Source organism: Pelophylax lessonae, assembly GCF_965119305.1.
Source record: "Pelophylax lessonae genome assembly, chromosome: 4".
Lineage (NCBI taxonomy): Eukaryota > Metazoa > Chordata > Amphibia > Anura > Ranidae > Pelophylax > Pelophylax lessonae.
Window position 1 is genome coordinate 668,621,929 of NC_138771.1, and position 68,492 is coordinate 668,690,420.

The following is a 68,492-nucleotide window of genomic DNA, read 5'->3' on the forward strand; positions in this document are numbered from 1 at the left end:
ATCTCACAGTGGGGGGTCTTCTGCCCTGTCTTAAGGCTCCAGACGCCTCCATTGTTCTGTGTCTGGCTATTGTGTACATTGATTGCCCCCTGGGGCTTCTGTATCATTACACATAACAGTCCTTCTAATCAAGCTATCGGACCAATCCCTGCTGACTCATTTTCAAGTCCCCATTTGCATGGCTAAGGAGGACCTCAAGGAGGACTACATGTACTTTACAATTGACCAATAGGAAAGCGGTTGTTGGGGGCGGGATGTTCCAAATTCTGTATAAAGGTGTGTTGTGTACTTCCAATAAATGTCTTCCTGTTTGAACTTGCATATAGCCTGCCTGGTGTTTGTTCTATTGGATTCCGAACGGCACATAGCTGTAGTTCGGATCCAGGAGCCTTGGGTGAGCGAACCATCAGACGTTGCGATCTGCAAGCTGACTCACTAGTAGCAGAGGAGTGTCGGAAGAGCGGAAGCGAGCGAGCAAGGGTCTCGTTACACTTTCCTATACAAAAGGCACAGCAATATAGGTGTGCAGGAGTATGATCAGATAAAATATGGTATACTAGAGAATTAGGGTGTAGGGCCAGGTATATAAAGAGCAGTGTGTTATGGCAATGTGTATATTATATTGTATGTAGAATGTATGGTAGTATTCCAAGACATCTGTATGTGTGGAGGGGAAAAGGGGGGAAAGGAAAATAAGGGGGGGAGGGGGAAGGGGGAAAGAAGGGGGGGAAGAAAAAAACGGGGGGGAGGGAGGGGAAATATACTTACTATATGGCACTTGATGGTAATAACAAATGTAATAAACAATATAAGAGAACCTGAAATGGTAACAAAACAAGGTTAGGTGAGGTGGGGATGATGGGAGAATAAGCAATGGACTATAAGATGGTATTGATATCAAGTTCCTCGTTTTAACCCATTAGGGCTAAGACAATCTAAGGTATAGATCCAGAACGTCTCTCGCTCACATAGTAGCGAGAAATGCTCTGCTGCTGGTAAGTGCTTAGGAATGGATTCTAGGATCTAAACACGTAGTCCAGCAGTGGATTGTTTGTGGGACTCTAGAAAGTGGCGGGGGGCGCTGTGTTTGTCACAGCCAGTCTCAAAGAAGCGTCGGTGTCTACCGAAATGCTGTCTAAGGGGACAAATGGTTCGTCCCACATATAAGAGTGGGCATGGGCAAGAAAGACAGTAAACTACTTTGTCAGTTGAGCAGTTCTGAAAATTGTCAAAAATGTATGTTTTGTCTTTGTGTGAAAATTATTTTTGACCATGTTGTAGGAATTTGCAGGTCTTACAAAGAGCTTTTTTACACTGAAACATCCATTTGAGGGGGTACAAGGCAGAGAGGGTTGGGTGTGGGGTTTTTTAATTTACTAGGTGCGATTTTGTTCTTAAGGGAGGGGGCCCTACGGTAGGTGATCCAAAGTTTATCATAAATATTGGAGGAGAGGAGAGGATCATGTTTAAGGATACCCCAATGTTTAGAGATGATGCTTTCCATTTTTTTGTGTCGTCCATGAAATCTGGTGATGAACCGGATTGTGTAGTTGGACGTAGGATTATCTTTTTGGGGGGTTTTACCAGGGAGGTAGGTGTTGTAGGCTTTATCGATCAATGTGTTGGGGTAACCTTTGTCCAGAAATTTCATTTTCAGATGGTTGCTTTGGTTGACATAATCAGACTCTCTTGTACAGTTTTGTCGTAGCCGACAAAACTGACCCTTAGGAATATTTTTAACCCATAATGGGTGGTGGCAGCTATGGTAATGTAGGTATGAGTTGCCGGCAGTGGGTTTGGAATAGTTCTGGGAAAAAATAGTGCCGCTATCATGGCCTAGTTCAAGGTCTAAAAAGGCTAGATGCTCACAATGCCAAGCGAAGGTAAACGATAAACCAAAAGGGTTATTGTTGCAGTGGTTGACAAAGTCATGGATGGTAGTGGGTGGGCCATCCCAAATGATGATGAGGTCATCAATGTAGCGCCCGTAAAAGATGAGGTGCTGGATGTAAGGGTTGTTGTGCCAGATGAATGAGTTATCCCAGAACCCCATGGTGAGGTTGGCGTAAGACGGGGCAAAGTTGGCACCCATGGCTGTGCCAGTAATCTGAAGGTAGTAGTCATCTTGGAAAAGAAAATAATTGTGTGTGAGGCAGAATTTTATGGCATCTGATATGAAAATGGCTTGGTCTGGGTTAGTCATATTATCCTGAGATAGAAAGTATTGTGTTGCTGTCAATCCAATGTCATGAGGGATGGACGTATATAAGGAGTTAACGTCAAGCGACAGCCATAGATATTGTTCTTCCCAGGTATATGGTCCCAGGAGTTCCATGAGATGGGTGGAGTCGCGTATACATGAAGGGAGGGATTGAGCGAGAGGTTGTCGGCTACGACAAAACTGTACAAGAGAGTCTGATTATGTCAACCAAAGCAACCATCTGAAAATGAAATTTCTGGACAAAGGTTACCCCAACACATTGATCGATAAAGCCTACAACACCTACCTCCCTAGTAAACCCCCCAAAAAAGATAATCCTACGTCTGACTCCACAATCCGATTCATCACCAGATTTCATGGACGGCACTAAAAAAATGGAAAGCATCATCTCTAAACATTGGGGTATCCTTAAACAGGATCCTCTCCTCCAATATTCATGATAAACCTTGGATCACCTACCGTAGGGCTCCCTCCCTTAAGAACAAAATCCCACCAATTAAATGCTAGAACCAGATGGAACCAAATGGAACAACGGAGCAAGCCCCGTTAAGACTGTCAATTGCGCCTAATATTGTTGATCCCCCCCGGAAGCCAATTCCGTTTTTTCAAATGAAAGGCTTTTACCCATGCAGACGTTGTTCCATCTGCAGGCTGAATCATTTGAAGTGTAGGAAGTATACAAATTTTTCTTCAAATGTCACTAGAAAGTCTTTCGAGATAGAACATTTTGCCACATGTACAACTAAGAACGTTGTTTATCTTATCACTTGCCCTTGCGGCCTGCATTATGTAGGCCGCACCATCCGTTCTTTTCATATACGGATGAATGAACATGTGGCCAATATTAGGAAGGGCTTTCCTAAACATTCCTTATCGAAACATTTTGATTTGAAACATGCTAGGGATCCTAGTGGCACTTCCTTTATGATCATAGATGTACTACAGCCGCACTGGAGGGGTTGCCATATTAGGAGGGAGGTATCAAAACAGGAGACGAGATGGATTTATTTACTCAAGGTGTACAGGCCGTTTGGCTTGAACATCGAATGGGACGTTAATGCCTTCATTAACAACAGCTGAGTTTTGTCCATCCATTATGATCCCTTGATCCATCCATCCATCCATCCCTCCCTTTTTTAGCCCTATCATAAATACCTTTTGTAACTATCCTTTTTACCACGTTACCATGAATTTTAAGCCCTTATAGGTATTTATTTATTTATTATAGGATTGTACCTTTTGCTGTCCTTAATATGTTGGGGTCCTTTTTGTCCTTTTGGTTCAAATTTTTTAGGTTTTATGTGATTTTAATATTTGTGATCCTCTTTTTTAATTCAGATTGTCATGTTATTTTTGTAATTCAGATTGTTATGTCATTTTAATGTTTCGATTGTATTTATTGTATCTGATTTTATTTCCGAGCTGTGATGCACTGGTTTGCTTCTGGTGTTCCGGGATTCTGAGTGTGATGTTATGTATTCATTTTTGTTTTGTATTAAGTGGTCGCTATTTTGACCTGGATTCCATATTACTGTTGGGTAATGGGAATATGGATCAGTTCCTTTGGAACAAATAGGCGTATGCCGTTTGGGTCATCCATGGCCGCTAAATTTATAATTTCCGGGCTATGCACGTCTTGCGCTCCGGGATGGAGCGCATAGGTCACTTCCTGTTGCGAGTGGTCACGCCGGAAGTCCCAGCTGTGCAGTATTGCCGGTTATTGCATTTACTATTTATAAGGTTGTGACGCGGACGCTGGTTACACCCCCTTGACAACATCGTAATGACGAAACGCGTTAGGAGGAGCTAATCCAGCGTCACCTCGTCACACCCGGAAGCCCGAGGTCGGCCATCTTTTTGGTGGATCCAGGAAGATTGAATGCCAGAAGCCTCTGGTGCAACATAGCAATCATATGCTTGTTTTGTGGGTGAGTACAATTCTTACTTTGTTGGAAAATAAACTTGATTTTGGTGGTATCACACTATGGGCTTGTCCCGCTTTTTTATTATCCCCCACTCCATATTGCTTCTGTGAGAGAGTTACCATCAAGTTTTGGAAGGGAGCCAGTGCTGGTTCATACTCTGTGGTTGAATTTTACCGGAGCAGTCACGCTGGGAGTAGGCTGTAGTAGTCCTTAACTACTCGATGTGCACTTCCTATCTCTCTCTGGTAAGAGACTGTGTGTGGTGGATGGGATCACAAGCTGTTTGTCATCATATCATTCACCTGGGTGGAAGTTCTTTACTATAATACCATTTAAACTGAACTTTATTTGAGTATTTGTTGGATCATCTACCTTTTGAGTGGACTGTACAATGTTTTGACACAAGATACATCTGTGTATTCTACATGCCTTAACCTTTTGATCCTGACAGATCAGTGTTATTTATTTATATTGTTTTGACACAAGATACATTTGTGTATTCCACATGTTTTAACCTTATGATCCTGATAGATCAGTGTTATATGTTTTATGCATTTGCCAATCACCACAATTTTTTCTATACATTTTAGCGTGACTCCCACTCACATTACTGTCCACAGCCCCACTCACATTACTGTCCTCAGCCCCCCTCACATTAATGTCCTCAGCCCCACTCACATTACTTTCTTCAGCCCCAATCACATTACTGTCCTCAGCCCCAATCACATTACTGTCCTCAGCCCCCCTAACATTACTGTCCTCAGCCCCCCTCACATTACTGTCCTCAGCCCCCCTCACATTACTTTCTTCAGCCCCAATCACATTACTGTCCTCAGCCCCAATCACATTACTGTCCTCAGCCCCCCTCACATTACTGTCCTCAGCCCCCCTCACATTACTGTCTTCAGCCCCAATCACATTACTGTCCTCAGCCCCACTTACATTACTGTCCTCAGCCCCACTCACATTACTGTCCTCAGCCCAATTCACATTACTGTCCTCAGCCCCCCTCACATTTCTGTCCTCAGCCCCCCTCACATTTCTGTCCTCAGCCCCAATCACAATACTGTCCTCAGCCCCCCTCACATTACTGTCCTCAGCCCCCCTCACATTACTGTCCTCAGCCCCACTCACATTACTGTCCTCAGCCCCACTCACATTACTGTCCTCAGCCGCAATCACATTACTGTCCTCAGCCCCACTCACATTACTGTCCTCAGCCCCAATCACATTACTGTCCTCAGCTCCCCTCACATTACTGTCCTCAGCCCCAATCACATTACTGTCCTCAGCCCCCCCTCACATTACTGTTCTCAGCCCCAATCACATTACTGTCCTCAGCCCCAATCACATTACTGTCCTCAGCCCCCCTCACAATACTGTCCTCAGCCCCAATCACATTACTGTCCTCAGCCCCCCTTTCATTACTGTCCTCAGCCCCCCTCACATTACTGCCCTCAGCCCCAATCATATTACTGTCCTCAGCCCCAATCACATTACTGTCCTTAGCCCCAATCACATTACTGTCCTCAGCCCCCCTCACATTACTGTCCTCAGCCCCAATCACATTACTGTCCTCAGCCCCAATCATATTACTGTCCTCAGCCCCAATCACATTACTGTCCTCAGCCCCAATCATATTACTGTCCTCAGCCCCCCTCACATTACTGTCCTCAGCCCCACTCACATTACTGTCCTCAGCCCCAATCACATTACTGTCCTCACCCCCCCTTACATTACTGTCCTCAGTCCCACTCACATTACTGTCCTCAGTCCCACTCACATTACTGTCCTCAGCCCTACTCACATTACTGTCTTCAAGCCATTAAAGTTTATGTGTGTGTAAAGGCAGGCGTCCCAATACTTTTGGTTATACAGTATAGTGCTTTTCCACTGCATGGAACCGTACCGGTTCGGCACGCTTTTGTGCTTTTCCACTGCTGGTACCGCATGGTATAGGGTCGGAACGGTTCGGTACGGTACGGTATAGGTTTGCTTTTCCACTGCATGGAACCGTACGGTACGGTACGGCTCTGAAAAAACAGTACCTACTCGATTGTGGTTCCAACAGGTACCAAACTGGTACCATATCCCACAATCCTTTGCATGCAGTCACTACTAGCCACTGATTGGTCAGAGAATCCCACCCACTTAACTTTAGTACTACTTTAGTGGAAAAGCAAACCTATACCGTACCGTACCGAACCGTTCCGACACTATACCATGCGGTACCAGCAGTGGAAAAGCAAACCGGGCCAAGCAGGGCCGAGTAGAGCCGAGCCGGTACTTGCAGTGGAAAATTGCCATTAGTTCCTCATCTCTGCGGTTCTATATTTTATGTGATGTATGTATATCTGTTGGTTAAACAAGAAGTCTGCCTCCCCCTGGTGGTGTTTATTTATCATGATGTCTCTTTGTTGGATATCACAGATCTCGGTCAGTACAATCAGATACAGATGATCAGATCTTTCCTGTAGAACAATCCAGAGATTCAGGCCGGGATCACACATATAAAAAATTGGATGTGGGTTTCCCCGCATCCAATTTGCATGACAGGAGAGTGTTCCCTGCTCTCAATGGAGTCGGTTCACACAGCTCCGAGGCGGCTGCGGGTCCGCATTGAAAAAGGGTCCTTTGTGTCTTCTGGTCCGATTCCGGTGCAAATTCAGGCAAAAAAATTTGACCTGATTCAAAACTGAATCAGTGAACAGGGACGCACCGAACCCTAGGCTGTGAGCCATGGCCACAGCCGCAGCGTATGTGAACGGAGCCGTATTCTATGGATTCTCTCTTCTCACCTCATCATTTAATCGCTGAATAGACGCTGACTGCTGATTGTGGCAGAAATAATGATGGGTATCTCTCTGATATATACTGCAGAGGGCAGAACAGGAAAAAATATTGCTTTACTTCATATTACCATTGAAGAGCGAATAAATATCAGGATTGTATCAGTCATTCAGAGGAGTGTGTGTGTGCGGGACCGATCATCGCCAGGTGAGTGACGTGTGATGGGTGATGAATGGCTGAGGTCATTGCTTTGTATAGGCTTACTCAGAGGCGTAACTAGAACCTTCAGGGCCCTGATGCAAGAAACCATGAAGGACCCCCCAGACCCCTGGCCGGGGCCCTTAACTTCAAGCCCAGGGCTCTTCCCACTAATCCTGGGGCTCTTTACACTCGTTGCATGGCCTTTTATTACGGTCCCGCAGTAGGATTCTTTCACAAGTTCTGCAGTGGGCCCCCTTCCTGCAATCTTGTGGGCCCCCTTCCTGCAATCTTGGGGCCTCCCCACAGTGGCAATGCCAGGGTCCGGTCGCAAGTGTGACCTTTGCGATCCTGGAAGTAAACCCACTGGTTTGCTACCGGGCCCCCTGGAGCATTGGGCCCGGTAGCGATTGCAACCCCTGCAACCCCTGTAGTTACGCCCCTGGGCTTACTAGAACCACCAGTGATTCCAACTGCAGAAATCCACTGCCAGAGCAAATGGAAGTTGGCCATACACTCTGCAATCTGATTGTACAAAATCCTTAAACCTGGCCATAGACTATGCAATTTGATTGTATCTTCTTTTTTTAGGAGGACCATACTCACAATCTCTTTGTGTTATCTGTCACGGTCTAGCCTGCAGTTTCCTGCTTGTGTAATTTGTATCTCCTTTTTGCAGTGGTTCTGCTAGGCCTGGGGGTCTACTGGCTTCTGTGTTCACCAATGAGTGTCGCCTGCTCTACTGTGGATTTACATCCCTTTTCAAGGCAGCACACCATACAGTGGGGGGGGGGATGCAAGGCTGACAAATTTTGCTCGTTAGCACTTATTCGTAACCTGGTTAGGCCTTCTCGTCCATCCCAAACTCGCTCATGCATGTCTTTATGGACCTTGCTTTGTGCACTGATGCACAGTCATGTTGGAACAGGAAGGGGCCATCCCCAAACTCCTCCCACAAAGTTGGGACCATGAAATTGTCCAAAATGTCTTGATATGCTGATGTCTTAAGAACTCTCTTCACTGGAGCTAAGGGGCCACGTCCAACCCCTGAAAAACAACCCCACACCACAATGCCCCCTCCACCAAATGATTGTACCCATTCACAAAGCAAGGTCAGTAAGGTCCAAGTAAATACAGTTTACTACGCTTCAGTTATAAACGAACAGTCAGTGATTTGTACCGATCACTCATTGTGTTCATTCAGGAAAGAAGTGGCTGGTAAATATGACATATTTACTGGACCCTTCCCCCACTCTCTATCGTGAAGGATCCTATTGTGTGCTAATAGCTGCCAGTGGTAAGTAGAGGAGGGAAGCTGGCAGCACTGGGGGGCCTGGACAGCGGGGGGAAACATATAGGGCACAGGGAGGGTGATCAGTGTGGTGGTGGGGGGTGGACAATTACTGGAACCTATCCACTGTATGTCTCTCTCTGAAGCAGTTGAAACCTGATAGGAAGTAGAGGAGGGAAGCCGGCAGCACTGCGGATGGGGGGGGGGGGAGGGTAGAGAGGGCACACAGGGGGGCCTTGGCAGCAGGTGCAAACATTTGGTGCACAGGGAGGGTAATCGATGCGGTGGGGGCAATTACTTGTTAGCACTTTGAATTTTATTTGTTGGGTGAGTGGAAGCCAGTGAAGGGATTGGCAGAGATGGGTGGAGGTCACTGGATGGAAGCCAGTTGAGGGATTGGCAGAGAGGGGTGGAGGTCACTGGATGGAAGCCAGTTGAGGGATTGGCAGAGAGGGGTGGAGGACACTGAACGGTTGGTAAGGTGGATAAGTCTTGCAGCAGCATTCATTATGGATTGAAGGGGGGATAATCTATGTAAGGGTAATCCAATGAGAAGGGAGTTGCAATAGTCGAGGCGAGAGATAACCAGGGCGTGAATTAAAAGCTTGGTGGTGTCATTGGTTAAAAAGGGGCGTATTCTAGAGATGTTGCGGAGGTTAAGAGGTTAGATCCGTGTCTAAGTTCAGAATTGCCGTCGCTGGCGATGGCTGTATCTGTGTGCCCAGTACATCGGTGAGTACGTTGAAAATACCTCGCCTGTATTGTGTGAGCACAGGGCAGTCCCAAAGGATGTGGAGGAGGAGGGAACCACGTGATCCGCAGTTTCTCCAACATTGTGGATTAAGGCCCGTACAGACGATACGAAAATCGAAAGGAGAATTTCGTCCGACGAACGATCTGCCGATTTTCAGATCGTTGGTATGGTGCTTTCGACAGCCGATTCCGAATTTTCGGGCGACAAAAACTGGATGTGCAGGCTATAGGCTATAAAATTTTTATCATACATCAACACAATGTCCGATTTTCGTTTAACCACTTGCCGACCGCTCACTGTGCTGCTACTGCAGCAGAGCGGCTCGGCTGGGTCCAGCGACGTAGACATAGTCACTGGACTCCTCCCTCTCTCAACGGCACACGTGCGCAGCCGCAGGCTCGCTCCTGCTGTATTCAGACACAGTGGGAGTCGGGCCAGGGGAGGAGATGTGGTGATCACCGCCGCTCTTCCCCGATCGTCGGGGAAAGACCGAGGAAATCCGCCCGCTTGGGTAAACAAAGCAGGAGGATCTCCTCTGTGACAGGCAGGGACAGATCACAGGATTCAGCATAGCTCAACCTGGGATCTGTGTCTGTGTCACACAATCCCCTCCCCCCACACACGTCAGTAAGCATGAGGCACACATTTAACCCCTTGATCACCAACAGTGTTAACCCCTTCCCTGCCAGTGTCATTATTACAGTAACAGTGCATATTTATAGCACTGATTACTGTAGTAATGTCACTGGTCCCCCCAAAAGTGTCAAAAATGTCAGTCGGGGGTCCGATCTGTCCGCCGCAATGTCGCAGTCCCGCAAAATAAAAATCGCAGATCGCCGCCATTACTAGTAAAAAAAAAATAAACAATAAAAATGACAAATCTTTCCCGTAGTTAGTAAGTGCCGGTTCACACTAGGTCGCTCCGACTTCGGGGGCGACCTGTGAAGTCGCGTGCAGCGTGACTTCGGCGCGACTTGCATGGACTTCATAAAATGAATGTCTATGCAAGTCGCCTCCTGGTCGCCCCGAAGTAGTGCAGGACCCTTTTTCTAAGTCGGAGCGACTTGTGTCGCTCCTATTAGAACGGCTCCTGTACTACACAATGGGAGCGTGACGGACCGCGACTTGTCAGGCTGACAAGTCGCGGTCCAAGTCGGATCAATGTGAATGCGGTCTTAACGTAATGACTTTTACGTAATAACTTTTGCGCAAACCAATCAAAATACGCTTATTGTGATTTTTTTTTTTAACCAAAAATATGTAGAAGAAAACAAATTGGCCCAAAATGATTGATTTGTAAATTTTTTCGGGGGAATATAGCAGACAGTGAAAAATATATATATTTTTTTCAAAATTGTCGCTCTTTTTTTCAAAAACTAAAAATCGCACAGGTGATCAAATACCACCAAAAGAAAGCTCCATTTGTGGGGGGGGGGGGGGGAAGGACATCAATTTAATTTGGGTACAGCATGGCACAACCGCGCAATTGTCCATTAAAGTAACGCAGTGCCGGATCGCAAAATATAGCCTGGTCAGGAATTGGAGAAAATCTTCCGGTCTTAAAGTGGTTAAAATACGCTCATTGAGAATTTTTTTTTTGTCAAAAACATGGAGCTAAATACATTTTGGCCTAAATATATGACAAAAATTGAATATATTGGATATTTTTTAACTGTCAAAGTAGAAAATGTCAATTTTTTTGCAAAATTTTCGCTCTTTTTTTATTAATATCTCAAAAAATGAAAAGCGCAGAGATGATCAAATACCACCAAAAGAAAGCTCTGTTTGTGGGAAAAAAAAGGACGTAAATTTCGTTTGGGTACAGCGCTGCATGACCGCGCAATTGTCAGTTAAAGTCACGCAGTGCAAAGTTGGACGTTAAGCAGGAAAATCCTCCGGGGCTAAAGTGGTTAATTAGTACAGTTTTTGTCTGAAAAAAAATTGTAAGACTGGGCATGCTCAGAAATGAAAGAACACATAAAAAACAATTCAACACATGACAACACTTCTGAAGTTCAATTCTGTCATACGGGAATTTTCGTATGAAAGTAACCTCTTCACTTTCGACATGAGACTAGCATGCAACAAAAATCAGACGCCAGATCGTTCAATAATCTGTGTGTATGGGCCTATAGTGTTCTTATTAAATTCTGCCATTTTGCCTAGGGTCAGGTATCGTCTTTGAGTGATGCTTTGTGTAAGTTCCCACAGTGCGGTGCGTTTGGTAGTATTGTAGACAGATTGGAGAGCAGTGGCGGCCGGTGTGTTGGGGGCGCAGAGGCGCCGGCCCCCCATCCATGCGTCTGGCCCCCTAATCTACATGCGGGGCGCTGGACGCATGGAGTTCAATAGGTTTTTTTTTTTCCGGGCACGCTGTGGCACTCTGCATTGATTGGGGGCACGCTGTGGCACTCTGCATTGATTGGGGGCACGCTGTGGCACTCTGCATTGATGGGGGCACGCTGTGGTCACTCTGCATTGATGGGGGCACGCTGTGGCACTCTGCATTGATGGGGGCACGCTGTGGCACTCTGCATTGATTGGGGGCACGCTGTGGCACTCTGCATTGATTGGGGGCATGCTGTGGCACTCTGCATTGATTGGGGGCACGCTGTGGCACTCTGCATTGATTGGAGGCACGCTGTGGCACTCTGCATTGATTGGAGGCACGCTGTGGCACTCTGCATTGATTGGGGGCACGCTGTGGCACTCTGCATTGATTGGAGGCACGCTGTGGCACTCTGCATTGATTGGGGGCATGCTGTGGCACTCTGCATTGATTGGGGGCACGCTGGTCACTCATTTTTCTGTTTGTGCCCCCTCAAGAATTGTGAGCACCAGCCGCCACTGTTGGAGAGCCTTTCTCCACTGTGTTTCAGTGTAGTCAGGGCCGTCTTTACCGCAGGGCAAAAGGGGCAGCTGCCCAGGGCCCTGTCAATCTTTAGGGGCCCAAAGCAGAGCTGCCCCTTAAGCCGCAAATCGGGAGCCCCATCGGCGCTGACCGCTGTAAATCGTCCGGTCCGCTGCAGCACAGCCCCAGCCGCGGTCGGGTGTTTAATTCAGTCACTTGCAGGGGCGGACTGAACGGTCGGGCACTTCAGACGTGGTCCGAGGGCCCGGCCGTGAAGAGGGGCCCGGCCTGGAAGGAGACCCGCCGCCCAGTACAGAATTAACTCACCCGATGTTGTCTCTGAGACAACATCGGGCTATCTGGGCCGGCGATGCATAGGTAGGAGGAGGAGAGCGGGGCCCGGCGACCGGCAATGCATAGGTAGGAGGAGAAGAGCGGGGCCCGGTGACCGGCGATGCGTAGGTAGGAGGAGAAGAGCGGGGCCCGGTGACCGGCGATGCGTAGGTGGGAGGAGGGACCCAGCGCTGGGTTGCTTTGTATGGTGTCCTGTGAGCGGGGGCGTGTCGGCGTCGCATACTGACGTGACGTCGGCGTGCCACGCCTCCAGAAGCCGCGGGTAATGGACGGTCCCCTCACTGCACCGCACCGGAGACGAGTTCCTGACCTGCTTGTTCTCTTCTCTCCTCTTCTCACAAATTGTGAGTAGTTTGTGTCCTATGTCCTATATTATAGCCTCGCTCTGTTTGAAATAAATCTCCACGCAAAAGTCTCTCCTCTGAGGAATAATGTGTACATTTGCATTATCCCACAACATTTTTATAAAAATATATGAATGAAAAATATATGATTCATATATTTTTCATATATTTTTATAAAAATGTTGTGGGATAATGCAAATGTACACATTATTCCTCAGAGGAGAGACTTTTGCGTGGAGATTTATTTCAAATAGAAATTGTGCAAGTAAACCTGCGCTCAGGAATATAACCTATTTAGTGCAATTGTATGTGTTTATAATATATTTTGAGCTGCTGCTGAGAAAAGGGTCAATCCTTCAATAGAGATTTTAATATATGCGTCAGCGCTGCTCTATGTGCATAAAAATATATATCTAAGTGCTTAAATGTATACTATATATCACCAACCACCTATATGAGTATGTGCCAAATATTCATAAAGCAAAAACACTGTGCAATCACGTATCTAAATAACAATCACATAAAGTGCAAATAGCTGAACCAATATAAGGTGCCAAGTGCAAATGTGCTAATGTACAAATACAGTATATGTCTCTTGTGCTCACAACAGTTCCATAAAGTTCTTGTGCAAACAATATGGTGAGAATAAATCACAAAGTGCTGGTTATTCCACTGCTGAAATTATAATTCATGCGCTATCAGCAGTCTCACAAAGTCCTGGTGTAAACACAGAAATGATAATGAATCTCAAAAAGTGCCCAGTGCCAAACAAGAAGTGATGATCAATCAGAAAAAGGGCCCGGGGCTCCACTGTGTGCTCCCCTCTTGCTCCCTCACTCACTGGATCTATATAGGTATAGTGCCCATATACTCCTGGTAACGTGCCTTATAATGCCAGGACCTCTCTGCTAGACCCTCCGGATATTGAGCGGGTAACTGCACACTATACTGCTGCACGGGTTGAGTGCTTCCTGGTTGCAGTATCTTATCACTCAATTACATCCCCATAAAGTATGACCATGAAAAGAAGAGATCCTCCATAGGTGTAGTAATTAACATAATCTCTTTATTAGATAAAATTACTTCACTTAAGGTCCGGTTCACACTGATGCGATGCGGGAAGGCTGCGAATTCGCAGCCTGTTCCCGCATCGCACACGCACCCCCGGCAGTTCACACTGCCATATGCGATCCGCTGGGGGTGTCAATGTAATCTTAACGACACCCCCAGTTTGATCGCATATCGCAGTGCGATCGTGCAGTTCGCACAGGATCGGATCGCACAAGTGTGAACCGCTGTGCGATCCGATCCTGATGCGGCTGCAAAAATGCCTCCTGTGTGTGTTTGCTGCGGGTGCGATGCGAATTTAGCCATACAGTTTGTATGGCTAAACTCGCACCGCACAGCCGATCGCATGTAATGTCGGAGCAGTGCGCTCCGATATTACATGCGAACCCCGCACACGCACAAGTGTGAACCGGGGCTAAAAGTTAAAAGCCAAACAAATTTGTATTTTCTCCTTGCTTCACTACTACACTATGGAGGATCTCTTCTTTTCATGGCCATACTTTATGGGGATGTAATTGAGTGATAAGATACTGCAACCAGGAAGCACTCAACCCGTGCAGCAGTATAGTGTGCAGTTACCCGCTCGATATCCGGAGGGTCTAGCAGAGAGGTCCTGGCATCCTAAGGCACATTACCAGGAGTATATGGGCGCTATACCTCTACAGATCTAGTGAGTGAGGGAAGCAAAAGGGGAGCACACAGTGGAGCAGCGGGCACTTTTTGTGATTGATCATCACTTCTTGTTTGGCACTGGGCACTTTTTGAGATTCATTATCATTTCTGTGTTTACACCAGGACTTTGTGAGACTGCTGATAGCGCATGAATTATAATTTCAGCAGTGGAATAACCAGCACTTTGTGATTTATTCTCACCATATTGTTTGCACAAGAACTTTATGGAACTGTTGTGAGCACAAGAGACATATACTGTATTTGTACATTTGCACTTGGCACCTTATATTGGTTCAGCTATTTGCACTTTATGTGATTGTTATTTAGATACATGATTGCACAGTGTTTTTGCTTTATAAATATTTGGCACATACTCATGTAGGTGGTTGACCTCCACCAATTTAAGCACTTGGATATATATTTTTATGCACATAGAGCACAATTATTTCAAATAGAGGCCTTGTCGTTGAGCCATACATTATATAAAAACACAAGATTAGGAGCAGCATGGCTTATAAGTGTAATAAGACCCATCTTTATAATGCACCATTTTATTAAAACTACATCATTTAACCACTTCTTAAAGTGGATTTTCCCCCTTAATGACCAGGCCATATTTTGCGATTTGGCACTGCGTTAATTTAACGGACAAATGGCGGTCGTGTGACACTGTACCCAAATAAAATTGGTGTGGCTGGAGGCGGGGCAAGGGTGTGGCTGGAGGCGGAATATGGGTGGGGCCTGGAAGGGGGCCCTTGATTTATTTTGCCCAGGGGCCCTGAGGGTTCTCAGTCCGCCCCTGGTCACTTGTATCTCCTTACTACAGTCCCGGTGATCTGCCTATTGCACTCCCCCTCCTCTAGCAGCTGCAACACAGAGCGCAACTCTAAAACACTTGAAGACCACGCCCACCCCTATCTTCTGCCCTCCAGGCGAGGATCACTGAAACATGAGAAAAACAATCCCTCCCACCTGGTCCGTGGCGAGCATGATTGGCAGTAATGGTACAGTCAGAGATTAAAGATTTCTCTTTCCTTCATCTGTGGAAGGTGAGGTAAGCAAGCTGTGCTGTATATTATTGTACCAGTCCTGTCCTTGTGCCATGGATGCAACCTCTGACTGTCCCATGTATTCTGACCTTCCCATGTATGCAATCTCTGACCATCACATCAAATGTATGCAATCTCTGACTGTCCCATGTACTCTGACCATCACATGAATGCAATCTCTGACCGTCCCATGTGTGCAATCTCTGACCGTCCCATGTGCCATATATGCAATCTCTGACCATCCCATGTATGCAAACTCTGACCATCACGTGTGCCATGTATGCAATCTGACAACTCTGTGTCATGCATGCAATCTCTGACCACTCTGTGTGCCATGTATGCAAACTCTGATCACTCTGTGTGCCATGTATGCAATCTCCGACCGTCCCATGTGCCATGTATGCAATCTCTGACCACTCCGTGTGCCATGTATGCAATCTCTGACCACTCCGTGTGCCATGTATGCAATCTCTGACCACTCCGTGTGCCATGTATGCAATCTCTGACCGTCCCATGTGCCATGTATGCAATCTCTGACTGTCCCATGGGCCATGTATGCAATCTCTGACCGTCCTATGTATGGAAACTCTGACCATCACGTGTGCCATGTATGCAATCTCTGACCATCCCATGTCCCATGTAGGCAAACTCTGACCATCACATGTGCCATGTATGCAATCTCTGAATGTCCCATGTGCCATGTTTGCAATCTCTGACCATCCCCTGTTACATGCCTGCAGTCTCTGACTGTCTCGTGTGCCATGTATGTAGTCTCTTACTGTCTCTTGTGAAATTTCTGCAGTCTCTGACCGTCTCTTGTGGCTTAATGGAGCACAAATAAAGTGTATGCCAAATGTACCTTCGCCTGTATAGTCAAAAATCCTTGCACCGGCCCTGCAACTGATGCACTGGCCCCGCCCCTTTGCTGCCTGTGAATGATGTGTGACGGAGGGCCTCGGGGTAGACATAGCTAGGACTGGACTGCGCAGTGGAGCCGACAGCAGAGTGCAGAACGCAGGCCACAGCTACAGCCACTGTTCAGAGCGGAGCTTGCCAGGACCGGACCAGGTAGGTCTTTCTCCTCCCTTGGCTCCCAGGCTCCCCATATAGGTGCCCAATCAACTGTGGTCAGGGCATCAGTTGCAGTGCACAGATAGAAAGTGGAGGGAGGGAGGGGGTGGGTAAACATGACAGCATTTAATACAGTTAGTTAGTAAATACTGACCATTCCAGGCTGTGTCCTGAAGGATTTATTTGTAAGGGCTCTTTCAGACAGTTTTTCAGGCAGATCTGAATGGTCACCCCATGCATCTCTATGGGGCATCGGATGTCAGCGGAGACATGTCCGCTGACATCCGATCCGTCAAATCTGGACGGATGGAAACCCTATTTTCCATCCGTCCAGCAGATCAGATCGGATGGGAACGGACCGACCGTCCGTTCCCATCCGATTCCCCCATAGAGATGCATGGGGATCACACAGCGCGGAGAACAGCTGTCATCCTCCTGCTCAGCGGGGGATCAGCGGCTTGATCCGCCGCTGAGATAAACGGAGTCCGCCAACGGACTCCATGTGTGAAAGGGGCCTTAGAGAGCAGGCTGCATGACTCTGGGCCACCACCAGACACTGCTTGATGGGCCTACTTTAGGCCTGATTCACATGTATGCAGGTTGGGGGCCCACATTTTCAAAGGTTTTCATGAGCTGCTATGTGTTTCCAGCAGAAAAAAAGGTGCATGCAGCATTTTAAAATTTCAGTGGCATCATGCACCATGCAACTTACCTGCAGTTCCTTCACTGGCAAGCTTGCTGCATTTTTAGGTATGTGGGCCATGCATTTAAAAACACAGTGCATTTGCATTAACCACTTGCCGACCGCCGCACGACTATCTACGTCGGCGGTCAGCCCCTCACAGGCAAACTAATGTAGGGCTATGTTGCTTGCTTGTGAGGGTCTAGGGAGCGAGCGCGTGGTCACGGACCCCCCCGCGCGTGTGACCAGCGGACCCGATGTCCGCCGGCCACTCGGCGATCGGCGGGGGAGAGGGAGAATGTCAGGCAGCTTGTGTAAACAATCCACCTGTCATTCTCCTCGCTGTAAAGACACTGATCACACGGATCTAGTATGTAGATCCGTTGATCAGTGTCCTTACAGCTGAAGCCACAGCCAATCACAGTAGAAAGCACGCCCCTAGGGACACACACAGCCCCTCCCTCCCAAATAAAGTTAACCCCTTCACTGCCAGTGTATTTTTACAGTAACAGTGCATATGTATAGCACTGATTACTGTAGAAATGTCACTGGTAACCCCAAAAGTGGCAAAAATGTCAGTCAAGGGTCCGATCTGTCCGCCGCAATGTCGCAGTACCACAAAAAAATCGCAGATCGCCGCCATTACGCGTTAAAAAAAAAAAACAACAAAAATGACAAAAAGCTTTCCCTTTGTTAGTAAACGCAATAACTTTTGCGCAAACCAATCAAAATACGCTTTTTGCGATTTTTTTTTTTACCAAACATAGGTAGCATAAAACAAATTGGCCGAAAATGTTAAAAAATTTTGATTTTTACATTTTTTTGGGGGGAATTTCATATAAAAAAATGTGAAAAAAATTGCTATTTTTGCAAAATTGATGCTCTTTTTTTGTTTATAGCGCGTGATCAAAAAATCGCACAGGTGATCAAATACCACCAAAAGAAAGCTCTGTTTGTGGGAAAAAAAGGACAACAAATTCGTTTAGGTACAGCGTCGCACGACCGCGCAATTGTCCGTTAAATTCACGCAGTGCCGAATCGCAAAATACCCCCTGGTCGGAATGGGGGTAAAATCTTCCGGGGCTTAAGTGGTTAACTGTGTCATGCAAACGCATTGTGTTTTTAAATGCATGGCCCACTTACCTAAAAATGCAGCAAGCTTGCCAGTGCAGGAACTGCAGGTAAGTCGCATGGTGCAAAAGCAGAATGGATTTCAAGGCCACTGAAATTTAAATGCTGCATGCACCTTTTTTCTACGGGAAACGCAGGCATAGCAGCCCATTCAAATGAATGCTGCGCCCTTCTACAATGTGGGCCCTCAACCCACATACATGTAAATCAAGCCTAAAGCAGTAGTAAAGTAATTTACAAATAAAAAAAATGGTCCCCCTGCAGTCATACCGGACTAGTATACACATTGATGTGAAAATGGCTGCAATGTAATGGGGTGTTGGGATTTGATAAGGGGGTACTGTAAATTGTAAAGGGGCGCTGTGTTACTAAAAGTTATTAAGTTGGCGAGTACTGTTACATACAGATCTAGCTGACTTGCTTGTGGACTAGTTCTTTATGTTTACATTATTAAAGTTTTTTTTGGATAATTCTATGTGTGTGTATGTTTTTTGAGATTTTGGGGTGGAGAGCTAAATTTCATTGCTGGGGGGGGGGGGGGGGGGGGCCAAGAAAATGTTTGCCTAGGGTCCAACCCATATTACAGACGGCCCTGAGTGTAGTGGTTGCCTAAGTCTCTTTCCCAGAGTGTAAGGTCCAGGGAATACTGGAAGTATGTTTTCTCCTGGAGGGCATTGTAAAATAGGGATATACCCTTTCTCCCCTGTGTGTGCCGGGAGTAGTAGTTTAGTGCTATGGTTGGGATAAGTGTCCATAAATGAGGGTTGTCTTTAAACTTACCGACCGCCCACCGCAGATGTACGTCACTACTTTGATGCTAAATACCATGGTTGTGGCAGCAGATAGCTGCCATAACCCCGGCATTTTTAAAAACGGCGGGGGCGATTGGCTTTCAGGTAAGGGTTGTCCCAGAGGTGGATTCACCGCGGGATCACCCTTACAGTGCGGAGGAAGAGGTGCCCCCCCCCCCTCCCGCCACATCCCAGCCGTTTTCCCGCTTACCGGACCCTCCGGCAGCGAGATCCTTTTAGACAGGAAGTCGAGTGAGGGCAAGATGGCCCTCACTCGACTTTATGGTCTTGGAGTACCGGAGTGACGTCAAACGTTGTTGCCTAGCAACCGGCTTAAAGAGCAGTTGTTGTTTTTTTAACCATTTTTTTTTTTCTTTTTTAGTGTACTTGTGAGATCTGAGGACTTTTTGACCCCAGATCTCACAATAAAGAGGTCCTGTCATGGCTATTTCTATTACAAGGGATGTTTACACTGTAGTGGTGATGTCAGATACAACATTCTCAACCTGGTGTACCCTTTCTCCTATGATAGACAATTCTTTGGTGAATTTATATGTGATATTGGTAAAGTCTGAATGCAAAGAGTGGTGAAGGGAGAGAAGCATCTCCTTAAGCTGGGTATCAAGGATGGGCTGATTGGAAGTGGGGTAGTTTGCTATGGGAGAATGTAGTTCTCCAGTGTTTGGGCCATTCGCCAGATCAGCACTTATCCCAGTGTCTGTGTCTGTGGTGTCCAGTCCAATGACGGCTGGTGCTCCTTGGGCCGAGGGGGGGGGGGAGAGGGCGTCAGACGGACCACACCATACCCCCCTGGACCACACCAGCCTGCACACCATAACATCCCTCCCGCCCCCCGTCGCCACGTGCCCCTTCGCCCCCAATGCACCAACCGCCACTGGTCCAGTCTCATCCTGGCTTTAGCTGGAATGGAGCAAGGAGGGCTGTGGAGAGAAGAGCCCCTGGCAGTGGATCTCACAGTACTTCCATCGGCCCAAGTTGGTTAGTCAAGTAGATTCGATTAGTGGTTGCCGCGTGTAGTGGAGGAGGGGGCCAGGGTCCTCCTTCACTGCTAGGCCTATGATAGTAAGCTGTTCATTTTTTAGGTTTTACTTCTCCCTGCCATTTCCGGGGCATGGTCGGGCAGTGCAGCGGGTTCCCAGGCTGAAGTATGGGTGACGTAGGGGGTTGAGCAGTGCCTCGTATGCTGGGGAGTCGCTGGGTGTTCTCTCAGGGTTCCGGAGCTCCGCTCTCAGGCTGCCAACCACCGCTCGAGCTAGCCACTCCCCCCCACAGGGCATTTTTTTTTTTGAAGCAGGAACACAAGGGCATCTCCAGCACTGAATGTATGTAATGGCAAGGGGTACAGGGTTGTGATACAGTGTTTATTGATGCTGGCAGCTGGGGAATCTATTGTTGCCGGAGGGGATCTATTTGGGTGGGGGGGTAGTGTTGCTTAGGATGTCTATTGTTGCTGCCGGGGATCTATTGTCTCTGGAAGTGATCTATTTTTGCTGGTGGGGGGTCTATTGTTGCTGGGACACATCTAATGTTGCTGGGAGGTCAGTTTTTCTCAGGAGGGATCTACCGTTGAGAGAGTAGTCTATTGTAGCTGTCTGCTGGACGGTCTATTGATGCTGTCTGTGTGTTGATCTGTTGTTGCTGTCGGGGGTCTATTGCGGGGGTATTTTGTTGCAGGTGTTCCATGGTTGCTGGGGGATCTATTGTTGCTGGGGGGGGTCTATTGTTGTTGGCTGCAGGGGATCTATGTTACTGATTTTCTTCACAAATTCCATACAAATGATTTAGCACCACAAAATGATATTTGGTTTTGTATTCTCTAAAAGGGGCGGTACTGGGAGGTGGGTAGGGGTTAGAAGATAGGAAAGGAGCTCGGGGGTTGGTAGGGGGCAGAGACAAGGGGTAACTCCGAAAAAGGGAGTTCCTGCACCTATTCTCTGAGAAATAAATCCCTGCGCACACGCATATGTAAACGGTGTTCACACCACACATGTGAGGTATCGCCACAAACTTTAGAGCGAGAGCAATAATTCTAGTGCTAGACCTCTTCTGTAACTTTAAACCAATAACCTGTAAAAATTTAAAAGCGTTGCCTATGGAGATTTGTAGGTACTGTAGTTTGTCGCCATTCCACGAGAGTGCGCAGTTTTAACCACTTGACGTCCGCTCTATAGCCGAAATACAGCTACTGCGTGGACCTCAAATGCTGGGAGGGTGTCCAAGTTGTCCTCCCGTTCTCAAGCCACCCGCATGCCCTAGGGGGCGCATGCACGGTGCGCTCTGTGATTGCCTATTTCTTGGGACTGATCACAGAGCAGGGTAAAGGGCCAATCACACCACGTGATCAGCTGTCAGCCAATGACAGCTAGTCACAGAAGTATACAGAAGCCGGTTACCGGCTTTTTATTATTCTTCACACTGTCAGCATGAAGAAAAGAATAAAGCCGGTAACCGGCTTCTGTTAGAGGGACATTGGTCCCATAGGAGTCCACCAATGCCACTTATCAGTGCTCATCAGTGCTGCCAATCAGTGCCTCATCATCAGTGCCCATGAATGCCATCTAACAGTGCCTGTCAGTGCCACCTATCAATGTCCATTAGTGCCACATATCAGTGCCTACCAGTGTCACCTATCAGTGCCACCCATCAGTGCCTCCTGATCAGTGTCCACCAGTAACACATCATCAGTGCCCATCAGTGAAGCCTATCAGTGCCCATCAGTGCCGCCCATCAATGGAGCCTCATCAGTGCCTCCTGATCAGTGACCATCAGTGTCACTTATCAGTGACCATCAGTGCCACCCATCAATGCAGCCTTATCAGTGCCCACCAGTACTGCCTCATCAGTGCCCATCATAGCCAACTCATCAGTACCCATCAATGAAGGAGAAAACTTTTTTTTTTTTCAAAATGTTCAGTCTTTTTTTGTTTGTTTAGCAAAAAATAAGCCCTTCCCCCAAACCCCCCTCCCCCAGTGGTGATTAAATACCACAAAAAAGCTCTTTGTTTGAAAAAAATTATAAAAATGTCATATGGGTACAGTGCTGCATTACCGCGCAATTGTCATTCAAAGTGTGACAGCTCTGAAAGCTGAAAATTGGTCTTGTCAGGAAGGAGGTAAAAGTGCCCGGTAAGCAAGTAATTGAAACATGACATGTTAGCTATCTATTTACTCAGCGTAACATAATCTGTTATATTTTACCAAAAAGTTGGGTTATATATTGTTTTTTTTTTTTTTTTTAATTCATTAAAGTTTTATTCCCCCCCCCCCCCAAAAAAAAAAAAAATAAATAAATTGCATTTGAGAAACCGCTGCGCAAATAGCACGGGGCATACAAAAATTGCAGTGATCCCCATTTTATTCCCTAGGGCCGCTGCTAAAAAAGACGTTTGTTTCTTGTTCTTTGAGGTCTTCTCACATTTTATCGGGAGGATACAACTCATGTGTGGAAGAAAGATACTTTGTTGTTGTTTGGGAAGATTCTATGGAGTGATGTTTGTTTTTAGTTGTGATGTTTTGTTTCCTCCTCAGTCACTATAAACTGTTACATTGTGTTTTGTTTGTTCTGCAGATGATGTTTCTCTATGAGGTCTGTGAGCTCTGAATGGGGAATATACTGTATAGTCCAGGGTTTCTCAGCCAGGGTTCCTCAAGAGGCTTCTAGGGGTTCCTCGAGCACTGTGCAAGTTTTGCCTCTCAGATAAGGTCCCCCTGACACCATTGATCTTTTTAGGGGGGTAATTCTTCACAATGACCACAAGTGGTAAGGAGCGTTCTTCCCACTGACCATCACACTAATGTATCATGAGTTGTAGATATAGACATTTTTAGCAGGGGTTCCCTGAGACCTGAACGTTATTTCAAGGGTTCCTCTGTGTTGAAAAGGTTGAGGAACACGAGTATAGTCACTTCTACCTTCTGGGATTGCAATGATCTCAGCCCAGGAGCAGTCACTGTCTGGAGATTGAGGATGGAGTTTTATGCCCCATACACACCTGCAGATTATCTGCAGACTTTTGTCTGCAGACTTACCTTTTCTATGTAGTGCAAGGGCCTGCTGGATTGCATACAAATTGAAAGTGTTTAGGTTTGACCTCATATTATATGGTTTTGGTAAGTCTGCAGACAAAAGTCTGCAGATAATCTGCACGTGTGTATGGGGCATGAATGATAAAAGGTGGAGGTTTCCTGAACAATGATCCTGTCTCTGTACCGTGGGGCATGTCCGGGATTTATTCTTGCAGACTTGTAAAGGTTACTGACAGGTCCTCTTGGTGTGGGATTCATAAAAAGGATGGATATTCGATGTCCTCTCTTTGTGTTTCTATTTTCCTCGCTCTAAGCCTTATCTGACTCAGCCTTCAACAGCCAGAAAATTGGCCGAAGACCAAAACTCCGATCCCCGCCCATCCGATAAACACGCAGCACAGAATTAACCCCCCAGTGGCCGTCCAGGACGTCGTTCCAGAATAAAAAGGAGGAAAATAACAGTCACAACTACGTCTCTGCACCGCAAATGAGATCGGCTGGCCAGTGACTGCGACCGATCGATGAAATATTCCTGATATTCCGTCCTGGAAGACGTTATTAGAGGCAGAGCACCTCCATCTTTATTCTCCCCCCTCCTTCCTCCAAATCTCCGACCATAACAAACTGTTGGATAGGGAGTGTCACTGAACGACACCAACGCTCCGAGTCTCCAGGCTGCAGGTAATAATAATAACATGACAGGTCCTCCAAGACTCCAGACTGCAGGTAATAATAATAACATGACAGGTCCTGGAATGGCGACAAACTTTGGTACTTAAATCGGAGTTTCGGGCACAGAAGTCTGTCCCGGTTCGCACTTACCTGCAAGAAGAAATACTCACTTATAAAATTTCTTCCACAGCTTTTCCATCTCTCTTGTGGGCAGCTGAAGCCGGCGCGATCCTCTTCTGTGTCTTCTTCAGCATCTTCTTGTCCCAGAATGCGCCGCACCGGCCCCTCTCGTCACTTCCGGTGCGGCGCCGCATTCCTCCACAGCTTCTGGGCATGCCCAGAAGCTGTTTAGCAGGGGAATGCGGCGTCGCCCAGAAGTGACGAGCGGGGCCGGTGTCGTCACATTGATTCCTGGGAGCGATGACGTTCAGCTCCCAGGAATCATCGCGAAGGAGGAAGTGACGGGGTGAGCCGCGGCGCTGAGGGAGGAAGTACTCTGAGGTGAGTATTTACGATCTTCATTTACAAGGTGAGTAAACAAAAAAAAAACACATAACTATCCAATTCCTTTTCAGGTGATGTCTAACTAGCGGAGGGGCAAAAAAAAAAATATCTATTTTGTGCCCGGAACTCCGCTTTAAAAATCTCCATAGGCGACGTTTTAAACATTTTCTACAAGTTACCAGTTTAGAGTTACAGAGAAGGTCTAGGGATAGAATTATTGCACTCACTATGATTGTGGCAATACCTCACATGTGTGATTTGAACACCGTTTACATATGTGGGCGCCACTTGCATATGCGTTCGCTTCTGCGCAGAGGGATGGGGCGCTTTAAACTTCCCATCCCTTGTAATAGAAATAAGCAGGACAGGTCCTCTTTTTAATGTGAGCTCTGGGGTCAAAAAGACCTTTCCTGCTTAACGTCCAGACCATTTTTTTCAACTTGGCACTGCGCGAATTTAAATGACAATTGCGCGGTCATGCAATGCTGCACCCAAACGGAATTTACGTCCTTTTTTTCCCACAAACAGAGCTTTCTTTTGGTGGTATTTGATCACCTCTGCGCTTTTTATTTTTTGCAATATTAATAAAAAATAGCAAAAATTTTGCCAAAAATTGACATTTTCTACTTTGACAGTTAACCACTTAAGCCCCAGCCCTATTTCGGACACTTTTTGTTTACAAGTTAAAATCAGTATTTTTTACTAGAAAACTACTTAGAACCCCCAAACATTATATATATTATTTTAGCAAAGACTCTGGAAAATCAAATGGCGGTCATTGCAATATTTTTTATCACGCGGTGTTTGCGCAGCGGTCTTTAACCGGTTGCCGACCGCCGCACGACTATATACTGCGGCGGTCAGCCCCGGCCAGGCAGAGTGACGTATCGGTACGTCACTCGCCTGTCACTGACTTGCGAGCCTATCGCGGGCGGGCGCGCGCCCGCCGAGGCGCGCGCCCGCCGCGGCTCGTTCACAGGCAAGTCAGTGCGTGTGACCGGTGGACTCGATGTCCGCCAGTCACACTGCGATCGCTCCTGTGAAGGGAGAAAGACAGAGCAGCTTGTGTAAACAAGCTGCCTGTCAGTTCTCCCTGTGTAAAAGTAAAGATCTGACCGTTCTACTATGTAGAACGGTTGATCTTTGCTTTTACACCAATAGGAATGTCCCTACACAGTAGAAAGCACGCCCCTAGGACACACTTAACCCCTCCCTGTCCAATAAAGTTAACCCCTTCCCTGCCAGTGTCATTTTTGCAGTAACAGTGCATATATATAGCACTGATTACTGCAGTAATGTCACTGGTAACCCCAAAAGTGTCAAAAATGTCAGTCAAGGGTCCGATCTGTCCGCCGCAATGTCGCAGTACCGAAAAAAAAATCGCAGATCGCCGCCATTACGCGTTAAAAAAAAAAACACCAAAAATGACAAAAATCTTTCTCTTTGTTAGTAAACGCGATAACTTTTGCGCAAACCAATCAAAATACGCTTTTTGCGATTTTTTTTACCAAACATAGGTAGCATAAAACAAATTGGCCGAAAAATTTTAAAAAATTTTGATTTTTACTTTTTTTTTTGGGGAATTTCATATAAAAAAATGTGAAAAATATTGTTATTTTTGCAAAATTTACGCTCTTTTTTTGTTTATAGCGCGTGATCAAAAAATCGCACAGGTGATCAAATACCACCAAAAGAAAGCTCTGTTTGTGGGAAAAAAAGGACGTCAAATTCGTTTAGGTACAGCGTCGCACGACCGCGCAATTGTCCGTTAAAGTCACGCAGTAAAAAATCGCAAAAAGACCCCTGGTCCTTTAGCAGCCAAATCCTCCGGGGCTTAAGTGGTTAAAACATCATTTTTTTGGAAAAATTTAGAAAAATCACATTTCACTGCATTTAAAAAAATACTAAACAGTAAAGTTAGCCCATATTTTTTATATATTGTAAAAGATGATGTCACGCCAAGTAAATAGATACCCAACATGTTACGGTTTAAAATTGCGCGCACCCGTGGAATGGCGACAAACTACGGTCAATAGAAATCTCAATAGGCAAAGCTTTAAATTTTTTTAACGGTTACCAGTTTAGAGTTAGAGTGTAGCTCTTTTTTTTAATTATTACTCACGCTCTGGCAATCGCGGCCATACCTCACATATGTGGTTTGAACAGTGATTTCATTTGCGGCTCGACTTCCGTATACGTTTGTTTTGTGCGCGAGCTAACGGTGACGGCGGCGGCGGCTAAATTTTTTTTTCCTATTTATTTTATTTTTTTTTTTTTTACTTTATTACAGGTTTTAAAAAAAAAAAACTGATCACTTTTATTGCTGTCACAAGCAATGTAAATGTTACGGAACAGGGCACCCCTGAGCAGGTACCTCCGTTGACAGATGCTCCTAGAGCTTCCCGAGGGCTCCAAGCACTCCACCAGACACCGTAAGCACTTTAGACTCCACGAACCGCCGCAGCTTGGTTAGGGTCTTGGCATTTCCTACCCACCCTGGACCAACGACAAGGCTCCAGGTTCCTGTGGGTGAACCTCTCTTTCCCCAGAGAGTGCAGCACGAACAAGCTCTTACACAAGCTCTTACAAGAGCTTAGTGATTCTCTAAGGGAGTATGGAAGACCATAGCAATCCCTGCAGCAGATTCCCCCAATAACGAGACAAAGCTCGGAGATGAGGGTAAAACAGGAAAAACATTTATTGGAAGAACAGAGCACACTTTTATACAGAAATTGGAACATCCTTCCCCCAACAACCGCTTTCCCATTGGTCAATTATAAAGTACTTGCAGTTCTCACTAAGGTCCTCTCCAGCATATGCAAATGAGGGCTTGAAAATGAGTCAACAGGGATTGGTCAGATAGCTTTGACCAATGCAAGGAGACAGAAGCCCCAGGGGGCAATCAATGTACACAATAGTCAGACACAGAACAATGGTTCCCTAACGAGCCCTCAATACACATTACTCTGAGTGTCAATAGACCGCCCGTCTCCTCAGAACTTCCTGTAATGCCCATATTAGGAGTTGGCTTCCTGCTCCTTACAGTTTACAGGAATACGTTTTAGCTTCCAGAAGAGGCAAGGCTCCATTAGCCACATGTTTAAAGAAACACAAAAAGACACAAAAATGCATAACTCCCAGTCTACTGAACAGAACCCCTACATTCAACCCATCCCCAGATAGCCTGGATCTGAGCGCTCAACATATCCAAACAGCGCTCAGATGCCACAAACACAGTCAAACTGCCATGGGGTTTACGTTTAGCATGGGCTGATGAGAGGGTCCATAGTCACATTGCAGGAGACGAGCAACCAGGCTTCTCCAACGCCCAGTGGCGAGATTGGTCTCGTCACAGTAAACATCCCTTGCGACACCAATATGCTGTGACAGGTACTCTTTATGGAGGGATTGAGGGTCTAAAAGACCCCAAACCCCTCCACTACACTTCCATGTATGCAAAACGCTGAAAACAGCGTTTTTGCATACAGCCTTTTTTAAAATTTGCCGCCTTTTGCAGCACAGTAACCTGGAAGTGACGTCATGGACGCCACCTCCGGGTTACGTCATCGGAGACCCGATCAAAGCCGTTTCCGGCTTTGATCGGGACTCCATCCAGCTGGCGGACGTGCCGGCTGGGTGCTTGGGTCTCCCGGTGGGACGGGAGGCCCGTTAAAAGTCACGGAAGGCGGTGGGAGGGGGGGATGTCCCCTCCCAATCACCCGGGTAACGATCGAGCAGCTCCCGAGCCGCATCGGTCATTAGCGACGGAAAGCCAACCGTTGGCACTAAACCACGGTACCGGGATGATGCCTCTAGCTAGAGGCATCATCCCTGTATAAGCCCGCAAAGTTACCCCGACGTACCCCTACGTCACTTTGCGGTAAGTGGTTAAAAAATATCCAATATATTCAATTTTTGTCATATATCTAGGCCAAAATGTATTTAGCTACATGTCTTTGACAAAAAAATTCTCAATGAGCGTATTTTTATTGGTTTGTGCAAAAGTTATAGCGCCTACAAACTATGGTGTAAATGCTGGAATTTACGCAGCTTTAATTTCTGACTGCCTAGCTCAATTCTTGAAGTGCTAAAATGGCAGGGCAGTACAAACCCCCCCCCCCCCCCAAATTACCCCTTTTTGGAAAGTAGATATCCTAAGGAATGTAGTGAAAGGCATGTTGAGCTCATTGAATATTTAATTTTTTTGTCACAGGTGTTTGAAAATTTTTTTTTTTTACAAAAAGTTGTCATTGAAATGATATATTGCTCACGCATGCCATGGGTATATGTGTAATTACACCCCAAAATATATTCTGCTGCTTCTCCTGAGTACAGGGATACCACATGTGTGAGACTTTTTGGGAGCCTAGCTGTGTACGAGACCCCGATAACCAATCACCATCTTCAGAATTTCTCATTGCATTTTCTCACTGCCTATCACAGTTTCGGAGGCCCTGAAATGTCAAGATAGCACAAACCCCCCCCAAATGACCCAATTTTGGAAAGTAGACACCCCAAGCTATTTGCTGAGAGGCATGGTGAGTCCATGGAATATTTCATATTTTGCCACAAGTTTTGGGAAAATTTACATTTTTTTTCTTTTTAATTTTTTTTTAACACAAAGTTGTCACTAAAAGATAAATAGCTCACGCATGCCATGGGTATATGTGGAATGACACCCCAAAATACATTCTGCTGCTTCTCCTGAGTACAGGGATACCACATGTGTAAGACTTTTTGGGAGCCTAGCTGTGTACGGGACCCCGAAAACCCATCACCGCCTTCAGGTTTTCTAATGGCGTAAATTGTGCATTTCACCTCCGCACTACCTGTCACAGTTTCAGAGGCCCTGAAATTTCAAGATAGCACAAAACCCCCCCAAATGACCCCATTTTGGAAAGTAGACACTCCAATCTATTTGCTGAGAGGCATGGTGAGTTCCATGGAATATTTTAAATTTTGCCACAAGTTCCAGGAAAATTATTATTATTATTTTTTTTTTATATACAAAGTTGTCACTAAATGATATATTGCTCACACATGCCATGGGTATGTTGAGTTGGTACTGATAGGTGGCACTGATGGGCACTGAGAGGTGGCAATGATGGGCACTGATGGGCGCCATTGATGGGCACTGACTGGCAGAATTGATGGGCCCTGACGGGTGGCATTGATGGGCACTGACAGCGGCACTGATGGGCACTGATGGGCAGCACTGATGAGCACTGACGGGTGGCACTGATGGGCACTGACGGGTGGCATTGATTGACACTGATGGGCAGCACAGATGAGCAGGCACAGACTGGTAACACTATGTTTGTTATATGATAATTATTTTTATTGCCTTTACCCACTTTCTGTCTGGGCTATATCCACAGGACAGCTACAGCAGGGGCTTACTTTGATGGGAGGCCCTCATATGACGCCCTTCCATGATCTCCCTGCCCACGTGCCCCCTGCGGGCATGTGGGTGGCACACTCTGTGATCGCTGATCCTTCATACTCAGCTGATCACAGATCGTGGTAAAGGGCCAATTACAGCAGGCCCTTTACCGCGTGATCAGCTGTGTCCAATGACAGCTGATCATGTATATAAACACAAGCTGATTATTGGCTTTTCTTTCCTTGCAGCATGAGGAGAGGAGAAGGGAGCTGATAACCGGCTTGTGTTAAAGGGACATCAACACTGATAATCAGGGCACCACCGAATATCAGTGTCCTAATTATTAGTGCAGTCCCAAAAGTGCCCACCATTGCTGCCAATCAGTGCCCGCCAGTGCTGCCAATCAGTGCCTCCTCATCAGTATCAGTGTATATTACTCATTCTTTAATGAGTAATCTACAGTATGAGACTCTCTGTCCTGTAACCCTCTAGGATTTTTTTTTTTTTTTGGGCTTTGGTGGGAGAAACCTGGCTGCATACATAGATAATTATCTTCACCAGTTGGCGCTGTCCACCCTGATAATATATATATACATGTAGCACCTTCCTAGGTAGGGGCTAGGTTGGTAAAAGCTTAGCAGCTCTATCTGCTCATCAGGGGAACCTGATTGTTAGTTCTGACTGTTGCATGTGTCCATGTGTAATTCATCTGGGCTGAGGGAGTGTCCCCACTGTATCCAATATGAGCGCCTGTTGGACAGTGGAGGAAACCCAGCCTGTGCACACAGGCATTTTTGTGGCTGTCCCAGTGGGTTGGCATAACAGTGGTGCATTCTGGGATAGGTCATAAAAGCTGGAGCACATGTGACCGGGTGTATTTGGGTGGGAAACCAGATCCCAGGAGGAGGGTGACGGCTGTCTCTCCTCCTGTCAGCAAGGAAGGTGGTCACAGGCAGTCGGCCTATTGGACTAAGTGTGTGGTGCTGAGCCAGGAGGTCCAGGACACTGACGAGTGGAGCTGAAGGCAGAGCAACCCAGGGAAAAACAGTGTCAGTGAGTACAGGGAAGATTGCCAGGGGTCTGCCCAGGAAGGGGACCACTCCAGTGGAGAGTCAGTGGACCGGGGCTAGCATGCATGGGAAGTGAGAAAGGGGGTGCCAGGTTAGGACCCTAAAGAGGAATTCATTCAGGAACATATCTTCTACTTCACTTCAGTGGCAAGGTGAAGCAGCGACCTTGCTGCACACTACAGTCAGTTGTCCTCAGAGATTGTGCATAGTTCATAGTTGGAGTATCCCACTCATCCCTTCTCCCATCCCAGTTCTAAAATAAAACACAAAAAACAAAGATACTGGACTGTTCATTGTCTGAGCCAAGGATTTATAGTGATAAGTTTTACAGACTGTTGCTATGGGTAACCCAGGAGAATCCAATCTCAGCAGCTCCCTAGGGGGCAGTGCTACATACAGTATTTACAATAATTGGCTAACAGCTCCTCCTTCTACTTCACATGACCCCTCCCAATACTCAACGAACCTCCCTATAATGTTGTTTGATATGTATACAGTAAAACATTGGATTGAGAGTAACTTGGTTTGAAAGTGTTTTGCTAGACAAGCAAAATTTTTAAATAAATGTTTGACTTGATAAACAAGCGATGTCATGATATATGAGTATCGTCATGTCACACCTGAGTATAAAAGAGAAGAGGGGGCGCCTCTAAGTGTAGCAATATGGTTACATTTAATGAAGGTTCAACATTTAACAACTCACATGATTGATGATTAAAACAGATACATCTAAGTATGCAGGCATCCGGAGTAAAGCTGTCCACATAGACCGTTCTCCTCACCACCATCAACATCATCCCTTCCATGTTGCGCTCCATGAGCTCTTCAAACCTCACTTTCAGATCGCTCTACTGCAGGGTAGTCTTCCCGGTCACGACTGCAGACTGACGGCGGTGGGAGCCAGTAGTGAAGAGGACGGTCTATGTGGACCTCTTTCCCGCAGATGCCGGCATTCTTAGATGTTCCTCTTTTATTCATCAACCATGTGAGTTGCTAGATGTTGAACCTTCATTAAATGGAACCATATTGCTACACTTAGAGGTGCCCCTCTTGTCTTTTATACTTTGTAGCTCCTGCTGGATTTTGCTTCTCATCCCCTTGTGGAGGCGCCATTGGTGGATGGACATTTTGTGGTTATACAAACTATCACCTTGCTATAATCCTTTTATATGGACTATAAACTGAAGGACTTATGAATAAATGGTTGTGGAACGAATTCTCTGAGTTCCCATTATTTCTTATGGGGAAATTCTCTTTGATATAAGAGTGCTTTGGATTACAAGCATGTTTCCGGAACTAATTATGCTCACAATCCAAGGTTTTACTGTATTGTGCCGGGTGTTATAGGTGAAGTAACCACTCTTTTTTCTCATTTTTTACAGACAGCCGATTGTTTGACCCAACATGTCTTCCCCAGGTAACACACATCACACCATTTGTATGTGTGCCTCCTCCTGGCATTGAATTTACAGACCCAAATGGCATCACCTCTTACACATACACTCCAATTACATCATAAAATATGCACCCCCCCCCCCCCCGTGAGGTAAAAAAAAATATACAAACCCCCAATGATAGCACATAACCTTCACCACAATGACATCACACGTTACATGTAACCTAATGGCATCACATTACGCTTAATGGCAACACACAATGCACTTCTAATAAGTCTTCTATTACATACCTGCCCCAATGGCATCACATGGCACATCACATGATACTCCTCCATTGAGTCACATATTACATACCTGCCCCATGACATCACATGACACACCTCTATTGAGTCACATATTACATACCTTCCCCAATGGCATCACATGGCACATCACATGACACACCTCCATTGAGTCACATATTACATACCTGCCCCATGACATCACATGGCACATCACATGATACTCCTCCATTGAGTCACATTGAGTCACATATTACATATCTGCCCCATGACATCACATGGCACATCACATGATACTCCTCCATTGAGTCACATATTACATACCGGCCCCATGACATCACATGGCACATCACATGATACTTCTCCATTGAGTCACATATTACATACCTGCCCCATGACATCACATGACACATCACATGATACTTCTCCATTGAGTCACATATTACATACCTGCCCCATGACATCACATGGCACATCACATGATACTTCTCCATTGAGTCACATATTACATACCTGCCCCATGACATCACATGGCACATCACATGATACTTCTCCATTGAGTCACATATTACATACCTGCCCCATGACATCACATGACACATCACATGATACTTCTCCATTGAGTCACATATTACATACCTGCCCCATGACATCACATGACACATCACATGATACTTCTCCATTGAGTCACATATTACATACCTGCCCCATGACATCACATGACACATCACATGATACTTCTCCATTGAGTCACATATTACATATCTGCCCCATGACATCACATGACAAATCACATGATACCCCTCCATTGAGTCACATATTACATACCTGCCCCATGACATCACATGACACATCACATGATACTTCTCCATTGAGTCACATATTACATACCTGCCCCATGACATCACATGGCACATCACATGATACTTCTCCATTGAGTCACATATTACATACCTGCCCCATGACATCACATGACACATCACATGATACTTCTCCATTGAGTCACATATTACGTACCTGCCCCATTGGCATCACATGACCCATCACATGATACTCCTCCATTGAGTCACATATTACATATCTGCCCCATGACATAACATGGCACATCACATGATACTCCTCCATTGAGTCACATATTACATACCGGCCCCATGACATCACATGACACATCACATGATCTTTTAGACCCCCAGGTCCCTCCATAAAGAGTTCCTGTCACTCCTATTACTGTCACAAGGGATGTTTACATTGCTTCTCACAGCAATAAAAGTGATCAGAATTTATTTATTTTTTTTAAGGAACAATGTAAAAATAATAAAGAAAATATAAGATAAGAATAAATAAGAAAAAAATGTTTTTAAAGCGTCCCAGTCCCCGCATGCTCGTGCACCAAAGAAAACGCATACACAAGTCGCGCCTGCAAATGTACACAATGTTCAAACCGCACATGTGAGGTATCGCCGCGATCGTTAGAGTGAGGGCAATAATTCTAGTCCTAGAGCTCCTCTGTAAAGTTTTTAAAGTGTCTCCTATGGAGATTTTTACGTACCGTAGTTTGTCATCATTCCATGAGCATGCGCAATTTAAAAGCGCGACATGTTAGGTATCAATTTACTCGGCGTGACATCATCTTTCACATTATACAAAAAAATTGGGCTAACTTTTCTGTTAAGTTTTTTTTTTTTTTTTTATAATTTAGTAAAGTGTATTTTTTCCAAACAAACTGCGTTTGAAAGACCGCTGCACAAATCCTGTGTGAGATAAAATATTGCAACAATCGCCATTTTTTTCTCTAGGGTCTTTGCTAAATATATATACATATATATATAATGTTTGGGGGTTCTAAGTAATTTTCTAGCAATAAATACTGATTTTATCTTGTAAACAACAAATATCAGAAATAGACTTGGTCTTAAAGTGGTTAACAACAAGGGTGGCCCCAGAAGCCCTCCCTCAGGTGAATGAGTAAGGGGTACAGAATATCTATACTCATTCACAAAGATAAAAAAAAAAGGAAAAAGTAACTAAACACACACAGAGTTTTTGAAAAGTCCTTTAAAAAAGTTCAATGATGTAAATCCATCATCAATCATATAATCCAGCAATGTAAATTCTCACCAATGTACAAACAGTGTAAAAATCAACAACCCGCCAAAAGAAAAAAATCCACATGATCAACGGACACATTCGATCCTGTAACTAACTAGGGATGAATTCCATTTCCAGGACTGCATCACTGGAAGTTAACAAAGGGACACATTTTCACGGATGATGTCACTGACCAATTATGGCCATGGTCAAGGATGACAGAGCTATTCAGGGATTCCAGGCCAATCAATGAGTGGGGCCAGGTGACATCACTGGTTGGTAAGGATGTAGCAATCATTGACCAGACGGACATTTAGGACAGCCAAAGTGTGGTGCAGACTTTGAGATCATTCCTACTATCTATACCTCTATGTTTTTAGTTGGGCAGGGAGTCTTATTTTTTTTTTTACTAGTCTGTGGGGGGGGGGCTTTTGGTTACCCGTCTGTGAAGAATCCTTTGGAAACTCTTTTGCCGGGTCCTTTGGTGACTTCTTTGGGAGGCCTCTTGGTGACTCTTCTGTGGAGGTCTTTAGTGATTTATCTGAGGGGAGCCCGTTGGTGACTCTTTTGTGGGGGATCCATTGGTGATTCTACTGTGGGGGTCCTTTAGTGACTCTCCTGTGGGGGGCCCTTTAATGAGGGGCACTTTTAGTCTTCTCTGGGGGGCACTTTGCTGAGTCTTTTATGGTGGGCCCTTTGGTGACCCTTCTGTGGGAATCCTTTGGAAACTCTTTTGTGGGGGGCCTTTGGTGACTCTTCTTTTGGAGTCCCTTTGCTGACTCTTCTGTGGAGGCCTTTAGCGACTTTTCTGAGGGGAGCTCTTTGGCGACTCTTCTGAGAGGACTGTTTTGTGACTTTTTTTTGGGGGATCCATTGGTCACTTTTCTGTGGGGGGCAGTGGGTGATTCTTCTTTGCAAAGCTCTTTGGAGACTTTTCTTTGGGAGGCCCTTTGGTGACTCTTCTTTGGAAGGCCTTTGGTGACTCTTCTGTTGGGGCACCTTGGTGACTTTTCTGTGGGTGGTCCTTCGGTGACTCACCTGGGAGCCCTTTGGTTACACTCCTGTTAGGGGGCTTTGATGATTCTTCTTTTCTGTGGGAGACTTTCCTGTGGAGGCCATTAGTAACTTTTCTGAGGGGAGCCCTTCGGTGACTCTTCTGAGGGAGCCTTTTTGGTGACTCTTCTTTGGGGGATCCATTGGTCCCTCTTCTGTGGGGGGAGGGGCTTTGGTGTTTCCTCTGTAGGAGACCCTTTGGTGACTCTTTTGTTGGAGATCTTTTGGTAACTCTTCTGTGTGAGGCCTTTTGGTGACTCTTCTGGGGAGGCCTTTGGTGACTCTTCTGTTGGGGCACCTTGGTGACTTTTCTGTGGGTGGTCCTTCAGTGACTCCCCTGGGAGTCCCTTTGGTAAATCTTCTGTGGAGGCCTTTGGTGACTCTTCTCAAGGCGAGTCCTTTGTCACTGTTAATAAAGACTGTTTCTTTGAAAAGCAAATTTATGATTTTGGCTCTTTGTATCATTTCCTGAGTCTTTCGTGATAAAAAAAAAATGAGATGGGTTTTTCCAGAAAGGACATAACCTGTTTTCAGCTCTTTGTTGAACTTATGCCATTTTTTTTTTTTTCCTAATGAGCTTTTGCAGAAAGAGAAACAGCAATGTCGGCCTCTGAGTGACTCAGTAGGTCAGTAGAAGTGGATCCAAAGCCAAATCTTGCTCAGAGGCAGCCAGTAAGCTTTATAAGCTTTACAAAGAGCCATGACAAGCTCAATAGGGGATTTCTTTGGTGACTCTTCTGTGGGGGGCTTCTTGCTAACTCTTCTGTCGGGGCCTTTGGCGACTGTTCTGTAAGGGGCTCTTAAGTGATTCTACTTTAGGGCTCCATTGGTGACTCTTCTGTAGGGGGGCCCTTTAGTGACTCTTCTGTGGAGGGCCCTTTGGTGACTCTTCTGTGGGGGGGGGGGGGCTTTGGTGACTGTTCCATGGGGGGGTCTATGAGGACTCTTCTGTAGAGGGGACCTTTGATGACTTTTCAGTGGGGGGACCTTTGGAAACTCCTTTGTGGGGGGGCATTTGGTGATTTTTCTGTAAAGGGCCCTTTTGATACTCTTCCGAAGGGGGGGGGGTCTTTGGTGACTCTTCTGCGGGGGGTGTACTTGCGTGACTTTTCTGTGGGGGGGGGGGACTTTGATGACTCTTCTGTGTGGGCCTTTGGTGACTCTCCTGTGGGGGCCTTTAGTGAATCTTCTGTGGATGGTCTTTAATTATTCTTCTGTGGGGGGGGGGGGGGGCATAATGCTAAATTCACTATACTAACACCAATACAAGGATACTTATTTTCACAAAAGTGAAATTTTTTTTCAGTCAACGAGATTGGAACTGACACATGGCTAAAATAAAGATACTACATTTTGTATTAAGCTTTGTGAATTAAGCTTGATAGATGGCAGTGCCGGTAACACTAGTGTCACAAAAAGTGCTTAAATAGATCTGAGATTCTTCCAGGACTGGCACACGGCCCACCTGGTCAGAATCATCGCTGTGACAACTGACCCCCCCCCCCCCCCCTCTAGAGATCTTAGCAGCAAAACATCCAAACTGGTTGACCACTAGCTCAGATTTGTATTACTAGTCTAGCTCATTCCGGTTTATTGACTGATTGATCAATAACCTAATTGGCTTGTTTATTCAATAATTATTTTAAAATATCTAATAAATTGATATTCTTTTATACTAAGCTTAAAATAAAAAGCAGCTGTTCAGATCTGAGCCCAGTGTGTGACTCAAACATATGAAGGTCGGGAAAAACAAATAATCTGCAGGATCATTTCGTATTACAATCAAATAACGGACATCCTCCCAATGACATTATACAATAAACACACCCCCCCCCCCAGTAACATCACATGACAAATCACATGAAATAATTGATACGTGTAAAAAATGCAACACAATTTACTCACCCAATGAGATAAAATAACCAACACACCCCAGTGACACCACACTGACATCACATATAATAAATTCTCTGAAACACATAATCCTGACATCACAATGAAGTCACATATAATGACCCCGGTGACATCACATTATAAATACACACCTTGATGATACTGACCATGAACATACCTATGATACCCCACATACCATATATACAGTATGCTACCCCATGAACTGACTACAGTATATCTCTCCTTATTGCAGGTCCTGACTTTGACCTATCTAAACCCCTCCAGGAGGACCCCCCCAGTTACAATGTCATCGCCCCATTTGCTCCTCCAGATTCCTACCCACCAACCGCACCCAGTCCAGAAATTATCGGACTATCGTCAGGTCTCGAGCTTCTACTCCAGGTAACTTGACTACCAACTAATTCTTACCACCAGTATCACCCATTATCTTACCATCAATGACCTTGGTCCATCCTTCTGTGTTTGTCTACCCATTAGCCTGTATTCTATGCCTGGTGTCGTCTATCATAATAATGCCTTATGAAATGAATAAGCCCACCAGTCAGTCACTAATGGGAAGATCCCTGAATATTGGACATGGGGCGACCATTCACAAGTTTGTCATTAAAGGAAAGATCTTGAATTGTTGGACATGGGTTGACTATTCACCAGCCTGTCATTGTTAAGAAGATCTGTAATAATTGGATATGGGGTGACCATTTACTAGTCTGTCATCTTTGGGAGAATTCCTAAATATTGGACATGGGCTGACCATTCACCATTCTGCCATTGTTGGGAAGATTCCTAAATACAGGACATGGGGTGACCATTCACCAATCTGCCATTTTTGGGCAGATTCCTAAATACTGGACATGGGGTGACCACGCACCAGTCTGTCATTAATGGGAAGATCCCTAAATACTGGACATAGGGAGACCACTCACCAGTCTGTCATTGTTAAGAATGTCCCTAAATGTTGGACATAAGGGGACCATTTATTAGTTTATTGTTATTGGGAAGATCCGGAAATATTGGGCAGGGGGTGACCATTCATCAGTCTACAATTGTGGGCACAATCTCTAAATATTGGACATGGGGTGACTATTCACCAGTCTGCCATTGTTGGGAAGATTCCTAAATATTTGATATAGGGTGAACATTTTGCAGACCGTAGAACTATAATTTTTCTTATGTGTAAAGTTATGGTAACTGATGGCAGATACTTCATACATCAGCCAAAACAGCCATCCTTCCTAACCATGAACATTACATATGGAGTGGAGGAGAAGTATGTCCTGGCTCTCCGTTGTTGGTGATGGTATGTAGTGAGCATTCGGGCCATTGGATGGAAATCCATGATCCCTATTTTACGGATAACATTCCATGTTATGTGTTGAGTGTCGTTCTCTCCGTCTCTCTTTGTCAGTCCACATTCCACCCATTTTACGTTGATGAATGGCATGTCTGGAAAAAATCATCAGCTAATGCTGGAATTTTCTGTTTCAGATTAACCAGTTAACTGTGCGGGAAAAATGTAAGAAAATTCCCTTATTTTATCCAACAGAATTCTCATTGTCTGATCACAAGTTCACATTCATGTGTCCTCAATGTGTTTATTGTTCACCTTGAGCAGCCAATTTTAGGCAGGATTGTATGGAAACCTAAGCTTCCTCCAGAGGTTACCAGGAGTTCCTAGAGCTTTGGCTCATTGACCTCCCATCTGATGGTACCTGCATAGTTCCAGGTCCAACACCGCTTGACAGAGTAAACTATGTGTCATTATTGATCAGTTTAACTGCCTGTAAGGGGGCATTTGTCCCACTGACCACCAATGTAAGGAACATTGTTCCCACTGACCACCAATGTAAATAACATTGTTCCCACTGACCACCAATGTAAGGAGCATTATTCCTACTGACCACCAACGTAAGGAGCATTTTTCCCATTGATTACCAATTTAAGGAGCATGGTCCCCACTGACCACCAATGTAAGGAAAATTCTTTACCACTGACCACCAGCAGTTAGAGAAACACACAACAAAACCATTTTCTTCTTTGGTTGGCCCTTGGATTCCTCTTGTCCCCTACACACCACAGAGATGTTCAGGATCTCTTGTCTCAGATGTAGCACCTTTGACTGCTTGGATGGACTTCTTGCCATTTACTTCTTGGATTAAAGACATGATTGAATTCCTGGCGCTGTGGGAGGGGAATGTTAGGAGCGCAGGTATCATCATGGGATCTTCTCCTGATACGGCTGGAGTTGCAACCTTGGTTGTCATCCTGGAAGTGAGGACTCATCAAATCGGCATCTCACTAATTGACTGCCGATGCTCAGGACATCATGCTTCTTTATAGGTCTATAGGAGTATATATACCATATACGGTATATTGTCCACAACGTACTGATACAATCAATCAATACACCTTCCAGTAAAATATGAGATATTTTAGCAGCAAAATAGTTATGGGTGAAGCTCCTCTTTAACTCATAGTCTACCCAGAGCTTTTCCCTTCCTATAAGCTGACCTCACTACCTCCCCCATTTACCCGCCAGACTATTATGCATGCTCTCCCAGTGCAAGGCTGATTTCAGAATTCAGCTGCTGTGTGTAACCCAGTATAAAGGCATATTTCAGTGAACTATACCAAATTAGGTGGAAAAGTCTTACAGTCATATGACCACCTGGATCTCTTATTGAGATCTCTTGAATAAGATACGGTTAGCTGGGATTTTAAGAAGTTGTCAACTTAGTATATCCAGTCATTCTGATTAATGGGCTTCACCCATCCATAATGGAGAGCCGGCCCTACATAGGAGAGTGGAGGATCAGATCTGGTACCTGGTGATGTTTGCTTCCAGGGCCATTGTCCTCCAACAGGTCCTCTGACCACATTGATCTAATTGTCTGTAGATGAAAGGGAATGTCTGGTATATCATCAATATATCTCATCCACCCATTTAGAAGAGCCAGCTGTATATAGGAGAATGGAGAATCTGATTTGGTACCTGGTGATATGCCATTCCAGTGTCCCCAACAGCTCCTGTGAGCCATATTGATCCCAAATTCTGCGGTCTAGATGAAGGAAAAATGTAGATACAGTGCATCTGGAAAGTATTCCCAGCACTTCATTTTTTCCACATTTTGTTTGTTATGTTACAGTCCTATTCCAAAATAGTGATGTCGCGAACCTAAAATTTGCGGTTCGCGAACGGCGAACGCGAACATCGGCAAATGTTCGCGAACCGGCGAACCGGGCGAACCGCCATAGACTTCAATAGGCAGGCGAATTTTAAAACACACAGGGACTCTTTCTGGCCACAATAGTGATGGAAAAGTTGTTTCAAGGGGACTAACACCTGGACTGTGGCATGCCGGAGAGGGATCACGCAAAAAAAAGTTCTTAAAAATTATAATTTTTTGATAGAGAGCCAATTATTGGAAAATTTAAAAAAAAATAAAAATAAAAAATTTCTTTGGATTTAGCATCTGGGGGGTCTAAAAAGTGTACCTGTGAAGTTTCAGCTCTGTAGCATGTCCAGAACCCCTAAAAAACAGCATTTTTCTTATATTTTCAGGAATATGGCTTCTCTGCGGCTGGCTTTTACTCTTGCAGGCATTTAGCGGGCATTTTTTTAGGCAGGCATGTCATTTTTTGTATTTAGTGTCTGGGGGGTCTAAAAAGTGTACCTGTCAATTTTCAGCTCTGTAGCATGTCCAGAACCCCTAAAAAACAGCATTTTTCTTATATTTTCAGGAATATGGCTTCTCTGCGGCTGGCTTTTTCTCTTGCAGGCATTTAGCGGGCATTTTTTTAGGCAGGCATGTCATTTTTTGTATTTAGTGTCTGGGGGGTCACAAAAGTGTACCTGTCAAGTTTCAGCTCTGTAGCATGTCCAGAACCCCTAAAAAACAGCATTTTTCTTATATTTTCAGGAATATGGCTTCTCTGCGGCTGGCTTTTTCTCTTGCAGGCATTTAGCGGGCATTTTTTTAGGCAGGCATGTCATTTTTTGTATTTAGTGTCTGGGGGGTCTAAAAAGTGTACCTGTCAAGTTTCAGCTCTGTAGCATGTCCAGAACCCCTAAAAAACAGCATTTTTCTTATATTTTCAGGAATACGGCTTCTCTGCGGCTGTCTTTTTCTCTTGCAGGCATTTATCGGGCATTTTTTTAGGCAGGCATGTCATTTTTTGTATTTAGTGTCTGGGGGGTCTAAAAAGTGTACCTGTCAAGTTTCAGCTCTGTAGCATGTCCAGAACCCCTAAAAAAAAGCATTTTTCTTATATTTTCAGGAATACGGCTTCTCTGCGGCTGTCTTTTTCTCTTGCAGGCATTTATCGGGTATTTTTTTAGGCAGGCATGTCATTTTTTGTATTTAGTGTCTGGGGGGTCACAAAAGTGTACCTGTCAAGTTTCAGCTCTGTAGCATGTCCAGAACCCCTAAAAAACAGCATTTTTCTTATATTTTCAGGAATACGGCTTCTCTGCGGCTGGCTTTTACTCTTGCAGGCATTTATCGGGCATTTTTTTAGGCAGGCATGTCATTTTTTGTATTTAGTGTCTGGGGGGTCACAAAAGTGTACCTGTCAAGTTTCAGCTCTGTAGCATGTCCAGAACCCCTAAAAAACAGCATTTTTCTTATATTTTCAGGAATACGGCTTCTCTGCGGCTGGCTTTTTCTCTTGCAGGCATTTATCGGGCATTTTTTTAGGCAGGCATGTCATTTTTTGTATTTAGTGTCTGGGGGGTCACAAAAGTGTACCTGTCAAGTTTCAGCTCTGTAGCATGTCCAGAACCCCTAAAAAACAGCATTTTTCTTATATTTTCAGGAATACGGCTTCTCTGCGGCTGGCTTTTTCTCTTGCAGGCATTTATCGGGCATTTTTTTAGGCAGGCATGTCATTTTTTGTATTTAGTGTCTGGGGGGTCACAAAAGTGTACCTGTCAAGTTTCAGCTCTGTAGCATGTCCAGAACCCCTAAAAAACAGCATTTTTCTTATATTTTCAGGAATACGGCTTCTCTGCGGCTGGCTTTTTCTCTTGCAGGCATTTATCGGGCATTTTTTTAGGCAGGCATGTCATTTTTTGTATTTAGTGTCTGGGGGGTCACAAAAGTGTACCTGTCAAGTTTCAGCTCTGTAGCATGTCCAGAACCCCTAAAAAACAGCATTTTTCTTATATTTTCAGGAATACGGCTTCTCTGCGGCTGGCTTTTTCTCTTGCAGGCATATATATCAGTGGTGGGTGGGCAGTGGCACAGTACACTCTCTGTGGACCTGACAGCAGTCACTGGCACCCAGGCAACTGCAATTTAAAAAATATATATATATTTTTTTACTTTGCAAGCTGCTGTGCCACTTTATATATCAGTGGTGGGTGGGCAGTGGCACAGTACACTCTCTGTGGACCTGACAGCAGTCACTGGCACCCAGGCAACTGCAATTTAAAAAAATATATATTTTTTTTTACTTTGCAAGCTGCTGTGCCACCTTATATATCAGTGGTGGGTGGGCAGTGGCACAGTACACTCTCTGTGGACCTGACAGCAGTCACTGGCACCCAGGCAACTGCAATTTAAAAAAAAATATATATTTTTTTTACTTTGCAAGCTGCTGTGCCACCTTATATATCAGTGGTGGGTGGGCACACAGTGGCACTGCAGTGGGCACAGTACACTCTGTGGACCTGACAGTCACTGGCAGCCCAGGCAACTGCAATAATAAAAAATATTTTTTTTTTCAATTTATTGCAACAAGATGCTGTGCCAACGTATATATATCAGTGGTGGGCAGTGCACTGCAGTGGGTACAGTGCACTCTGTGGACCTGACACAGCACTCACTGCAATTATGACAGAGGAAAAAAAAATATTTTTTAAAATGCCTGGTACTGTGCCTGTGCCACCCGAAATGAGTGTGGTGTGCACACAGTACAGTCTGTGGTAGGTCTGTGGCCTCTCACACACAGCGGGCAGGCAACTGCAGTGTACAATAGATATATATATATATATATATATATATAAAGAAAAAAATCTATTACCTTACCAGCCCTTAAAAGGGCTTTTGGGGACACTATATATATATATATATATATATATATATGTATATATATAAATAAAAAAATCCTCAATTACCAGCCCTTAAAAGGGCTTTTGGGGACACTAGATAGATATAGATATATATATATATATGAAGAAACAACTCAATTACCAGCCCTTAAAAGGGCTTTTGGGGACGCTAGGTATATATATATATATATATATATATATAAAAAAAAAAAAAAACACAAATACCAGCCCTTAGAAGGGCTTTTTGGGGTGCTGATATTACAGCAGTAGTGGACCAAGAACACTGCGAGACCAGGAACACTGACTAACTGTCCCTAGCTTAACAGCAGCAGCAGCAGCAGCAGCTCTCCCTACTCTCACTACACACACTGCTTCAGAATGATCTAAGATGGATGCTGCCCTTGCTTATTTATAGGAGGTGGGAGGGTGTGGGAGGGAGGTATGCTGATTGGCTGGAAATGTGTCTGCTGACTGTAAAGTTCAGGGTCAAAGTTTGCCTCAATGATGTCTTATGGGGGGCGGACCGAACATCGCATATGTTCGCCGGCAGCGGCGAACGCGAACATGCTAAGTTCGCCGGGAACTGTTCGCCGGCAAACAGTTCTATACATCTCTATTCCAAAATGGCCTAAATTCATAATTGTTCTCAAAATTCTACAAACAATCCCCAATAATAACAACATGAAAGAAGTTTGTTTGAAATCGTTGCAAAATTATTAAAAATTAAAAAAATTTAAAAAATCCCATGTACATAAATATCACAGCCTTTGCTCAATACTTTGGTGAAGCTCCTTTGGCATCAATTAAAGCCTCAGGTCTTTTTGAGTATGAAGCTACAAGCTTGGCACACCTATTTTTGGGCAGTTTCTCCCATTCTTTTTTGCAGTACCTCTCAAGCTCCATCAGGTTGGATGAGGAGCGTTGGTGCACAGCCATTTTTAGATCTCTCCAGAGATGTTCAATCAGGTTCAAGTCTGGGCTCTGGCTGGGCCAAGGACATTTACAGAGTTGTCCCATAGCCACTTCTTTGTTTGGTTGGCTGTGTGCTTAGGGTTTTTGTTCTGTTGGAAGATGAGGTCCAGAGTGCTCTGGGGCAGGTTTTCATTAAGGATGTCTCTGTACATTGCTGCATTCATCTTTCCCTCTATCCAAAATAGTCTTTCAGTTCCTGCCGCTGAAAAACCTCCCCACAGCATGATGCTGCCACCACCATGCTTCACTGTAGGGATGGTATTGGCCAGGTGATGAGCAGTGCCTGGTTTCATCCAGAGATGATGCTTGCCATTCAGGCCAAAGAGTTCAATCTTTGTTTCATTGGACATTTTTGTTTCTCATTGTCTGAGAGTCCTTCAGGTGCCTTTTGGCAAACTCCAGGCGTTCTGTCATGTGCCTTTTTACTGACTTCCATCTTACCACGCTACCATATAGGCCTGATTGGTTGAGTGCTGCAGAGATGGATGTTCTTCTGGAAGGTTCTCCTCTCTCCACAGGGAAATGCTGGAGCTCTGTCAGAGTGACCATTGGGTTCTTGGTCACCTCCTTGATTAAGGACCTTCTCCCCCGATCGCTCAGTTTGGCCTACTCTAGGAAGAGTCCCGGTGGTTCCAAACTTCTCCTATTTAGGAATGATGGAGGCCACTGTGCTCATTTGGACCTTCAATGCTGCAAAAACATTTTTGTACCCTTCCCCAGATCTGTGCCTTGATACAATCCTGTCTCGGAGGTCTACAGACAATTCCTTGGACTTCATGGTTTGGTTTGTGCTCTGACATGCACTGTTAACTGTGGGACCTTATATAGACAGGTGTGTGCCTTTCCAAATCATGTCCGATCAACTGAATTTACCACAGGTGGACTCCAATCAAATTATAGAAACATCTCAAAGTTTATCAGTGGAAACAGGATGTACCTGATCTCAATTTTGAGTGTCATGGCAAAGGGTGTGAATACTTATGTACATGAGATTTTTTTCCTTTTTATTTTTTAATAAATTTGCAAAGATTTCAAACAAACTTCTGTCATGTTGCCATTATGGGGGATCGTTTGTAGAATTTTGATGAAAATAGTGAATTTAATCAATTGTGGAATAAGGCTGTAACATAACACAATGTGGGAAAAGTGAAGCGCTGTGAATACTTTCCGGATGCACTGTATATCATTATATGATGAAGGGAAATGCCTGATGCTGTATATCATCATTGGGCCTCATCGCCCATAATGGAGAGCCAGCTGTATATAGGAGAGTGTTGAACGAGACCTGGTATATGGCGATGTGTGCTTCCAGTGTCCTCCAACAGCTCCTGTGAGCCGTATTCATCCGAAATCCTGATGTCTACAGATGACGGGGAATGTTCGATATATCATCAATGGTTTGTGTTGATAAGTCCGCTGTTCTCTAGATTATTATTATAATTATTATTATTATACAGGATTTATGTAGCGCCGACAGTTTGCGCAGCGCTTTACAATATGAGCAGGGCCGGTGCTAGACTATTTCACGCCCTAGGCAAGACCAGCTACTTGCGCCCCCCCCCCCCCCCCCCGGCCCCAAAAAAATAAAATAAAAATGGAAGGGGTTAAAAACTCCTATGTCATACCCTGATCTGAAGGCTCCTCTATGTTATGCTGTCATACCCAGTGACCCCCATATTCCTTCATGTCACACCTGGGGACCCTAAAGTCCCTCTATGCCACACCAAGGGACCCCGATGATCCTCCATGTCACATCAGGGGCACCTGATGTTCCTTCATGTCATACCCAGAGACCCTGATGTTTTTCCATGTCACACCTGGGGACCCTGATGTTCCTCCATGTCACACCTGGGGACCTCAGTCCTCCATGGCACACCCAGGGACCCCAATTCCTCATGGCACACCTGGTGCCCCCGAAACCCTGTTACACCCGGTGACCCCTATCCCCCATTGCACACCTGGTGACCCTGATTCCCTTTCACACCAGAGAACCTCCATGTCACACCCAGGGACCCTGATCCCCTGTTCTGGGGACACTCACTGGGCGGTATGAAGAGAGTGGCCCGCACTCTGCCCTCCTTCACCGTGATCCTGCTGATTCCTTCTCCTAGGATGCTCCTCTTCTGGACCACAGCGCTCACCACAGCTCCAACCGGCTACTGGTGAAGGGAGAAGCAGCAGTCAGAGAACCCCGCACGTCCCTAATCCCCAACCTCCTCAGACCATTCCGGTGCCTCGTCGTTTCTGCTCCAGTAAAGGTGCCGCCCTCCAGTGCCAAGCTTGGGGTCAGGTTCAGCTCTCCTCCGCTCCCTGCTTAATACTGACCCACGGAAATGATACGGCTGCCCACCAGCTCAGTGCAGAGAGTCACTTCCTGCCCAGGGTTTACACCATACAGCTCCAGCCAAAGAGGATCATCATGCAGGCAGCACTCCTGTGGGCTCGCTTCCTGCCTCTTGGCCCCCCCAACAGTGGTGGAAAGCCAGGGCCTGGTAGTTCGGCCACTGCCCCAGACACCTGGCATCTTCCTCTGTCCATTCTTCCTTTCCCACTGCCGCCCCCTCCCCTCAGCTCACAAGGATCATTCATGATGGACAGAGAGTGCCTACTCATGGCTGCGCCCCTAGGTTGCAATGCGCCCTAGGCGGCTGCCTAGTTTGCCTAGTGGAAGCACCGGCCCTGAATATGAGGGAAGACAATACAGTTACAATACAATTCAATACAGGAGGATTTAGAGGGCCCTGCTCATTAGAGCTTACAATCTAGAAGGGAGGGTCAAGTGAAACAAAAGGCAATAGCTGTGGGGGATGAGCTGGTGGAGAAAATGGAGGTACGGTTGTTAGGCGTGGGTAGGATAGGCTTCTCTGAAAAGGAGGGTTTTCAGAGATCGTCTAAAAGCTAATAGAGTAGGAGATAATCGGACAGATAAGGGTAAGGAGTTCCATAGGATTGGTGAGGCTCTGGTAAAGTCCTGGAGGCGAGCATGGGAGGATGTGAAGAGAGAGCTAGAGAGCAGGAGGTTTTGAGAGGAACGAAGAGAGCGATTCGGTTGGTGTTTTGAGACTAGGCTGGTGATGTAGCTGGGGGCTAAGTGTTGGATGATTTTGTAAGATGTTGTAAATATTTTGAATTTAATTCGTTGGGTGAGCAGAAGCCAGTGGAGGGCTTGACAGAGAGGAGCCGCGGACACTGAGCGATTGGTGAGGTGGATGAGTCTGGCGGCAGCATTCATAATGGATTGAAGGGGGGATAGCCTGTGTAGAGGTATGCCAATGAGAAGGGAGTTGCAGTAGTCAAGGAGCGAGATGACCATGGAGTGAACTAAGAGTTTTGTTGTGTCTTTGGTTAGAAAGGGGCGTATTTTGGAGATGTTGCGGAGGCTGAGGCGGCAAGATTTGGACAGTGATTGGATGTGGGGTTTAAAAGAGAGTTCAGAGTCCAAGACTACACCTAGGACCTTGGCACGTAGGGATGGGCTGATAGTAATGGCATCGATATTTACTGAGAGATCAGGGGAAGGGGCAGATGGGGGAGGAAAGATTATAAGCTCGGTTTTGGAGGGATTGAGTTTGAGGAAGTGGTGTGACATTCAGACTGATATGTCAGATAGTAAATTAGTGATACGTGAGGAGACTGAGGGAGAGAGCTGAGGGGTGGATAAATAGATTTGGGTATCATTAGCGTAGAGATGGTATTGGAAGCCGTGGGAGGCTATCAGCTGACCTAGAGAGGAGGTGTAGATTGAAAATAGGAGGGGTCCGAGAACAGAGCCTTGGGGGACCCCAACAGAAAAAGAGGAGAGGAGGAAGTAGAATTGTAGGTAACGCTAAAGGTGCGGTTGGATAAGTAGGAAGATAACCAGTGAAGAGTACAGTCACAGAGACCAAAGGTGTAGAGTTTTTTGAGGAGGAGGGGATGGTCAACCGTATCAAAGGCAACCGAAAGGTCCAGAAGTAGGAGTACAGAATAGTGTCCATTGGTTTTGGCCGTTAGTAGATCGTTTGTCAGTTTTAGGAGTGCAGTTTCAGTGGAGTGTTGGGGTCGAAATCCAGACTGAAGGGGATCAAGAAGGCTATTCTCGGCAAGGTGGTCGCATAGTCGGTTGTAGACCAGACAGTCAAGGAGTTTGGATAAAAAGGGGAGCAAGGAAATAGGGCGTAGGTTGTTAGGATCGGTTGGGTCCAGTGAGGGCTTTTTAAGTATGGGGGTGACTAGTGCATGTTTTAGAGAGCTGGGGAAGATGCCAGAAGAGAGGGAGAGATTGAAGATGTGGGTTAGAGAGCGTAGAATAGGGCCAGAAGGTGAACGTAGCATTTGGAGGGAACAGGATCCAGAGGGCAGGTGGTTAAGTGGATGTTAGCAAGTAGTTTAGCAACCTCATCTGTAGTGGTGGGGTTGAATGAGGGAAGTAGTGATCGCACCTGTGGGCATGAAGCGTAAAGCGTGGAAGGTATCTGAACAGCAATGATCTCCTTACGAATTGTATCAATCTTCTGTTTAAAGTAGTTGGCAATCTCCTGGGCAGTGAGTGAGTCAGTGGGAGGGGGTAGTGGAGGACGGAGTAGAGAGTTAAAGGTAGCGAAAAGTTGCCGGGGGCGAGATGACAGGCTGTTAATGAGAGTGATAAAATAGGTCTGCTTGGCGGTGTAGAGACTGGAATTGTATTTTTGGAGGGCAGATTTATATTGGTGGAAATCTATCTGAGACCTAGTCTTTGGCCACAGGCGCTCAAGAGCGTGGCTATACTTTTTCAGACTTCTAGTGATCTCTGTTTGCCAAGGTTGAAGGGGTCGGGGCCTGACTCGATGTGTAGTGAGGGGGGCCAGTGTGTCCAGGGAGGCTAAGAGTGAAGCGTTGTAGACAGAAGTGGCTAGGTTGGTGCAGGACAGGGGTGAGATTTTGTCATAGAGGTGGTCGGTAGCAGAGTAGAGAAGGGTTGAGATGGCGTAGGTTTCTGCGAGTAACTGTACGGTAGCTGGAGGGAGAGGAGGCGGAGGAGAGGGAGAGAGTAAAACTAATAAGGTAGTGATCAGAGAGAGGGAAAGGATTGTTGGAAAGGTTGTGCGGGGTGCATAGGTGGGAGAAAACCAAGTCAAGGGTATTGCCTTCAGTGAGTAGAAGCATGTATCCATTGCTTCAGGTCAAAGGAGGAGGTTAGACTGAGAAGTTTGGAAGTGGCAGGAATGTTAGTATTAATAAGGATGTTGAAGTCGCCCAGAATGATTGTGGGGATTTTGGGATTTCTATATGACCTCCTTGCTGTCTTCTCCCCTGCAGTTACCACATCCCAGGGCTGGGGACGTTCTTTTGATGTGCTGAACAATGTCAGCCAACGACTCTTCCAGGCGGAGGAGAGGGTGGTGTGCTGTGGGCCGCTCTACGATGTGACCATCAGGGACAATGGAGGCACACAGGTCATGCAGCTTCTGGAGAACTGTGGTTGTAGCTGCACCAGAGAGGTGAGGATGTGTATATATAAAATATAATCATAAGAAATATTTATTGCAGGAAGTTGGTAGAGGTGATCAGAACGGAAATAGATCAAGCATTAAAACCCATGAATACAGCCAGGTGTGCTCCAGGTAACTGCCATGGTGGGCTGTGCCACAGCCGGTGTTGCAGCACACAGAGTAACCATGTTTTCAGACATCTTCACCCACTATCACATTATCAGGATAAAGACGACCAAGGCAATGTATACATGTGTGTATTATACAGGGCTTTTTGCTCAGAGAATAGGTGCAGGAACTCCCCCTTTCAGAGTCTCCACTCCCTTATCTACCTCTGAGCACCGTCCCTTGGTTCCAACCTCTACCCACCTTTCAATTCTGCCCCTTTTAGAGAATACAAACATTTATGGTGCTAGGTAATTTGTATGGAATTTGTCAATGATAACAAGAAAAGCAGTAAAATAAGTAACAATAGATCTCCCCCCCCCCCCCAGCAACAATGGACCGCTTGCAACAATATACCCCCACCCCCCCAGCAACAATGGACCTAGGTAGAGCTAGGTAATTTGTATGGAATTTGTCAATGATAACAAGAAAAGCAGTAAAATAACCTCCCCATCAACAATAGATCCCCCCCAGCAACAATGGACCGCTTGCAACAATATACCCCCCCCCCACCCAGCAACAATAGATCCTAGACAGCAACAACAAATATCCACACAGCCAGCATCAATAGACCCCCAGCAGCCAGCAACAATAGACCCCTACATCAACAGCAGATTCTTCCTAGCAACAACTGACAACAACTGTGTATATAATATATATATATATATATATATATATATATATACACAGTATCTCGCAAAAGATACCCAATTTGGACATTTTCACTTAGAGAGAAATTTGAAGAACTTAGAAAAAATACTGAATATAAAAATTATTGAATAAATTTATTTTTTTGATGATATTCAAATTTTATGAGATATATATATATATATATATATATATATATATATATATATATATATATATATATATATATATATATACATTGCCTTACGAAAGTATTCGGCCCCCTTGAACTTTGCGACCTTTTGCCACATTTCAGGCTTCAAACATAAAGATATAAAACTGTAATTTTTTGTGAAGAATCAACAACAAGTGGGACACAATCATAAAGTGGAACGAAATTTATTGGATATTTCAAACTTTTTTAACAAATAAAAAACGGAAAAAATGGGCGTGCAAAATTATTCAGCCCTCTTAAGTTAATACTTTGTAGCGCCACCTTTTGCTGCGATTACAGCTGTAAGTTGCTTGGGGTATGTCTCTATCAGTTTTGCACATCGAGAGACTGAAATTTTTGCCCATTCCACCTTGCAAAACAGCTCAAGCTCAGTGAGGTTGGATGGAGAGTGTTTGTGAATAGCAGTTTTCAGTTCTTTCCACAGATTCTCGATTGGATTCAGGTCTGGACTTTGACTTGGCCATTCTAACACCTGGATATGTTTATTTGTGAACCATTCCATTGTAGATTTTGCTTTATGTTTTGGATCATTGTCTTGTTGGAAGACAAATTTCCGTCCCAGTCTCAGGTCTTTTGCAGACTCCATTAGGTTTTCTCCCAGAATGGTCCTGTATTTGGCTCCATCCATTTTCCCATCAATTTTAACCATCTTCCCTGTCCCTGCTGAAGAAAAGCAGGCCCAAACCATGATGCTGCCACCACCATGTTTGACAGTGGGGATGGTGTGTTCAGGGTGATGAGCTGTGTTGCTTTAACGCCAAACATAACGTTTTGCATTGTTGCCAAAAAGTTCGATTTTGGTTTCATCTGAGCAGAGCCCCTTCTTCCACATGTTTGGTGTCTCCCAGGTGGCTTGTGGCAAACTTTAAACAACACTTTTTATGGATATCTTTAAGAAATGGCTTTCTTCTTGCCACTCCTCCATAAAGGCCAGATTTGTGCAGTATACGACTGATTGTTGTCCTATGGACAGAGTCTCCCACCTCAGCTGTAGATCTCTGCAGTTCATCCAGAGTGATCATGGGCCTATTGGCTGCATCTCTGATCAGTCTTCTCCTTGTATGAGCTGAAAGTTTAGAGGGACGGCCAGGTCTTCGTAGATTTGCAGTGGTCTGATACTCCTTCCATTTCAATATTATCGCTTGCACAGTGCTCCTTGGGATGTTTAAAGCTTGGGAAATCTTTTTGTATCCAAATCCGGCTTTAAACTTCTCCACAACAGTATCTCGGACCCTCCTAGTGTGTTCCTTGTTCTTCATGATGCTCTCTGTGCTTTAAACGGACCTCTGAGACTATCACAGTGCAGGTGCATTTATACAGAGACTTGATTACACACAGGTGGATTCTATTTATCATCATTAGTCATTTAGGTCAACATTGGATCATTCAGAGATCCTCACTGAACTTCTGGAGAGAGTTTGCTGCACTGAAAGTAAAGGGGCTGAATAATTTTGCACGCCCAATTTTTCAGTTTTTTATTTGTTAACAAAGATTGAAATATCCAATAAATTTCGTTCCACTTCATGATTGTGTCCCACTTGTTGTTGATTCTTCACAAAAAATTACAGTTTTATATCTTTATGTTTGAAGCCTGAAATGTGGCAAAAGGTCGAAAAGTTCAAGGGGGTCGAATACTTTCGATACTTTATACAGTATCTCACAAAAGATACCCAATTTGGACATTGTCACTTAGGGGTGTACTCACTTTTGTTGCCAGCGGTTTAGACATTAATGGCTGTGTGTTGAGTTATTTTGAGGGGACAGCAAATTTACACTGTTATACAAGCTGTACACTCACTACTTTACATTGTAGCAAAGTCTCATTTCTTCAGTGTTGTCACACGAAAAGATAGGAGTGTACTCCCTTTTGTCATAATATATATATATATACACACACACACACACACACACAGTGTAGAGTCACCTTCGCACATGTGCCCTCTGGTGGACATATGTATGCACTGCAGCACTGTATAGTATAGTAGTATTATTTACTATTACAGGTATTTAATTCAATTTACCTAGCGCTTTACATTTGTATTATACATTCACACCAGTCCCTGCTCCAAGGAGCTTACAATCTAAGGTCCCTCCCTAACTCACATTCATACATACACATACTAGGGCCAATTTAGACAGGAGCTAATCGACCTACCAGGATGTCTTTGGAGTATGAGAGGAAACCGAAGTACCCGGAGGAAACCTACACAGGCACAGGGAGAACATGCAAACTCCAGGCAGGTAGTACCATGGTTGAGATTTGAACTGATGACCCCGGTGCTGCTAGGTGGATGTGTTAACCACTTAGCCACTGTGTATTGTATATATCCACAGTGTATAGTCAACTTCTCACATGTGTCGATTGGTGGAGATATATATATTGTATATACACAATGCATAGTCATTTACAGTGTATAATTACCATCTCATATGTGCTCCCTGATGGACATGTACACTAGATTGCAAAAGTATTGGGACCCTGCCTTTACACACACATGAACTTTAATGGCCTCCCAGTCTTAGTCCGTAGGGTTCAATATTGAGTTGTCCCACCCTTTGCATCTATAACAGCTTCAACTCTTCTGGGAAGGCCGTCCACAAGGTTTAGGAGTGTGTCTATGGGGATGTTTGACCATTCTTCCAGAAGCGCATTTGTGAGTTCAGGCACTCATGTTGGGTGAGAAGGCCTGGCTCTCAGTCTCTGCCCCCAATTCATCCAAAAGGTGTTCTATCAGGTTGAGGTCAGGACTCTGTGCAGGCCAGTCAAGTTCCTTCACCCCAAACTCTCTCATCCATGTCTTTATGAACCTTGCTTTGTGCACTGGTGCGCAGTCATGTTGGAACTGGAAGGGGCCATCACCAAAAATGTTCACACAAAGTTGGGAGCATGACATTGCTCAAAATGTCTTGGTAGGCTGACGCCTTCACAGGAAATAAGGGGCCAAGCCCAACCCCTGAAAAACAACCTCACATCATAATCCCCCTCCACCAAATTATTTGGACCCAGTGCACAAAGCAAGGTCCAAAAAGACATGGATGAGCGAGTTTGGGGTGGAGGAACTTGACTGGCCTGCACCTCAACCCGATAGAACACTTTTGGGATGAAATAGTGCGGAAACTGAAAAGTCCTTAATTGTGAGTTGATCATCAATCATTATGCCTGCCGACCACAAGAAAAATCAAACAATGGCCCAGAACATGTTACGCCCTGAGCTGTCATCATCTATACAGTATACAGTAAGTGATGGGGCGGTAATGTTGGAGACATCATTCATGGCCAGTGGCCATATTTGGGCAGTGATGTCACTGCTGTCCTAATCCTTTTGGTTACGTAGACAGGGATTCCCGGTAATGCCAGCTCTGCCCCCCACCCCAAAGCACCTCGTCCCCATGTAGATGGGGACAAGGGCCTCATCCCCACATCCCTGGTCTGTGGTTCTGGGGGTCTGCCGGAATCTGGAAGCCCCCTTTAACAAGGTGGCCCCCCTCTAATGTGAATGTGTATGGTGTACATTGTAGTCCTACCCATTCACCAAAAAAAGTGTAAAAAAGTAATAAAAACACAGAGACAGTTTTTGACAATTCCTTTATTAAAAAATAAAAAAACAACATCCCTCGATATAGATCCATCATCAATCACGATGCCGCCGCACCCAAAAAATAAATAAATAACGCTCTGCTGTCAGCTAAGGCAAACCGCTGAATGCCTGGCTTGCCGTTTGACAGCTCTTGTATAGGTAAGAGGAGGAGCCACCTGGTGACATCATCTGGTGACACCACCGCCCTTGTGATGTTACCGACTGGTGCAGGTGGTGGTAGCAGAGGCGTCATTGATGATGGATTTACATTGGGGGACATTGCTTTTTTATTTTTAATAAAGGAATTGTCAAAAACCGCCTCCTGTCTTTATTTATTTTTACACTTTTGGTGAATGGGTAGGGCTATGTACCCTATACTCAATCACATTGGGGAGCCAGGATCTGGGGGGCCCTTGATAAACAGGAACTTCCAGATTCAGATAAGCCCCCTGCCCACAGATCCCCACAACCACAGCTCAGGGTTATGGGGATTGGGGATGAGGCCCTTGTCCCCATCAACATGGGGACAAGGCACTTTGGAGTGGGGGGGGGCAGAGTGTCCCCAGCTCCAAAGCATCCTCCCATGTTAAGGGAATGTGGCCTTGTATGGTTCAGGTGGAAGGGGGGTGCTCCCTCAACCCCCCCCCCTTCCTGACCTGCCAGGTTGCATATTTGGATAAGGGTCTGGCATGGATTTTGGGGGGGGGGGGGTGGGATCACGCCATTTTTTAAAAACATTTTGGCTTGGGGTTCCCCTTAAAATCCATGCCAGACCCGAAGGACCTAGCATTGACTGGGGGAGGGGGGGAGGCACCCACACTGCTTTTTCTATTGCTGGCAAAGGTATTGTATTGCCGGCAATTTTTTCTCTATAAATGTTCGTTTTTTCTGCAGCAGGTTCTATACATCGTACAGATGCACCACTTTACAGGCGGGCTAAGGGGACCCCCCTGGCACTATGTTTAAAGGAATTTTTCATTTTTGTTGTTGCACTTTAGGCATCAATAAAATCACAGCTCCCGTAAAAAATTATCTTTTTTAAAACCTTTTTTTGCATTAAAACATGTCCCCCAGGGGAGTACCCGGGCCCCCATAGCCTTTTTATGGCAAATTACTTGCATAAAGGCCTTCAAAATGGGCACTTTTTATTTTGCAAGTTCGGGTCCCATAGACTTCTTTAATAGGGTTCGATGTTCGGATCAGAACTTTTTCTCTGTTCGGAAATTCTGGTACGAACCCCCGAACAGGGGGGTGTTTGGCCCATCTCTACTGCTGAACAAGGGATTGAATTGGCAAAGGTTCAAGTGTTCATTTGAGCTCCCTAACAGCCAAAGTTGGGTCCAAACCTAGGTTCAGACTGACCTGTTGGCTCATCCCTACTCACATGTAATATAAGACTGTGATATGTATTACATAAGACTGTCAGAAACTGCTCACATGTAACATGAGACTGTCAGAGACTGTAGAGATGTGTGAATGTTCTTGCGTCTGATTTGGGTTCATCAAGCCCCACCCACCACAAATTCTGAACCCCACTGGAGTCAATGGAAGGCGAATCGTGAAGTTTAATACCGGGCCATTTTCTACAGTAATATGCAAATGATTTTCATACAAAGGACAATTTGTTGTGTATTGTTAGACGTCCCCATGGCAGTTCCCAGTCTTCCAATTTCTCTTTTTACTAAATGCTCTCTAATTAGCCTTGAAAAAGATAAGATAAGATTTAAAACTCACCTACCGTAGATTTTAGTGGGGTCCAGCTCTATATTCAGGGTTCACGGAGTTCCCGCCAGGTTCTCCTATCACTCTGTGAACTGAACTTTGCCTGGCTCTCCTCATTTGGAATGGTCAGGTGTCCACAAACATTCAGCTATGGGGTGTATATGAAGATGGGATGTGGAGGTGAGATGACTGAATCTCTTATTACAGGTGGAGGTTCAGTGTCCTCCCGCACATCCAATTGGATCAGTGAAGCTCCACTGGAACAACTTGGTGACCCACCTGTCCATCATGAATGCCAGAAAAGAGGTCGTTCTGCTTATTCTGGGGCCGAGCTTACAGACCAGCATCTTCGGAAACTCCACCTTCGAGGTAAAACAGTCAGCCCCTGCGGGGCGGAGTAGGATGGTGGGGGTTATCAGTTGACTTTTCTTTCTCCTTCTCAGGTGAAGTCTCGAGATGAGCAGCATGTTGTCGGGGTGATGCGGATGGAGAGCGGCAATTATGTTGTCTCATTTCCACTGGATCTGGAGGTGACTATAAAAGCCACCCTCCTGGGTGCCGTCATGTACCTGGTGAGTGTCATGATATCATTACTCACATGATGGGGCCACCAGAACCCCGTGTTAGCAGAATGTTCTGTTCAATGATGACATTTAAAGCTCTGGTTACATTGTGGTTATACTTCTTTAGAAATAGTGACCAGAGGCATAGCGTGGATTGTCAACTCTTGGGGCAAGGCAGTAGTTTGCACCCCCTAATCTGTGGACTTTTAGATACTCCCTCCCTGATTGCACCCCCAGATACCCCCCATTCTGATTACACACCCCCACTCTGATCACACCCCCATATTCCCCCCACACTCTGATCACACCCCCATATTCCCCCCACACTCTGATCACAGCTCCCAGATACCCCCACCCTGATCACACCCCCTAGATAACCCCACTCTGATAACACCCCTCAGATACCCCCAGATTCCCTCCACTCTGATCACATCCCCAGATCCCCCCATCCCTCCATTCTGACCACACCTCCAGATCCCTTGCCCCAACTCTCCCCTCTGATCACACCTACAGATCCCCACAGACCCCTAAACTCTGATCACACCTCCAGGTACCTCACCAGATCCCTCCACTCTGATCACATCCCCAGATCCCCCCATATCTCCATTCTGACCACACCTCCAGATCCCTTGCCCCAACTCTCCACTCTGATCACACCTACAGATCCCCACAGACCCCTAAACTCTGATCACACCTCCAGATACCTCACCAGATCCCTCCACTCTGATCATACCTCCAGAATCCCCCCCCCCCCCCACATTCCTCCACTCTTATCACACCTACAGATCCCTCCGCTCTGATCACACCACAGATCCCTACAGATCCCTCCACTCTGATCACACCCCAGATCCTCACAGATCCCTCCAGTCTTATTACAACTCCAGATCCCCCGCATCCCTCCACTCTGATAAAACCTCCAGTTGCCCACAGATCCCTCCACTCTTATCACACCTCCAGATACCCCAGCAGATCCCTCCACTCTTATCACACCTCCAGATACCCCACCAGATCCCTCCACACTGATCATACCCTATTGTGCCCATATATAATTCTGCCTCACTTACTCTGCCCCATATAGTGCTTCCCCCATTGTGCTCTTGCAGTACTGCCCCCTTTCATTGCCCCATGCCAATAACAAAGAACGAGGTTCAGCATGACCATGGATTCACAGTGAATCCTACAGGTTTAAAATTCAGGATCCTTGTGATTTTTGTTTCTCAGGGCTTTTTTTCCTACAATGCATTGTATGGCCTTCTTTTAAAGCAGGGGTCTCCACTTTGTAAATTTTACAAATCTTTGCAGGCTGAAAGAATAGGTCCCCCTTTTTACATCAGAAGCTTCCCCAATCCCATCAGAGTCCCCATTTCACATCAAAGCCCCCCTTCCTCATCACACAAGCTTGCCCCTCTTTACACATTAGATCTCCCTTTCAAATCAGAAGCCCCCCATCACATCAGAGTCCTCCCTTTCACATCAGAAGTCCCCTTCACATTAGAGTCCCCGATTCCCCCTTTTCACATCAGAACCCCACCGCCCTTAACATCAGAGTTTCTCTAGGCTGGGTAGAATCTTGTAAGTGGGACGGATGTGACCATTGGGCCATAGTTCGGGTACCTCTGTTTTAAATCTAGAAGGGCCAATGCTGGGGCTTTAGTGTGAGCCAGACCCCCTCACTATAAAAAGGGCCTTGTCCTGCTGATGGCCAACTCTACAATGCTGTATCCTCTGTGGTGTCTTATTGCTTGTAGGAAAACACTTACCTGCACTCCTCGTCTCTAGTACATTTCAGCAAATTCTGCTTCATTAAATTTGTTCTGCCGCTGGCCAATTTTACACAGCCGTATCCTCTGTGGCCTCTTAATTGTTATAGTAAAACCCCAGCCTGTGCTTTTTGTCTTTAATATATTTGGGTCTGGCCTGGCTCATCAACATTTTCCTACTTCTGGCCAATTTTACACTGCTGTGTCCTCTGTGCCTCTTACTTGTTATCATAAATGCAGAGCCTGTGCACTTTGTCTCTATTATATTCGGGTGTAGCCTGGCTCATTAACATTCTCATAATGTTGGCCAATTTTACACTGCTGCATCCTCTGTGGTTTCTTATTGCTTGTAGGAAAACACTTACCTGCACTCCTTGTCTCTAGTACATTTCAGCAAATTCTGCTTCATTAAAATTGTTCTGTTGCAGTGCTGACCAATTTTACACAGCCGTGTCCTCTGTGGCCTCTTAATTGTTATAGTAAAACCCCAGCCTGTGCTTTTTGTCTCTAATATTCTTGGGCCTGGCTCATTAACATTTTTCCCGCTGCTGGCCAATTTTACACTGCTGTGTCCTCTGTGGTCTCCTAATTGTTATAGTAAAACCCCAGCTAGTACGCTTTGTCTCTATTATATTTTGGCATGACATGCACTGACATGCACTGTTAACTGTGGGACCTTATATAGACAGGAGTGTGCCTTTCCAAATCATGTCCAACTGAATTTACCACAAGTGGACTCCAATCATTTTGTAGAAACATCAATTTTGAGTGTCATGGGAAAGGCCGTGATACTTATGTACATGTCATTTTTTCATTTTTTATTTTTAATAAATTTACAAAGCTTTCAAACAAATATCTTTCACGTTGTCATTATGGGGGATTATTTGTAGAATTTTGAGGAAAATAATAAATTTAATCCATTTTGGAATAAGGCTGTAACATAACAAAATGTGGAAAAAGTGAAGCGCTGTGAGTACTTTTCGGATGCAGTGTAACCTGAGTCCCATAGCACTGGTCCCATTGTGCCCAGTATGTTTCCTATCTCCTCCATAGAAGTAATCTATGACCTTTAGTACAGTAAATGATGAAGAATGCACATCAGGAGATATCATGTGATTATATAGAGAGACTTTACCCTCCGTGGGGCTCCTTATTGATTCCGCTTCATTCTCTTCCAGGACAATCTGATCCTTAGTAAGAAGCGATTTGTGGAGAGAAAAGCGAGGGGCCGAAACTGAAGCCCAGTGCTATAATGTGCTGTATATGTCTATACGTATATACTATGTATCCTATTGTGCCATATGTAATGTTTAGATGTATCTGATATACAGAGCAGTATTTTCTTCCTCTGCAGATGATCACACTTGGGCCTTAACAAAACTCTACTAACCAATGAGCTTGATTTATTAAGCCGCAGTAACATTTAAGGTATGTTATAGTGGCCTCTCAGACCATACTTGACCTCGTTCATTAAGTTGCCAGTAGGACCTTAAATAAACCAAAATGTTGCCTATGCTGCTCCCGCCTCTTCTCAGGTATGGGGGAAATTATGTACATATTCCATATATGCTCAATATAGTAATACAAATATTATTTCATATAGCACAGGTTCACGTTAGTATACCTTAAAGCGTGCTTACCGCATTCTAAAGTGGCCTTTTATGGCTCGTTTCCACTGAGCTTTCTGGTATGGTTCGGTACGGTACGCTATTTATGCCGTTTCCATTATGAATGGTACCCTAATTCCGAACCGTACCGTACCACTTTTTTGGTACCCTTTCGTTGTTAGTACCGTACCAACAGGGTGGAGCTACACTCTGCAGAACTTTGATTGGTTGACAGAGAATCGTCTATCACAGCTTTCCTGCTACACCACGCCTATAATGAAAGGGTACTATTGGCAGTGGAAACGCAACGTGTACCGTCTCGAACCGTACCGTACTGAACCGAACCGTACCACTCAGTGGAAAGGAGGCATTAGTCACTATGAGTGCTAGTTGTCTTAGAATGCTTTAAGCACAGTGTAGGACACCTTAAGTGCTATGGCATCTTGGTATATTAGAGCAATGTTCAGGGGCCTAACTACAGGGGTTGCAGGGGTTGCAATTGCAACCGGGCCTCATGCTCCAGGGGGCCTGTGCGGCTCCCCTGTACACCTGGATAGGAGGGGCGGCGGGGGGCAGCATGTAGGGAAATCACTGTCCTCCTTTTTCCTCCTGTAGCTGCGGGAGGAAAAAGGAGGAGATTGGTTCCTCTGTATGCTGCCCCCGCCGCTCCTCCTATCCAGTTCACTTGTGTTCTGCTGTCTCTGGGCCCCTGTGTGCTCCCCTGATACCCCCCCCCCCACACTGCGCTCCCTTCTCCTTCCGGCTGCTGCAGGGGAGGTGTCACAATAGACAAGGGGTTGGTAAATATGTAATTTACCAGCTCCTTCCTTTTCTGAATGGACAGAGTCATAGTCAGTCACATTGTAAAAAAATAAAATAAAATGATAAAAAACAATACAATTAAAATGCCAAAAAAGAAAAACTACTGACACCAGTGGGTGAACTTCCAGGATCGCAAAGGTCACACTTGAGACCGGGCCATGGCATTCCACCACCGTGGGGAGTCCCCAAGATGGTAGGAAGGGGGCCCATTGCAGAACTTGTTAAAGGGCCCCACAACGAGAGTAAATGGCCCCAGGATCACTGGGAAGAGCCCCAGGCTTGAAGGGAAGGGCCCCGGCCAGGAGTCTGGGGGGCCCTTCATGGTTTCCTGCACCGGGGCCCTAAAGGTTCTAGTTACGCCTCTGGCAATGTTCATATGTGATAGTAGGGCTGGAGAAGCTGCTTTGATGTGCAAAAAGTGCTGTGTTTTTCATTTTGTCTCTATTGGATGAGCAGGAAATGGGAGGGTTTATAGAAAGTGGGCTCCAGCCGTTATCAGCATATGGCTCCCATATTCTAAATGAGAACCCCTCCTCTGCCTGCAATATTTCTTGCCTTAACCAGTTATCAATAGAATGTCTTGTAAGCCTGATATGGAGAGAGGGGTCCTTCGAGCTGGCTGTGGAGAGGGGGGTCCTTAAAATCTGCTATTGAGAAAGGGTCCCTCAAGCCTGCCAAAGAGAGGGATCCTTCATACCTGCTGTTTAGGGGAACTTTAAGCCTGTTACAGAGAGGGGATCTTCAAACTGGCTATTGGAATAAGGTTGTGGCTTGTGGAGAAAGAGTCCTTCAAACCTGTTATTGTAGAAGTCCTTCAAGCCTGCTATAGAGGGGATTCCTTCTAGATGACTGTGGAGAGGTACTTGAGCTAGCTGTAGCGAGGGGATCATTCAAGCTTGTGATGTCCCCTACCCATAACAAGCCAGCTGTAGAGGGGGTCCTTCAGGCTGCCCATGGAAAGGAGTCCTTCAGATCTGCTATTGAAAGGGGCTCCACCAAGCCAGTTGTGGAGAGGAGGTCGGTCAAGCCAACTATAGAGTGGGGTTCTTCAAGTTTTATTTGGAGAGGGGGGTCCTTCTTGCTGCCTAAGCAAGAGATCCTTCAGACCCATTATGAAGGGGCTGTCCTACAAGACTATTATGGAGGGAAGGTTATTCTGGTCATCTACAGATAGAAAGTTCTTTGGACTTGCTATATAATGAGGGTCTTTTTGACTACCCATTGATGGGGTGTCCATTATGCTAGCTTTATAAAGCATGTCCTTCTGGCCAACTATAGAGGGAGGGTGCTTCAAGCCAGCAATGGTCTGAAGTGGCACAAAAAAAGACACGGTAGCCAAACAACACACCCGACCATACACGTCAATACTCCTAGTACATCCCCACTATACACCTCAATACATTCAACACATCCAGTCATACACCTCAATGCTCTCAGTACATCCCCACCATACACCTCAATGCTCTCAGTACACCCCCACCATACACCTCAATGCTCTCAGTACATCCCCACCATACACCTCAATACTCTCAGTACATCCCCACCATGCACCTCAATACTCTCAGTACATCACCACCATATACCTCAATACTCTCAGTACATCCCCACCATGCACCTCAAAACTTTCAGTACATCCCCACCAAACACCTCAATGCTCTCAGTACATCCTCACCAAACACCTCAATACTCTCAGTACATCCCCGCCATACACCTCAATACTCTCAGTACATCCCCACCATGCACCTCAATACTTTCAGTACACCCCCACCATACACCTGAATACTCTCAGTACATCACCACCATATACCTCAATACTCTCAGTGCATCCCCACCATACACCTCAATACTCTCAGTACATCCCCACCATACACCTCAATACTCTCAGTACATCCCCACCATACACCTCAATACTCTCAGTACATCACCACCATACACCTCAATACTCTCAGTACATCCCCACCATACACCTCAATACTCTCAGTGCATCCCCACCATACACCAGGAAACTGTGGGTACAAGCATTTGCCATATTCTTAGCAACCAATGTTGTTACCCAGCCGCATTAATTTACATGTTGGGTATCTCCTGCCCTACAAAGAGGCAAGGATACAGGACCGGATCTAGCCTGCCTGATCTGGGGGTGCAGTAAAAAATGGCAGGGGGGCAAAAATAGAATTTTTGTAAGAACTTACCGTAAAATTCTTTTCTCGGAGTCCTCTGACAGTCGCCGCCCACTCAAACAGTCTTCACTACTGGGTATTGGTCTTATCCACAGGAGTAAGCTAGAAGATTTTGTTAAAAAATCATTCACAAAACCTTGTATAGACACACCTACCCTCTGGTCCAATACCCCCCCTGCTAGCAGCATTCCCAATTCAGTTTGGTAGCAAGCAGTATATAGGTCCATGAAACCCAAAAGAGGGCCGGGGGGCGGCGACTGTCAGAGGACTCAGAGAAAATAATTTTACGGTAAGTTCTTACAAAAATTCTATTTTCTCTTCTGTCCTCTGACAGTCGCCGCCCACTCATACAGTCTTCACTACTGGGATGTCCCAAAGCAGTGTAGATGTGAGGGGTGGGAAACGTAACCGTCTAAAAGGCAACGCAGCACCCAGGTCAGAGAAAAGAAAAATCACTTTCAGAAATAAAAAATAAGAAGAAAAGGCTGAGACTGCAGCCCCAGCCAAGGGAAGCCTGCCTACTCCTAACTAGGCAAAAGACAAACTGAATTGGGATTGCTGCTAGCAGGGGGGTATTGGACCAGAGGGACAGCCCCCTGTAGGTGTGTCTATACGAGTTTTTTTGAATGTTTTTTTTTAACAAAATCTTCTGCTTAGCTTACTCCTGTGGATAAGACCAATACCCAGTAGTGAAGACTGTATGAGTGGGCGGCGACTGTCAGAGGACGTAAGAGAAAGATGCAAGGTCTGCAAGGCAGAGTATTGGACACAGTGGGGCAGTGTACAGGGGATCAGCAGGGCAAGATACGGTCAGCAGTTTGTAGGGCAGTATACAGAGTCCATTAGTTTGCAGGGCAGCGTACAGTGGGTTATCAGGGTAGTGTACAGAGGTCAGCAGGGCAGAGGACAAGGGGGCAGCAGGGCAGCATATGAGGTGTTAGCAGGGGAGTGTGCAAGAGTCAGTAGGGCAGTATACAGAGGGTCAGTAAGGCAGGGGACAGGGGTTAACAGAGCAAATGACAGGGATCAGCTGGGTGGAGAGCAGGTGTTATTAGAACAAAAGACAGGGGTCAGTAGAGCAATGTACAGGGATCAGCAGGGTGGAGTACAGGAGTCACAAGGGCAGACAATAGGGATCAGCAGGGCAGAGGATAAGGATCTGCAGAGCAGTGTACAGGGGTCAGTATGGCAAAGAATATGGGTCACAAAGGAAGAAGAAAAGGGGTCAACAGTGCAGAGGACAGGGGACAGCAGTGTAATGGACAGGGGTCAGAGGTGTGCAATGGTTTATTGTACAGATCGGGGCACCTTCCTTCTTTTACAAGGCTGACAGGTGTAGTGACAGGCAGCAGCATCACTACCACTATTAGCCCAGCGCTGAGAGGTGGGAGGGGGTGCAGGCTGTGTTTTCCCTCCCCCTCCTCCTTCCTGTCAGTGCAGTGCTCCTGTATTCAGAAGCTGGCAGCAGTAATCACAGACCCAGGAGCTGCACTGGCAGGAGGCAGGGAGGAGGGGGAGCCCAGCCCACAGCCGGACAGCAGTAGGAGTGGAGAAGAGAGCAAGGAGGCGGGGCTGTTCTCTCTCTCCCTCCAGCTCCTCCCTCCTGTCAGCACAGTGCTCTTTCTATTCATTCTATTTTATTGTTTGTTTTTTTATATTCTGTTATATTCTTTCATTTTCTTTTCTATTATATTCTGTTCTGTTCTTTTCTATTCTATTATATTCTGTTCTTTTCTATTCTATTATATTCTGCTCTTTTCTATTCTAAATTTGAATTTTGGAAGATGATTATATTCTTTTTATTCCATTCTATTCTATTGTTTGTTTGGATAGTGAGAATAGACCCAGAAAGAGGGAGGAAGGCAGGCCCAGGTGATCGAGCCTGTCTGCCTAAGAAACAGAAGAAGGAACACCTCCAAGAAACAAAATAGACCAGAATACAGTGGAATAGGAAATTGTGAGGGCTAGTGGGATTTTCGAAATGGTACCTTTCTCTAATCTAATCAGATAGAGTGACACATGAGTAAGAAAGTAAATAAAATATATAGATTTTATTAATCCAAAGTTAAAAACAGCATACAAAAAACACAAGAAATTGTAAAATACAGGAGTACATTAAGGAGTTCTCAGTGCTTAGTACATCCGATATATCTACCGACTACCGGATATTAGACCCGACATGTTTCGCAGTTATATCCAACAGCTTCTTCAGGGGTATATAATAGTTTATACTATGACAATGTTGTCCTGAGTATTCCTGTGTGACAAATGGTAGAATAAGTTATCAATACTTATATCACAAAAAGGATGACATGTCTGCATAGGGATTCGATGTCTCAGTGCACCACCCAGTACGCCCAGAAAACTCAGATTGTCGCAGAGAGGAGAGAGTGCCCAAACATACGACTCTATTGTTTGTTTTTTTATATTCTGTTATATTATTTCATTTTATTTTCTATTATATTCTGTTCTTTTGTATTCTATTATATTCTGTTCTTTTCTATTCTAAATTTGAATTTTGGAAGATAGTTATATTCTTTCTATTCATTTCTATTATTTTTTTTTTTTTTCTGTTCATTTATTTCCTGTTCTATTCTTTTCTTTTCTATTATAATCTTTTCTATTCTATTCAAATTAGAATTTATTCTATTTGAATTCAAATTTTGGATCAAGGTTATATTCCTTCTATTTTATTCTATTCTTTTTTCTATTTAATTTTTTTTTCTATTCTATTCTTTTATATTCCTTTATTTAATATTCGCTTCAGAAATTCAAATTCGATTAAATAACAATTTGGATTCAAAAACTATTTGAATAATATTCGAAAACTGTTCAAATTTCGACCAAAATTTTTTTCTGTTATTTCAGTTTCGTTTAAATTCGTTGCTATTGTAATTCGGAAATTTGGATGTATCATTATATGTCGGACAATATATGTGTCCGAATTTCAATTCAGAACGAAATGAACTGCACATGTCTAGCCCGTAAACACTACACCCCTATACCTTCTCCCCACACTTGGGGCGGGGGGGGGGGCAGTTTGGCATTTTTGCCCTGGGCATTAGATGACCTTGTCCTGGGACAGTTTGGCTCCTCCCTAATTTACACCCTATGCTGTGATTCAATCATATTGCTGGAACTTCACCATCTCTGTATTAAGAGACTGCCATTGGTCAATCATTGCTATCTGTAGTACTGAGGAATAAATGTATGGCCATGAATAATGTGAGTCCAAATACAATGCAACCATCTTCCCCAATGATGGCCTCCATTGATGTCTCTTCCCTCCCACCCAGGTCAGGTTACCCCTATATCCTCATTCAGCTTCACTCCTATGTATTTCTTTTTTTTACCAATAAACATTTTATAGACTATGTATCATCTTACAAGCATGTTATAAACAAGAACAGGTTACAGTTGCATATCTGAAATACAGATCATACCAAAGATATTCAATGTTATTTTTTACCGGAAGTGTATAATGCTGTGTCTTATATAAGGTGGAAGGGTCACACAATGTCAGGATTAAATGAAATGATTTATAAACGGATGTCTTATATTCTTTTTTTTTAATTATTGCTGTTAAAACAAATATTTTGCATAGAAATATTTAATAAAGGGTGTCCAATAAAAAAAAAAAAAAAAAAATATGTGCTGACTGCATGCTTTGAGGCATCCTGTGTATAACTGACTGCTAAGAGAGAAGAAGAGGGTTGTGTCTTTACTCATTGCATGTGTGTGTAATCCAAAAGCTCATCACACAGTATATGGTGAAAAATCTGATTAGTCTATCTATCTATCTATCTATCTATCTATCTATCTATCTATCTATCTATCTATCTATCTATCTATCTATCTATCTATCTATCTATCTATCTATCTATCTATCTATCTATCTATCTATCTATCTATCTAATCAGCCCCTGCTACTTCTTTAACACAGTCCTCTAAAATCTAAGGATATCAGTGGGAGGAATAGTGCCCCATCATTGGTATCAGTGGAAGGAATAGTGCCCCATCATTGGTGTCAGTAAGAGGAATAGTGCCCCATCACTGCTACTTCTTTAACACAGTCCTCTAAAATCTAAGGATATCAGTGGGAGGAATAGTGTCCCATCATTGGTATCAGTGGAAGGAATAGTGTCCCATCATTGGTGTCAGTGAGAGGAATAGTGCCCCATCATTGGTGTCAGTGGGAGGAATAGTGCCCCATCATTGGTGTCAGTGGGAGGAATAGTGCCCCATCGTTGGTGTCAGTGAGAGGAATAGTGCCCCATCATTGGTACTTCTATAACACAGTCCTCTAAAATCTAAGGATATCAGTGGGTGTCAGTGAGAGGAATAGTTCCCCATCACTGCTACTTCTTTAACGCAGTCCTCTAAAATCTAAGGATATCAGTGGGAGGAATAGTGTCCCATCATTGGTATCAGTGGAAGGAATAGTGCCCCATCATTGGTGTCAGTGAGAGGAATAGTGCCCCATCATTGGTGTCAGCGAGAGGAATAGTGCCCCATCGTTGGTGTCAGCGGGAGGAATAGTGCCCCATCGTTGGTGTCAGTGAGAGGAATAGTGCCCCATCATTGGTGTCAGTGGGAGGAATAGGGCTCCATCATTCAGCTGCTGGAAGGTTCTCTTGCTGTGTGTCTGGAGCTGCTGCAGGTTTTCTGTGTGAGAGGGGAGTGTGATAAAATCTATCCCAGCCCTCCTGACTCCTATCTGGGGAGGCCATGGAGGCCAGCGGGGCCTCTCCTGCTGGAAGCTCTCAGCCATCCCCTGGGCGGATGGATGACATGCCTGCTCCTGGACAAGCCATGGCTGGGGATCTCTCTGCCCCTGGTGAGGATGAGGATACCGAGTCCATTCGGGACCGAGTGGTGGCCGGGATCAAGGTCCTGAATAGGGAGAGAGACCAGCTCTACAAGCTCAGAGCGGAGTTGAAACGTCTGCGAAAGCAACGTGAAGGTTTGCACAGCCGCAACCGTGGATCTATGGATTCGGAAATCCAGTTGGCTAAGGTCCGGGTTTAACACCAGGAAACCATTGTGGCCATGATGGAAGGCAGAGAGGGGCCCTTTAAGGAAAAGTTTTGCAATGACCGGAGATTTGCAAGGAAGGCAAAGATGGAGGTGGAGGAGGGGACCCCAAGTTCTGACCCCCCAA

At 45.3% G+C, this 68,492-nt stretch overlaps 1 protein-coding gene across 1 annotated transcript; it reads left to right on the forward strand.

Moving 5' to 3' along the window:
- The first annotated feature begins 32,254 nt into the window (after positions 1 to 32,254).
- LOC309554233 (phospholipid scramblase 3-like) lies at positions 32,255 to 59,978 on the forward strand. Its single transcript, XM_082255868.1, has 7 exons — positions 32,255 to 32,285; positions 37,834 to 37,982; positions 39,087 to 39,114; positions 49,900 to 50,081; positions 56,607 to 56,768; positions 56,843 to 56,971; positions 59,901 to 59,978. Exons 1-7 carry the CDS (start codon positions 32,273 to 32,275, stop codon positions 59,958 to 59,960), a joined length of 723 nt encoding a protein of 240 aa, XP_082111994.1. The 5' UTR covers positions 32,255 to 32,272; the 3' UTR covers positions 59,961 to 59,978.
- The last annotated feature ends 8,514 nt before the right edge of the window (positions 59,979 to 68,492 follow it).

What these genes read in the sequence shown, in the direction of transcription:
- LOC309554233 (XM_082255868.1), top strand. An exon ending in GTCTCGAGCTTCTACTCCAG is followed by an intron (nt 37,983 to 39,086) that starts GTAACTTGACTA and finishes TTTCTGTTTCAG; the next exon opens with ATTAACCAGTTAACTGTGCG. An exon ending in GTTAACTGTGCGGGAAAAAT is followed by an intron (nt 39,115 to 49,899) that starts GTAAGAAAATTC and finishes TCTCCCCTGCAG; the next exon opens with TTACCACATCCCAGGGCTGG.